The sequence below is a fragment of the Pongo abelii genome, chromosome 9 (assembly GCF_028885655.2).
Source record: "Pongo abelii isolate AG06213 chromosome 9, NHGRI_mPonAbe1-v2.0_pri, whole genome shotgun sequence".
Classification (NCBI taxonomy): Eukaryota; Metazoa; Chordata; class Mammalia; order Primates; family Hominidae; genus Pongo; species Pongo abelii.
Genome location: NC_071994.2, coordinates 16,336,746 through 16,408,834, shown reverse-complemented (window position 1 = coordinate 16,408,834; position 72,089 = coordinate 16,336,746). Strand labels below are relative to the sequence as shown.

The 72,089-nt window shown below is 39.7% G+C and overlaps 1 protein-coding gene and 2 pseudogenes across 1 annotated transcript in view; 2 read left to right on the top strand and 1 right to left on the bottom strand.

Moving 5' to 3' along the window:
- LOC100441710 (glycine N-acyltransferase-like protein 1) overlaps positions 1 to 7,658 on the top strand; it is an 8,959-nt gene extending 1,301 nt beyond the window's left edge. Inside the window, exons 3-5 of the mRNA XM_009246321.3 lie at positions 6,349 to 6,475; positions 6,755 to 6,932; positions 7,187 to 7,658. Of these exons, the coding sequence (XP_009244596.1) occupies positions 6,349 to 6,475; positions 6,755 to 6,932; positions 7,187 to 7,604 (723 nt within the window). The 3' untranslated portion in view covers positions 7,605 to 7,658. The remainder of the gene's footprint in view (positions 1 to 6,348; positions 6,476 to 6,754; positions 6,933 to 7,186) is intronic.
- Positions 7,659 to 37,298: 29,640 nt separating this feature from the next.
- Positions 37,299 to 52,933, top strand: LOC100441351 (glycine N-acyltransferase-like protein 1; annotated as a pseudogene).
- Positions 52,934 to 55,070: 2,137 nt separating this feature from the next.
- Positions 55,071 to 60,232, bottom strand: LOC100440607 (glycine N-acyltransferase-like protein 2; annotated as a pseudogene).
- Between the last annotated feature and the right edge of the window lie 11,857 nt (positions 60,233 to 72,089).

The window sequence follows — 72,089 nt, the reverse complement described above, 5'->3', positions numbered from 1 at the left end:
GGAGGCCAAGGCAGGAGGATCACTTGAGTCCAGGAGTTTGAGACCAGCCTGTGCAACATAGTGAGACCTCATCTCTACAGAAAATAAACAAAATTAGCAGGGCATGGTGGTGCATGTTTATTCTCCTAGCTACTCAGGAGGCTGAGGTGGGAGGATAGCTTGAGCCCCAGAAGATCGAGGTTGCAGTGAGCCAAGATCACACCACTGTACTGAAGCCTGGGCAACAGAGCAAGACTCTGTTGTTTTTGTTTTGTTTTTCAAAAAAAAAGTTACTTCTTAGGAGCCAGGGAAGGGACTCATAATTACTGTGTGTCAACTACGTGGAAGCACTTCTCTCGTTAGTGAATGTTATCATCAGGAGCATTAATATCTCCAATTTAGAGATAAGGAAATGACATTGAGAAATATTAAGTCATGTAGCTGCTGGATTCCTGATGTTAAAGCATTGCCCAATCTGAATTCAAGTTCAGTGGACTCTACCACTTTTACTAGCTATATAACCATAGGCACTTCTGTGAGTTTCATCATCTGTTAAAATGGGGAAAATAAGAGGATCTTCTTCAGAGGATTACACAAGGTTTAAATGAGATACTGTATGTTAAACACTTAGTACATAGCACATAACTGTAAATAGTGTTTACCATAATTAGCCATTATTGGCTGAGGACACACAAGAAATAAATGATTGAGCTGAAATAGTAATACAAACCTAGGTGTATTTTTTTCCTAAATACTTCACCTTTGTGTTTGTGTGTTTCATAAACATCTGGTTAGTAAACTGAAGCGTCATTGCCAGCCCAACTTCATGTGGGTGTAAACGCTGAGCCCCCAAATAATAATAAGCCACACCAGGTCAAGACTAGTTTGCAAACTGGGTCAGGATTGGGATGCAGAAAGTGACAAAGTGACCCTAGCTTGAGGAACAGAGGGGTAAAGGGGATGGGAACCAGGCTGAGCCTAACACCTTCCTTAGGGATGTTCTTTTAATCTCCTGGCTTCCTGAAAATTTGGGATCAAAGATTAATGTTTAGTTTATTTAATCAGTGGTCCAATTTCTTCAAAGTGTGATATGCTAGATAACTGTAGGAAGTCAAATAGTTCTTTTTACTTCAGTAAGTTTGTAGTTATTATATGTATTTTAGCAATGCAACTATAGCATCAAGCCATAACTTCAGATATGCATTGCTTTGCACAAAGCTAGTTTTTATAAAATGAGTCAATAAACAAAAATATGAAAATATAAAAGTTCCACACCACAGATATGAGACCAAAAAAAAAAAAAAACAAAAAGGAAAGAATGAAATATGCCGCAATTTACTTGGAAGTGCATTCACCTAGTCTGATTCCATAGCATACCATGTTTCTTTCAGTATTGAAAGTCAATCTGATTTTGAATAAGAGCTTTTCAGGGTGGGATGTAGGAGAATTTATCTAGAAAAAAATTAATTTTTTCATTCTTGGTTTTTAATCACAAAGATAATCTATGTTGATTATACAAGTAAAAAAATCCAACATGATTTTAAAAAGTTAATAACCTCTTACCTTCCCTTCCCTCCTCTCCTCCTTTCCTACCCCTTGGTGTAATCAGTGTCCTTGCCCATATTAATACACAGAAGGAATCCCAGCACTTTGGGAGGCCGAGGTGGGCGGATCAAGAGGTCAGGAGATCGAGACCACAGTGAAACCCCGTCTCTACTAAAAATACAAAAAAAAAAAAAATTAGCCAGGCGCGGTGGCGGGCGCCTGTAGTCCCAACTACTTAGGAGGCTGAGGCCGGAGAATGGTGTGAAACTGGGAGGCGGAGCTTGCAGTGAGCTGAGATCCCACCACTGCACTCCAGCCTCGAGCGACGGAGCGAGACTCCATCTAAAAAAACAAAACAAAAAAATGCAAAGAGGGATATTCACTGATGATCTCTTTTGTCATCACTCTTAATTTGCCTTTAACATATGGAAATCACTTTGGGTGAATCAATACAGCACTAAAGTATTCGTTTTAATAACTGTGGCATTTCATGGAGTCAATGCAATGCTATTTAGTCAATCATTCTCCTGCTGTTGGGTTCAAACTGTTCATACTTCTTTGCCACTGCAAACAAGCTTCAATAAACATCTTCATATACATATCTTTACATCCTGGAAATTTTTCTCAGTACAATTGATTTCCAAAAGGAATATCTCCAAGTTACAGTTTATCTTATTCTAAGCAGGCAATGCCAAATTACCTTCCCAAAGGATTGGATTCCACAATTTTATATTTATTAGCAATGTATGGAAGAATTGTTTCCCCACATTCTCACCAGCACTGAATATTATCCCTCTTTTAATTTATCCCAAACTGGTGGGTGAAAAATGGCATCTTCTCGTAGATTTAATTTGCATTTCCCTGACTAGTGATATTGAACATATTATATTTTCATGTTTCTCAGTCATTTGGTGTTTACTTTTGACCTGTTTATATCCTTTGACCATTTTTACACTGGGGTTTTGTGTCATTCTCAAAATTTTGTAAGTGTTTTGGATACTAAGGATACTAAAAAAAGGTGTATGCTACAAATTTGTTGCCCAATTTATAATTATTTTCTATTTTATTGATGGGGATTTTGACATTGAGTAATTTTTTATTTTCATGTAATCAAATATATTATCTTTTTCACTATGACTTCTGAGGTTTTGGGTTTTTCTGGTTAATAATTAGGAAGATTTTTGCTACTCCAAGATCATACAACTGTTTTCTCATTTTGTCTTATCATGAGTTAATTTTTACTTTTGACATTGCAAACTTCATTCTATTTGGAATATATTTTTGAATAGCATGAATTAACAATCTTTTATATTAATCTTCCTTATGGCTGGCTAATTATGTTAGTACCATTTCTTAAATAAGTCATTCCCTACTGAAACATAAATGTCTATTTTGTAATATAACAAGTTATACATTTTTGTATCTGTTTCTGTATTTTTTCTAGTCTTTTTTCATGGTATTTCATTGTTTTTGTGGTAAATTTTAATATCCAATAAAGCAAATCACCCTTCACCAGTCATTTTTTACTTTCCTATTTCTTGTAAACTTAATAGCTATAAGAAGATAAACTAATTCTTCCAGTTTCCCACCAACTACCCCAAATAACTATTGCAGTTGTGATTGGTATTGGAGGAGCATTTTTTGACAATTTTGGAAGGATTACTATTTTTGTGACACTAAATTTTTTCATCAAGAAATATGGTCTTTTTCTCACTCTTTTCAGTTTGCATTCTATGCCATCTGGTAAAATGTTAGTGTTTTCCTGTGATAAACTAAGTGATTTTTCCATTAAGTTTACCCTTAGGTATTTTATACTATTTGTTAAGATTATTAAATTATTTTCCTGTTATATTTCTGAGCATTATTATTTTGTTATTGCTTTGTATTTGTATTCTTGATTTCCAAATATGTCCCACTATTCTTTAAAATTCTGTTTGTGTGGGGGATTATTTGTTTTGTTTTTTGTTGAAGTCTCTTGGATTTTCTAAGTGTGTAATACTGTAATCTACAAACAAAGTAATTTGCTGCTGCTTTGCCAATATTTGTATGGGTTTTTAGTTTCTTGCGTTATTGCATAATATGCAACCTAAGAAAACAATTCCAACTAATAATAATAATATTTCTATATTGTCTCATCCCTGATTTTAAATAGCTATAAAAGCTTACATTTGGAATTACATTTGATTCTGTATTTACAGGTTTAGAGCATTTTCCTGTTGTTCCTACTTTCATAGAACTTATATTTAGAATGCAGGGTAAATTTTATGTTATTTCATTTTTGTCTTTTCTATTTGGCAGTTTATACACTCATGTAATTTTTTTCTCCTTTAACTTACTACACTAAAAGACCTTCCAATCAAAGCCATTCTGGCCTTTCTAAAACCAACCGTTCATGTTCACATTTTTTGTATATGCTACTGAATATTTTATTCATAATTTTTGTATCTGCATGCATAAGGGAATGTGGTCATAACTCTCTTTTTGTTATTTCCTTGCCAGATTTGGCATTAGGATCTTTTCATCTGTTACTGAAGTCTACTATTAAAATCATGTGTTTGTTTCTGGCTTATGTAGAATTTAAATGTAAAATAATCTGATTTTAGCTACATTTTATTTTTTAATTTCAACATTCTTTTTAGATACAGGGGGTACATGTGCAGATTTGTTACATGGGAAGATTGCATGATGCTGATTCTTGGAGTATGGACAGATTCCATCACCCTGGTAGTGAGCATAGTACCCAATAGGTAGTTTTCTAACCCAGCCCCTTTTACTCCACCTTCTGGTAGTCCACACTGTCTATTGTTCCTACATTTATGCCCATGTGTGGTCAATGCTTAGCTCCCAGTTATGAGTGAGAGCATGTGATATTTGATTTTCTATTACAGCAATAATTTGCTTAGGATTATTGCACTGTGGAAAGTAGTCTGGAAATTTCTTAGAGAACTTAAAACAGAGTTGCCATCTGACCCAGCAATGTCTTTACTAGGTAAATACCCAAAAGAAAATGAATCATTCTACCAACATGACACATGCACTTGTATGTTCATTGCTGCACAGTTCACAATAGCAAAGACAGGGAATCAACCCAGGTGCTCATCAAAGGTAGATTGGATAAAAAACTTGGTACATATATTTTTATGGGATACTACACAGCAATAGAAAATAATAAAATCATGTCCTTTGTAGCAACATGGATGGAGCTGGAGGCCATAACTCTTGTCTACTTTTTAAAAGGTAGATGTTTAATTTCATTTCTGATATTTTCTATTAGTTTGTTGAGGATTTCTATTTTTTTGAAAGTCAATATTGATAGTTTATTCTTGAGGGATAACATCCATTTCTTTTATCAGTAAATATCTTGCCTTGGAGTAGTATGTAATCTTCTATTAGAAGTCTTTTGTTCTTTTCTCTGTTTCTTCTGTTTCTGTTATCATAGATTATAGTCTTTTTTTTTTTTTTGCTTTTTTCTCTTTCTCTTGTATTTCTTTTAATAAATGCCTTACCAGAAGTTTATCTCTCTTTCTTCTTCTCTCTCCCTTTTTGCCATTTAAAAATGAACTTTTGGCTTTATATATCCTTTGCACTATGTCTTGCTCTCCATTTCATTATTTATAGCTTTCATTTTTACAAATTGTTCCATTTCTTATTTTCTAGTTTATTTTGATATTCTTTTATATATTTCCTTGACTATTTACTTGGCTATTTTTGGTCATTCTTTTAAAATCAGGTCTTTTAAAACATCTACTCTTCTAAATTCACTGATGTTTTGGTTTTGACCATATTCAGGAACTTGCATTTATAAAAGCACCCTGAAATTCTTGAAGGTTTCTTTAAATTAATTACACTATTTTCTCTTTAACTCTTTAGCAATATGATTTCCAACATAATATTAATACATTCACTGCTAAAACGCTCACACTTATTGTTTCTATTTCCCCTGATAAACAGATCCTCATCTTCCAATGAAGTTTCTGTCTTGCCAGAATGGGATCACGAGTCTCTTTCTTTCAAACCCAAGAGTCTAACACCACATAAATTACCCAGAGAGCTACCAAAAATTCAGTTACATCATTCTATTTTGTGGGCTTCTGGGTGTAAAGCCAGTGTCACTCTTCGAATAGGCTGATATCCTGTAGGCTTGGGAAAAGGCAATGTCTCATTAATGTTTATATTCACTAAAGTATCTTACTTAAGCCCTGGACACTGTAGATTCTAGGACACTATTGACTCTAGGTGTCTGGTGAAACAGTAGGCACTAAAAATTAGAGAAATCACAGTTAAATTTATTTTGAGCCAAGTTTAAGGACTTAAGTCTTAACAACACAAACTCAGTACAACCCAGAATGTGTCCCACAGTAGGTTACCTGGGGCACAGTATATATAACAGGAGTATCCGTTTGGCACAGGTGGTAAGAGAAGCAGGGAGAGAAGCAATTGTTGCATTTTCTTATTCTGCTGGGTGCTTGGTGATGCTATACATAAAAGAAGGTAAGTGTGCAGTTGAGTGGGTAGGGAGAAAGGTGAGGCTTCTTAAGGCCTGGTGGAGGGTGACTGATTTCATCCTGTCTTAGTTCTGCATGTGCTAAAGAGGTTTATAACCAATACTTGTCAGGGTTAAATATTTAACAAACTCCAGTTACACAGGTAAGAGGTCAGTGGTAGCTTATAGGCCTAGGTTTTATTATTGATGTGCCTAGCTGCAGCCATCATGGGTCACTGTTAAAATTATCTTTTGAACTTTCATTTTTCTGATAATTGCAACCAGTGAGAGGTGAAGAAAAAGTTCAAGGGAATGACCTGATCTTACACCATCCAATACAGGAGATGACTGATGACATGGATTCATACACAAACGTATATCATATATTCTCCAAAGAACCTCAAAAATCAGAAGAAGTTTTGAAAAATTGTGAGATCATAAACTGGAAACAGAGACTCCAAATCCAAGGTAACGAGTCTGAAGAAATGGGCAAGCAGCAGTGCTTCTCAAATTGTGTCTTCAAGTAACAGCATTAGCATCACCTGAGAGCTCATTAGAAATGTAAATTCACAGAAACTCTGGGTACTGGGAGAGTTGGAGCAATCTGTGGTGTGACAAGGACTCCATCTGATTGTGGTGTAAACTCAAGTTTGAGAACTACTAAGCACTGAGGTATTAATCAGGTGGGAGCAGTGTAAGTAGAGAACTCCATGTCTGACAATATTGCTTTCTTGGCTTTCTTCCCAGGTTTTCAAGAAAGTTTAGCTGAGGGGATAAGAGCGGCTACATTTTCAAAGTCAGTGAAAGTAGAGCATTCGAGAGCACTCCTCTTGGTTACAGAAGATATTCTGAAGCTCAATGCCTCCAATAAAAGCAAGCTTGGAAGCTGGGCTGAGACAGGCCACCCAGATGATGAATTTGAAAGGTACAAAAACATGTGCTGATCATTTATAATTGCTATTCCTTGTAAATGTTTGTAATTCACATAAATCAGTTTTGGAATGAAGAGAGGATGAATTCATTCCTTGGGATGAATAAATGTTGTCAAAGTTCAAAATCCAAAACTGCAATGGTGAGTCTTTAAACAAGAAGAGTTCCTGGGATCTCTAGATTGGGATGGCACCTAGAAATTACAGGAGTGGGGATGAAAGTTGTTGGCTTTCTTTTTGTTTTCTACAGCGAAACTCCCAACTTTAAGTATGCCCAGCTGGATGTGTCTTATGCTGGCCTGGTAAATGACAACTGGAAGCGAGGGAAGAATGAGAGGAGCCTGCATTACATCAAGCACTGCATAGAAGACCTGCCATCAGCCTGTTTGCTTGGCCCAGAGGGAGTCCCGGTCTCATGGGTAACCATGGACCCTTCTTGTGAAGTAGGAATGGCCTACAGCATGGAAAAATACCGAAGGACAGGCAACATGGCACGAGTGATGGTGCGATACATGAAATATCTGCGTCAGAAGAATATTCCATTTTACATCTCTGTGCTGGAAGAAAATGAAGACTCCCGCAGATTTGTGGGGCAGTTTGGTTTCTTTGAGGCCTCCTGTGAGTGGCACCAATGGACCTGCTACCCACAGGATCTAGTTCCATTTTAGACAATGAAGCTGCTTTGTAATCTCTGCCAAGCCATCTCTTAATATTAAAGCAGACACCACAGAATAGATTTCTTCACTTACAAATGCATATTGGGCACTTATAATACAGCAGGAACTCTTCTCACATGGAGCCTTGATGTTAAAAGACACAGCCATGCTCTTGAGGAGCTTACAATCCTGGCTGGAGGCAGGGGAAGGTATAGTCTTTAAATATGCTTAAGTGTTGTAGGGAAAGACGGGGTTACCAGTAAACATGTAACCAGAAAGCCAGGCTCAGTTCTTACCTCTGGGAACCAGAACTCTTTATGAAACTTGGTTAATAGAATCTACTATCTGGAAGATAAATGAAGGATTTTAATAAAATTTTCAATAGAATAAACCTAATATATATGGATACATTATCAAAAACGAATGTCCCTGCTATTTCTGGATTTATGAGGCAATTGGTACACTAAAGAATGGAATCAGTCTCTTAGTTCAGTGAGTAGAAAGGTATCCAAGGTGAAGCCTGAGACGAATGGCTTTCCCAGGCTACCTTCCATCATTGTGCAGAAAAGAAATCCAGAGAATCAAATGGACTGGCCTTGGGGCCTCTGCTATGGAAATGCCATTTTTTGTGTCTCCTTTCTCTTACTCTTTCTCATATCCTCTTCATGATTGAAGCGTGGCACAAGGCAAGGTGTTGCCTGCGAGTCTGGTTGTAAGTTCAGCCTTTGGTGTTTCACCACTGCTATCATAAGGGGTCAGGGACATTCCGGGGAGAAGTGACCACTAAGATGAGGATTAGAGAGTGAGTAGAGGTGAGCCAGACAAAAAAAAGCAGAAAATGCAGATGATGGAAAGGACATGTGCCATGCACTATCATAAGAACTTCCTAACTGAACACTGATATTACAATTCTGAATCTCTGATCTTAAAAAAATAATTACACTTCACCAACAAAACTTGGCCCCTTTTGGTTCCACTCTGCCACACTGCCATTGGAACTTAGATTACTGTGAACGTTGTAGCTATAGCAAAAATAAATAAATAAGTAAATAATTGTCATTTTCATTCTTTCTGATAGTCTAGATTTAAAGCAGAAAAGATACCTTAATAGAATTGGCTTTGAGAGTAAAGTCTGCCAGTATTAAGAAACACCTATTCTCCTCTCTCCATAAAAAACAAAACTTCCACAAAATTGCATGTTTCTATTTGACGTGATATTAAAGCGTGCAATCCCAGCAATTAAAGAATTGTGTAGGTCTTGGAGCATTTTAAAAAAACTTCATCTTTGAAGGCTGTGGTAGATCTGTTACCGCTTAGTATGATTCAATCCAATCAGATTTCTAAACTCCTAAGACCTGGCTGATTGTTACATTGACTGAAATGAAAGCATGGTCTGAGAAAGAGAAGAAACATGTCATTTGGGATTTCAAAGAGTGGAACATTCTTACATAAAAAATAAACTCGGGAACTTGGGGTAATATGAAAACAGCTATATTTTTCACTCAAGATGCAAAAGCTAATATAGATGATGAAAGAAGACAAAGCAAATAAAATTTGCCTATTTCAAAATGGTGCCTCGGGCAGGTCCTGTATCCAGAAGAGGATGCTCATCCAGGGTCTGTAGCTCAGGTCATCTTAGCGCAGCCCAGCTGGCAGCTTCCCTCCTCTGCCCCTTCCCTGAATGCAAGCCAGCTTCCCTTATCTAACCCTTCATGGTCCTGTTACCATAGTGATTCCCAAACCTTATCATCCACTTGGATTAAAAAACACAAGAAAGCATGGGAAAGAGGAAGAAGGATTTCTTAAATATGGCACAAATAAGTCCAAAATTATCAGTAAACACAATACAAATGAATGGGGTGATTTTTTTATTAAAACATGTTTTTCATATTGAGTTAAACGCAAAGTCCAAGAAGCACGCATTAATCTGCTCTGGCTGCCATAACAAAGTTTCATACACTGAGTAGCTTACACAACAGAAATTGATTTCTCACTCGTTTGGAAACTGGGAAGGGATATGACAAGGTTCTGGCGAGGTAGGTTTCATTCTCAGTCCTCCTCTCTCAGCTTGTTGATGGCTGCTATCTCTCTGTGCCCTCACATGGTGTAGAGGAGGGCTCAGACTCTCTTCCTTTTCTTAGAAGGACTTAATGTCATCATGGGGGCTCCACCCTCATGACGTCATCTAAACTCAATTACGTCTGAAAGGCCCACCTCCAGATACATCTGGAGTTGGGACTTCGACATGAATTTGGGGATCACAGTCAGTACATAATAAAGCACATCTGAAATAAAAACACAAAGGTTAAAGGAAAAACATATACTAAATGATTTTGAAACTGAAAAAGCAAAGTAATAACATCAATACTAGGCAAAATAGAACTTAAGATGAAAATCTGCTAAATACAGAATTCTCCCACAAGATAGATCATGAATCTTCCTCACAACACAATTACAAAATACATATGGCAAAAGCTGACAGACATACAAAAAGAAATAGGCAAATCCACAGTCTCAGTAGGAGAACTCAAAATACTTCCCTCAGAAAGCAACAGATGATGCAGATAACAAAGACAACTTGACAAAATGCCATCACAAGTTGATATTTCTGGTGATGTTGGGGTTATCTGCTTACTGTGTATTTGAGAACTTCTGTTCATCTGTTTGTCAAACTGACCTGCAGGGGGTGCTGGGGAGGGAAACACTAGATAGGGAGGGTGGGGAAACTTCTTTAAGTCTAGAGGATCCTGGTCCCCCAATGATCATCATCTATCAGGGGCAAGCACTGCTGATACAGGAGCTAAAAAATCAATTATTTAGGCAGTTAGTGTCAGGCCTCTGAGCCCAGGCCAGGCCGTCACATCCCCTGTGACTTGCACGTATACATCCAGATGGCGTAAAGTAACTGAAGATCCACAAAAGAAGTAAAAACAGCCTTAACTGATGACATTCCACCATTGTGATTTGTTCCTGCCCCACCCTAACTGATCAATGTACTTTGTAGTCTCCCCCACCCTTAAGAAGGTTATTTGTAATTCTCCCCACCCTTGAGAATGTACTTTGTGAGATCCACCGCTGCCCACCAGAGAACAACTCCCTTTGACTGTAATTTTCCATTACCTTCCCAAATCCTATAAAATGGCCCCACCCCTATCTCCCTTCACTGACTCTCTTTTCGGACTCAGCCCACTTGCACCCAGGTGAAATAAACAGCCATGTAGCTCACACAAAGCCTGTTTGGCGGTCTCTTCACACGGATGCGCATGAAAGTTAGTGTGGGTAAGGGAGTCGTTGGTAACGTTTTCCTTTTAATAAAAAAGCAGCCCTCATTTAATTTTTTTTTCCAACAACGATCAGCCTGAAAAATCAGCTGCAAGCATAGATAAGCAAGCTAAAAGCTTGCAAAGGTGGATGCCAGCACCTTTGCCAATAGAAAAGGGATACTTAGAAACCACGCATATTCGCATGTTCAACATGGAGGTTTCCTCTTCCTTCTTTTTTTTTTTTTTTTTTTTTTTGACGGAGTCTCGCTCTATTGCCCATGCTGGAGGGCAGCGGGGCAATGTCGGCTCACGGCAACCTCTGCCTCCCGGGTTCAAGCAGCTCTCTCCCTCAGCCTTCTGAGTGGCTGGGATTTCAGGCGCCCACCAACAGGCCCGGCTAAATTTGTGTGTGTGTGTGTGTGTGTGTGTGTGTGTGTGTGTTTTAGTGGAGATGAGTTTTCACCATCTTGGCCAAGCTGGTCTTGAACCCCTGACCTCAGAATCCACCCTCCTTGCCCTCAGAAAGTGCGGTGATGACAGGCGTGAGCTATGGCGCCCTGCCTCCTCTTCCCTTTTCTTTGTCTTCAAGTGTTCAGACGATATGGCGCTGGCTAGGTAGAGACTCCATCTGCATAATAAAAGATTAGGATGGGATGGCCAGCCTCTTCATGCATTCACACCTGGTCCAACCAACCCTCTGAACGCTGTGTAAATCAGACACTGTTTCCTCAAGCTCATCTATAAAACCAACCGCAACTTGCCCCAAACCTAGAAACCCGTTTAGGCACCCTTCCAATGCACAGGGAACTCTCTCTTCTTTCTTTTGCCTATTAACCTTCCACTCTAAAATCCACTCCTTTTTTTTTTTTTTTTTGAGAAGCAATTTTTTTTTTTTATTATACTTTAGGTTTTAAGGTACATGTGCACAATGTGCAGGTTAGTTACATATGTATACATGTGCCATGCAGGTGCGCTGCACCCACTAATTCGTCATCTAGCATTAGGTATACCTCCCAATGCTATCCCTCCCTCCTCCCCCCACGCCACAACAGTCCCCAGAGTGTGATGTTCCCCTTCCTCTGTCCATGTGTTCTCATTGTTCAATTCCCACCTATGAGTGAGAATATGCAGTGTTTGGTTTTTTGTTCTTGTGATAGTTTACTGAGAATGATGATTTCCAATTTCATCCATGTCCCTACAAAGGACATTAACTCATCATTTTTTATGGCTGCATAGTATTCCATGGTGTATATGTGCCACATTTTCTTAATCCAGTCTATCATTGTTGGACATTTGGGGTGGTTCCAAGTCTTTGCTATTGTGAATAATGCTGCAATAAACATACGTGTGTATGTGTCTTTATAGCAGCATGATTTATAGTCCTTTGGGTATATACCCAGTAATGAGATGGCTGGGTCAAATGGAATTTCTAGTTCTAGATCCCTGAGGAATCACCACACTGACTTCCACAATGCTTGAACTAGTTTACAGTCCCACCAACAGTGTAAAAGTGTTCCTATTTCTCCACATCCTCTCCAGCACCTGTTGTTTCCTGACTTTTAAATGATTGCCATTCTAACTGGTGTGACATGGTATCTCATTGTGGTTTTGATTTGCATTTCTCTGATGGCCAGTGATGGTGAGCATTTTTTCATGTGTTTTTTGGCTGCATAAATGTCTTCTTTTGAGAAGTGTCTGTTCATGTCCTTTGCCCACTTTTTGATGGGGTTCTTTGTTTTTTTCTTGTAAATTTGTTTGAGTTCATTGTAGATTCTGGATATTAGCTCTTTGTCAGATGAGTAGGTTGCGAAAATTTTCTCCCATTTTGTAGGTTGCCTGTTCACTCTGATGGTAGTTTCTTTTGTTGTGCAGAAGCTCTTTAGTTTAATTAGATCCCATTTGTCAATTTTGGCTTTTGTTGCCATTGCTTTTGGTGTTTTAGACATGAAGTCCGTGCCCATGCCTATGTCCTGAATGGTAATGCCTAGGATGTCTTCTAGGGTTTTTATGGTTTTAGATCTAATGTTTAAGTCTTTAATCCATCTTGAATTGATTTTTGTGTAAGGTGTAAGGAAGGGATCCAGTTTCAGCTTTCTACATATGGCTATCCAGTTTTCCCAGCACCACTTATTAAATAGGGAATCCTTTCCCAATTTCTTGTTTTTCTCAGGTTTGTCAAAGATCAGATAGTTGTAGATATGCGGAATTATTTCTGAGGGCTCTGTTCTGTTCCATTGATCTATATCTCTGTTTTGGTACCAGTACCATGCTGTTTTGGTTACTGCAGTATTGTAGTATAGTTTGAAATAAGGTAGCACGATGGCTCCAGCTTTGTACTTTCAGCTTAGGATTGACTTGGCAATGCGGCCTCTTTTTTGGTTCCATATGAACTTTAAAGTAGTTTTTTCCAATTCTGTGAAGCAAGTCATTGGTAGCTTGATGGGGATGGCATTGAATCTGTAAATTACCTTGGGCAGTATGGCCATTTTCATGATATTGATTCTTCCTACTCATGAGCATGGAATGTTCTTCCATTTGTTTGTATCCTCTTTTATTTCCTTGAGCAGTGGTTTGTAGTTCTCCTTGAAGAGGTCCTTCACATCCCTTGTAAGTTGGATTCCTAGGTATTTTATTCTCTTGGAAGCAATTGTGAATGGGAGTTCACTCATGATTTGGCTCTCTGTTTGTCTCTTATTGGTGTATAAGAATGCTTGTGATTTTTGTACATTGATTTTGTATCCTGAGACTTTGCTGAAGTTGCTTATCAGCTTAAGGAGATTTTGGGCTGAGACAATGGGGTTTTCTAGATATACAATCATGTCGTCTGCAAAGAGGGCCAATTTGACTTCCTCTTTTCCTAATTGAATACCCTTTATTTCCTTCTCCTGCCTAATTGCCCTGGCCAGAACTTCCAACACTATGTTGAAAAGGAGTGGTGAGAGAGGACATCCCTGTCTTGTGCCAGTTTTCAAAGGGAGTGCTTCTAGTTTTTGCCCATTTTGTATGATATTGGCTGTAGGTTTGTCATACATAGCTGTTATTATTTTGAGATATGTCCCATCAATACCTAATTTATTGAGAGTTTTTAGCATGAAGGGCTGTTGAATTTTGTCAAAGGACTTTTCTGCATCTTTTGAGATAATCATGTGGTTTTTGTCTTTGGTTCTGTTTATATGCTAGATTACATCGGTTGATTTGCGTATATTGAACCAGTCGTGCATCCCATGGATGAAGCCCACTTGATCATGGTGGATAAGCTTTTTGATGTGCTGCTGGATTCTGTTTGCCAGTATTTTATTGAGGATTTTTGCATCAATGTTCACCAAGGATATTGGTCTAAAATTCTCTTTTTTGGTTGTGTCTCTGCCCAGCTTTGGTATCAGGATGATGCTGGCCTCATAAAATGAGTTAAGGAGGATTCCCTCTTTTTCTATTGATTGGAATAGTTTCAGAAGGAATGGTACCAGTTCCTCCTTGTACCTCTGGTAGAATTCGGCTGTGAATCCATCTGGTCCTGGACTCTTTTTGGTTGGTAAGCTATTGATTATTGCTACAATTTCAGATCCTGTTATTGGTCTATTGAGAGATTCAACTTCTTCCTGGTTTAGTCCTGGGAAAGTGTATGTGTTGAGGAAATTATCCATTTCTTCTAGATTTTCTAGTTTATTTGCATAGAGGTGTTTGTAGTATTCTCTGTTGGTAGTTTGTATTTCTGTGGGATCGGTGGTGATATCCCCTTTATCATTTTTTATTGCATCTATTTGATTCTTCTCTCTTTTTTTCTTTATTAATCTCGCTAGTGGTCAATCAATTTTGTTGATCCTTTCAAAAAACCAGCTCCTGGATTCATTTATTTTTTGAAGGGTTTTTTGTGTCTCTATTTCCTTCAGTTCTGCTCTGATTTTAGTTATTTCTTACCTTCTGCTAGCTTTTGAATGTGTTTGCTCTTGCTTTTCTAGTTCTTTTAATTGTGATGTTAGGGTGTCAATTGTGGATCTTTCCTGCTTTCTCTTGTGGGCATTTAGTGCTATAAATTTCCCTCTACACACTGCTTTGAATGCATCCCAGAAATTCTGGTATGTTGTGTCTTGGTTCTTGTTGGTTTCAAAGAACATCTTTATTTCTGCCTTCATTTCGTTATGTAGCCAGTAGTCATTCAGGAGCAGGTTGTTCAGTTTCCATGTAGTTGAGCAGTTTTGAGTGAGATTCTTAATCCTGAGTTCTAGCTTGATTGCACTGTGATCTGAGAGATAGTTTGTTATAATTTCTGTTCTTTTACATTTACTGAGGAGAGCTTTACTTCCAATTGTGTGGTCAATTTTGGAATAGGTGTGGTGTGGTGCTGAAAAAAATGTGTATTCTCTTGATTTGGGGTGGAGAGTTCTGTAGATGTCTATTAGGTCCGCTTGGTGCAGAGCTGAGTTCAATTCCTGGGTATCCTTGTTGACTTTCTGTCTCATTAATCTGTGTAATGTTGACAGTGGTGTGTTAAAGTCTCCCATTATTAATGTGTGGGAGTCTAAGTCTCTTTGTAGGTCACTCAGGACTTGCTTTATGAATCTGGGTGCTCCTGTATTGGGTGCATATATATTTAGGATAGTTAGCTCTTCTTGTTGAATTGATCCCTTTACCATTATGCAATGGCCTTCTTTGTCTCTTTTGATCTTTGTTGGTTTAAAGTCTGTTTTATCAGAGACCGGGATTGCACCCCCTGCCTTTTTTTGTTTTCCATTTGCTTGGTAGATTTTCCTCCGTCCTTTTATTTTGAGCCTATGTGTGTCTCTGCACATGAGATGGGTTTCCTGAATACAGCACACTGATGGGTCTTGAGTCTTTATCCAATTTGCCAGTCTGTGTCTTTTAATTGGAGCATTTAGTCCATTTACATTTAAAGTTAATATTGTTATGTGTGAATTTGATCCTGTCATTATGATGTTAGCTGGTTATTTTGCTCGTTAGTTGATGCAGTCTCTTCCTAGTCTCAATGGTCTTTACATTTTGGCATGATTTTGCAGTGGCTGGTACCAGTTGTTCCTTTCCATGTTTAGCGCTTCCTTCAGGAGCTCTTTTAGGGCAGGCCTGGTGGTGACAAAATCTCTCAGCATTTGCTTGTCTGTAAAGTATTTTATTTCTCCCTCACTTATGAAGCTTAGTTTGGCTGGATATGAAATTCTGGGTTGAAAATTCTTTTCTTTAAGATTGTTGAATATTGGCCCCCACTGTCTTCTGGCTTGTAGAGTTTCTGCTGAGATATCTGCTGTTAGTCTGATGGGCTTCCCTTTGAGGGTAACCCGACCTTTCTGTCTGGCTGCCCTTAACATTTTTTCCTTCATTTCAACTTTGGTGAATCTGACAATTATGTGTCTTGGAGTTGCTCTTCTCGAGGAGTATCTTTGTGGCGTTCTCTGTATTTCCTGAATCTGAATGTTGGCCTGCCTTGCTAGATTGTGGAAGTTCTCCTGGATAATATCCTGCAAAGTGTTTTCCAACTTGGCTGCATTCTCCCCATCACTTTCAGGTACACCAATCAGATGTAGATTTGGTCTTTTCACATAGTCCCACATTTCTTGGAGGCTTTGCTCGTTTCTTTTTATTCTTTTTTCTCTAAACTTCCCTTCTCACTTCATTTCATTCATTTCATCTTCCATTGCTGATACCCTTTCTTCCATTTGATCTCTTCAGCTCCTGAGGCTTCTGCATTCTTCACGTAGTTCTCGAGCCTTGGTTTTCAGCTCCATCAGCTCCTTTAAGCACTTCTCTGTATTGGTTATTCTAGTTATACATTCTTCTAAATTTTTTTCAAAGTTTTCAACTTCTTTGCCTTTGGTTTGAATATCTTCCCGTAGCTCAGAGTAATTTGATCTTCTGAAGCCTTCTTCTCTCAGCTCATCAAAGTCATTCTCCATCCAGCTTTGTTCCATTGCTGGTGAGGAACCGCATTCCTTTGGAGGAGGAGAGGTACTCTGTTTTTCAGAGTTTCCAGTTTTTCTGCTCTGTTTTTTCCCCATCTTTGTGATTTTATCTACTTTTGGTCTTTGATGATGGTGATGTACAGATGGGTTTTTGGTGTGGATGTCCTTCCTGTTTGTTAGTTTTCCTTCTAACAGACAGGACCCTCAGCTGCAGGTCTCTTGGAGTACCCAGCAGGTCGTGTGAGGTGTCAGTGTACCCCTGCTGGGGGGTGCCTCCCAGTTAGGCTGCTCGAGGGTCAGGGGTCAGGGACCCACTTGAGGAGGCAGTCTGCTGGTTCTCAGATCTCCAGCTGCTTGCTAGGAGAACCACTGCTCTCTTCAAAGCTGTCAGACAGGGACATTTAAGTCTGCAGAGGTTACTGCTGTCTTTTTGTTTGTCTGTGCCTTGCCCCCAGAGGTGGAGCCTACAGAGGCAGGCAGGCCTCCTTGAGCTGTGGTGGGCTCCACCCAGTTGGAGCTTCCCAGCTACTTTGTTTACCTAAGCAAGCCTGGGCAATGGCGGGCGCCCCTCCCCCAGCCTCACTGCCGCCTTGCAGTTTGATCTCAGACTGCTGTGCTTGCAATCAGCGAGACTCCGTGGGTGTAGGACCCTCTGAGCCAGGTGCAGGATATTAATCTCCTGGTGCGCTGTTTTTTAAGCCTGTTGGAAAAGCGCAGTATTTGGGTGGGAGTGACCTGATTTTCCAGGTGCCATCTCTCACCCGTTTCTTTGACTAGGAAAGGGAACTCCCTGACCCCTTGCACTTCCTGAGTGAGTCAATGCCTCACCCTTGTTCAGCTCACGCATGGTGTGCGCACCCACTGACCTGCGCCTACTGTCTGGCACTCCCTAGTGAGATGAACCCGGTACCTCAGATGGAAATGCAGAAATCACCCGTCTTCTGTGTTGCTCACGCTGGGAGCTGTAGACCAGAGCTGTTCCTATTTGGCCATCTTGGCTCCTCCTAAATTTTTTTATTAGCCTAGACATCTTTCTTTACAGAGGTAACACAGCCAATTAAAATTCTGTCTTTCGAGTTTTGTGGTGCATTGCTGTCAAAATTATCAGGGATAGCATCCACTTGTAAGATAACAAAACAGTTATTTAAAATATAACAAAAACAATTTAAATGGGATCTTATATGCTTAAAACATTGTTCAATAAATATTTTCAACGACTATCACCAACATTAGTGAACATATTTCACATGACCAATAGATCATAGACACAAGGCGATGGTAAACATAATGCCTTGCTACAAATACTGTTGAAATGTATTCAAAAATGTCATTTGCACACCCAAATTTAATGCACTCATAGCATTAGATTCAAAGATTTTTAAAAATAACTTGGCCAGGCGCGGTGGCTCATGCCTGTAATCCCAGCACTTTGGGAGGCCAAGGCGGGTGGATTACCTGAGGTTAGGAGTCTGAGACCAGCCTGGCCAACATGGTGACACCCCATCTCTATTAAGAATAAAATTAGCCAGGTGTGGTGGCAGGCGCCTGTAATCCCAGCTTCACGTGAGGCTGAGGCATGAGAATCGCTTGAACACAGGAAGCATAGGTTGCAGTGAGCCAAGATCGCACCACTGCACTCCAGCCTGGGCGACAGAATGAGACTCTGTCCCAAATAATAATAATAATAATAAATAATGATAACTATTCTTGCCCTGTAGGACTTCACGATGTAATAAGAATAAAAGAGAACAATAACAAGTTTTAAATAAGCTGTGATAAAGGATATAAAACAAGTTCAAAAATTGGATTCCCTGAGGGGAGAAAATTTCAGACTTAGAGAAAAGAAGGACATTTCTTGGAGGAAGTCAGATTTGAGCTGGGTTGTGAAAGAAGACAAAGATTTAACCTGGCAAATGTTGGGATTGGGCAAGAGCAGAGAGAAAGGAAAACCAACACAAATGAGGGGAAGAAGAAGAAAAACCATAACATTCAATACCCAGGGCTGGGGAACAAGCATGAAATAAAGTTGTAAAAATAACCTCAACTGGGAAAAGGGTCTAAAAATATCAAGTCAAATTAGGGCTTTAATTTATCTATGATAGGGAGGCACACAAAACTTTTTGCTTATTGGAAGTGTTATAGTCCTTATTTAATAGTTTATAGTTACAAAAATAATACATGTTCATTATAGAAAAATTAGAAAAAAATAAGCACAATGCATAATCTAAAGACAATCATTGACCACATTTTCATATTTACCCTGCTCCAGGTGTTTTTTTTTTTTTTTTTTTAAGTATTTATTGCTCATTCTTGGGTATTTCTCAGAGAGGGGGATATGGCAGGGTCATAGGATAATAGTGGAGAGAAGGTCAGCAGATAAACACATGAACAAAGGTCTCTGGTTTTCCTAGGCAGAAGTCCCTGTGGCCTTCCGCAGTGTTTATGTCCCTGAGTACTTGAGATTAGGGAGTGGTGATGACTTAACGAGCATGCTGCCTTCAAGCATCTGTTTAACAAAGCACATCTTGCACCGCCCTTAATCCATTTAACCCGGAGTTGACACAGCACATGTTTCAGAGAGCACGGGGCTGGGGGCAAGGTCATAGATCAACAGCATCCCAAGGCAGAAGAATTTCTCCTAGTACAGAACAAAATGGTGTCTCCTATGCCTACTTCTTTCTACACAGACACAGTAACAATCTGATCTCTCTTTCTTTTCCCCGCATTTACCCCTTTTCTTTTCAACAAAACCACCCTTGTCATCATGGCCCATTCTCGATGGTCGCTGTCTCTTGGGAACTGTTGGGTATACCTCCCAGATGGGGCAGCCGGGCAGAGGCGTTCCTCACTTCCCAGATGATGGGTGGCCAGGCAGAGGCGCTCCTCACATCTCAGATGGGGCGGCTGGGCAGAGGCACTCCTCACATCCTAGAGATGGGTGGCCCGGCTGAGGCGCTCCTCACCTCCCAGATGGGGCAGCCAGGTAGAGGCGCTTCTCACTTCCCAGACAGGGTGGCCAGGCAGAGGCACTCCTCACTTCGTCCCAGATGGGGTGGCGGCTGGGCACAGGCGCCCCTCACTTCCCAGATGGGGTGGCCGGGCAGAGGCGCTTCTCACCTCCCAGACAGGGCGGCTGGGCAGAGGCCCTCCTCACTTCCCAGACGGGGCAGCCAGGTAGAGGCGCTCCTCACTTCCCAGAAGGGGCAGCCAAGCAGAGGTTCTCCTCACTTCTCAGACGGGGCGGCCAGGTAGAGGCGCTCCTCACTTCCTCCCAGATGGGGTGGCGGCTGGGCAGAGGCGCTCCTCTCCTAGATGGGGCAGCCGGGCAGAGGCGCTCCTCAGTTCCCAGACGGGGTGGCTGGGCAGAGGCACTCCTCCCATCCCAGACAATGGGCAGCTGGGCAGAGACGCTTCTCACTTCCTATATGGGGTGGCGGCCAGGAAGAGGCGCTCCTCACTTCCCAGACGGGACAGCCGGGCAGAGGGGATCCTCACATCACAGATGATGGGCAGCCAGGCAGAGATGCTCCTCACTTCCTAGATGGGGTGGCGGGTGGGCAGAGGCTGTAATCTTAGCACTTTGGGAGGCCAAGACAGGCTGCTGGGAGTTGGAGGTTGTAGCGAGCCAAGATCACGCCACTGCACTCCAGCCTGGGCAACAGTAAGCATTGAGTGAGTGAGACTCCATCTGCAATCCCAGCACCTCGGGAGGCCGAGGCAGGCAGATCACTCGAGGCCAGGAGCTGGAGAGCAGCCCGGTCAACATGGCGAAACCCCGTCTCCACCAAAAATACAAAAACCAGTCAGGCGTGGCTGTGCGTGCCTGCAATCCCAGGCACTCGGCAGGCCGAGGCAGGAGAATCACAGGAGCCTGAGGCAGGGAGGTTGCAGCGAGCTGAGATCATGGCAGTACAGTCCAGCTTCAGCAACAGAGGGAGACTGAAGAAAGGAGGGAGGAGAGGGAGAGGGAGAGGGAGAGGGAGAGGGAGAGGGAGAGGGAGAGGGAGAGGGAGAGGGAGAGGGATCCACTCCTTTTGTGTCTACATCTTCAATTTCCTTATTGTGAGACAAAAATCCTCTGGCATTTATCCAAATGATTCTGCTTCACTTCCATCTCTAGCCCAAGTGCCAAAAATAACCACTTTAGCCTGATGAACGCCACGGCTGCTATCATGCTGCTTAGGACAAGCAAGGATGCAAAGATGGACTGGGGAATGGTTTATCAGTGAGGCCGCAATAAAAGCATATCCCATGCAACTTTCCACTTCTTAACTTCTGTCATTTTCAAACTTAAAGGTGTTTTTTTGTTTTATTTTTATGTTTTGTTGTTGTTGTTTTGTTTTTAACAGTTTCTATTTCTGGCCCAAAGACTTCTCTTTGTTTTCCTGCTATGACATATTTATTGTTTGTTCTAAAGTCCTTTCCAACATTTCCTATAGTAACTTAGAAGACATGTGTTTGGTTCACATCTTGATCTCCTCTCCACCTAGAATTCTTTTTACTTTCTCCCAGGAAGATTCCACCCCTCCTATTCTGCCAGTTCCCTCTACCTCAAACAGTTGCCCTTGTAGGCAGATAAACCCGGGCCAGTTCTACTTTATTATGGACACCAACTCTTCTGAAATAACATCTGAGTCTTGGGATTTGCATATGAATCTTCCCTTGACACAGAAAACAGTCTTTCCTTTTACCTTCACTAAAGGCATCCACTTGGGAGAATGGACAGCACTAAAATTCCACAGGTTTCAAAACCAAACCTGCTGTGCCTTTCTAGAGTTCTTGGAATGAAGATGACAAAGTAGGTTAGAAGGGATGATTTCCTCCATCCTTTGTCACCATGAAGGAGCTCCTGTTTTTAAAGGCAAAAATTGATGACAGTTCAAAAGAAACTCTTGCAAATCAAGCCTTGCCATGCCACCATGAGAAAGGTAACCTGTGTGCCCAGGGGTGAAATTTTAAAATTTTTATAATGGTGTCCAGGGTTACCCCTGTTTATAACAAAAATATTTAAAAACCTACACCAGTGCCAACCTTTCAGAACCGTGTGTCTTTGCAAGGACTTGCCAAGGCCTAGAGATGATAGCACCTCACTAGCAGTCTACAGGCAATCTTCAAAGGATTTCACCTGCCCCAGCCAACACACACACACACACACACACACACACACACAAACACACCATCCTACTATTCTTTGGCCCTAGATCTCACCTAAATTTATTCTAAATCCTAATCTTCCTGTGCCTTCAAACTCATGTGTTGTAGAGCCTTGGTAATTGCTTTTTAAGGATATTCCCTGACTTCATAAAAACTATTTATGAGACATATATCATCTAAGGTAAAACTTTTCATTTCAGCCCAGATCAGCACTCTTTTTATTAGAATTACAAATCCTGAATTTCTTAGTTGCTGGGAAAATGTATTGAAATGGAATTATTATGCTTGTATAGCAATGGATTACCTCTGGAAAAGTGATGGGTGTCTAGAGAATGAGTGAAAATTGTTTCCCCTATATAAATTTTTTTTCTTTCAAAAAGTACATCCTGTGTATATTCAACAGATAACGTTTTATAAACAGGGAAATTGTCTCCACTGTGGACTCTTATTAATTCACTTATCCACCAAGTTCTCTTATTAACTGACTTATCCATCATATTCCGTTATTAACTTTTTATTCAATCACTAGTATTTGCTTCTATTGCTCATAATTGAGCAAAAATTCCTTTATTATTATATAAAATAAAGTACCAGCTATTCCACTTTTTCTCCCATACCTTAATAAGATGACATCTTCCAATATATTCATTTCCCTGTTTTGCTACCTCCTCCCATCCAGATGAGTGTGCTAAGTGATACAAAATGCTTTTATTTCTCTACCCCTCATCCCCCTGAGCCCAGTCCCTGGGTGTTTTATTTCCAGGTGTCATAGAATTTTCCTTGTGGTGTGTCACTTCTATTTAAAGAATTCTTCTTTAAAACTTTTATTACACATTCCTGTAGAGTCTATCACTGTCCATTCAGAGTTAACTGTCTACATAAAATTTGTCAGATTTTTTTTTGGCTCACCACTGTTTCTTCTCCTTTTTATCTGCTCCTATCTGAGATCTCTGTTCCCATTTGATTTGTTAAAATTCTTTCTCCAATATTTTCTGCATGTAATTGTGCTACTAATATGATAGCTGAAGACTCTCAAATTCACAAATACCTTTCTTTGATCCTCAAAAGAATATAACTTCTGAAGTCTTATAAATCCACAGATATTTTTCTTTTACCCTCAGGGGACTGATGCCATATGACCCCACATTTTAGGCTTAACAAATTTATTTTTTTCCTCTTCATACATAAGGAAACTGAGGTGCAAAAAAAGAAGGAAAACTTGAACATTCATTCAAAGTCACAAAGCTAGTAAGAAGTGGATGACTAGCGATGAGGGTTTCGGGTTGAGGTTAACAACAAATGTCACAGAAGACAACAGTGTTTAACCCAACTTGAAGTTCATAAAATGAATGGACATTTCCTGATCCCTCAACTTCCTCCCCCACCTCGGGGGATTTCAGGATGTACCAGGCAAAGATGTCTCCCTCGATCCCCAACTGTTTCTCAGTCAGTAAGGGGTGATAAGAACTCTTCACTGCCTCTCTTGAAGCTTACATTCTGGAGCAGGGAGACAGAAACTGAACAAAAAATTGAAAAAAAACTCAGTAAACATATTTCCTACCTACTGAGAGGTAGTATATGAAAAAAAAAACACATGATACAGGAACAGAAGATGATAGAGGGAGAAAGAACAACAAATAAATAGGAAAAGAGACTCCAGATGTGAGCAGATAAAAGGGAGAGGAAACAGAAAGGGGTCAGAGCAGGCCTCCCTAAAAGCCTGGCATTTGACAGAGTGCTGCAGAATGAAGAGAGCCAAGCACATACCGGAGGGTAGGGTTGCAGTCTGAAGAAGCACTCCAGGAAGCACCCAAGATGGTCCACTAGGGTGAACAAAGAACATACTTGAACCACCAGTTAGATTCATCTTCATCTAAAAAATAAGAAATTAAATGTGCCTGATATTTATTTAATATGTTAACTTCAAAACTATATCATTATATATATATATATGTATAGTTGATGCTCAAATCGTTAAAAATTAGGTATGTAAAATTAAAGCTCATAGATTACTCTTGCCTATGGCAGGGAACTCCTGATAGGCAAGGGTAGATTTCATCCATCTCTGTATCTTCAGAATCCATCATATTATGTGGAACATAATAAATATCAGCAGTATGTTGGGGGGAAAGATCGAAACCATGCTGAGCACCGGAATTCTCTGTAAATCTTTCAAAAAAAATCTTCTACTTTACAGCAGAGTCCCCTTTCTTTTGTATTTTTATTATTATCCAGCCCCACGCCTTGCAGATGAGCCCCTATGAAATGAATGGGTGAATGAATGCGTGGACAGCGGGATGGATCTGTGAGTGAGGAGCTGTGATTTGCAGGACCTGCATGCATTGAAATCCTGACAAAGAAGCCTCTGCAAAATAAAAGACCTTAGGCTTTGGGGTCTGACAGAAGTTAAAATTATTCAAGGGCTGTCCTTGGCAATTTAGTTGAAGTTTCATAATCTGTGAAACAGAAAATGAATTAAATAAAAAGATAATTGAGACAAATCTATAAAAAGTGCCAAAGCACGATGCCTGGCATTAAGGGACGCTTCACACCTGTTATCGCTCACCCTATTCTGTCTTCACCCGTACTCCCGCCTGGCAGCTCCCTGCTGTTAGCACCAGAAATAATTATCTGCTAAGAAAACGAAAAGTGCAATGCTGGCTTTACCCCGCGACGCTTTAAAAAACTCCAAAAACCCAGCGTGATGGGGGATAGGTTTGCCTAGAGACAGGTGAGGCAGACTTAGTAAACTGAAAGGAAGGTTAATTGTCAAAGAGGGTTGAGCCACTACGAGCAGCAGCAACCTTGGACTAACAGGTGTATCTTCAGCGAGCACATGTCCCAGCACATGTCCCCACGCCCATCCTTCCATTTAGCTCCACAAATGCAGCCTCTTAAGAGAATGGGAAGTTTGGGAGTCAGAGAACGGAAGCAACCATTGGCCTTAATGGATGTCAACCATTAAGGTAAGCTTGGGAGTCAGAGAACGGAAGCTACCATTGGTTTTAATGAATGTCAATCTTCACCTGCTGCTTTTCTTCCTGGCCTCCTTGCCCCTTCCTATTCTGTTGGCTAGTTCTCTCTCCTCATCTGCTGGCCACACTCAGGAACATACCAAACCCGGAAACACGCCTCAGCTTGCCCTGAGTACCTGCAAAGGGAGGGCTGCGCATGGTTTTTAAAGGCTTGGCTAGCGTGCCCCAGGCGGTACTAAAAGATGGCTGCCTGCGCCCATCTCATTCCCACAAGATGCAAGTACAGAAGCAGCGGGGACCCCGGGAAGGGTTCACAGAGACACAGGCGGGGCGGTTGACCAGCTGACTGGACTCACTTCTGAGAAATACAAATTACCGAGCTACAGTCCAACCAATGGTATCAAAACAGAATCTCTACAGATGTAGCTCAGCGAAGATGAATCTCAGCCTCACCCCAGAGAACTTAAATATATTGGGGGTACCCAGAATCCCCATTTTAAAAAACCTATCCAAGTGATACGTTTGAACGTTAAAGTACAGAGTATCACGAACTGGCAGAACTCTTTAACTTACAAAAAGGGAATGAAGACCCCCTAAATAGGAAAAGGAATTTGCCCAAGGTCTCCCTGCAAGATCCTAAGAAAACGTGAGGCTCTCAGGTTAAAATCCTAACTGACAACCATTCCCTCCCGCAACTAGTCCTCTGACCTCTAGCAAACTATCCTGTCCTAATCTGTGAAATAGGAGCAACAGTTACACCTACCCCAGCCAGTGGCTGCGAATATCAAATGGGACCAAAATGAGTCAACTACCAATCACCACCCAACTGGAAGTACAAGTTGAACTAAATCTTGATCGCCCTATCCCCGTTCATCTCCCAGTACCACTGTATGAAGGTGGAGGTGAAGCCACCCAGCCGCATGTTGGTCCCAAACCATGTCCACCTCCACCCGCAGCTCAGTGAATATTCCTTATCTTGAAGAGAGAGAGAGGCTCCTTGGAGCCTCTGGAGTCCGAAGGTAGATGTTACCTTCCTCATGAGTGCATTGTCTTCCTAAGATAAGATGGACAACAGGGTCTATATGGAAAGTGTTGGCTGCCGGGATTTCAAGGCTGGCTCCTAAGCGGTTGCTGGAGGGTTAGAGACCCCACTCCAGCTCTCTCTCAAATTAGGGCAGCTTGTTAGCAAGAGTGACTGAGGTGACCCCGCTATGAACCCATGGGAGGAGAGAAAACGAGCATCCCATATAAACTTTTACGTACCCCATTGCAAGCTCCAGAATGTGGTGCCTGGGCCCTTATCTCTAACCCATCCCCAGAAGCCAAATCTCCTTAGCCCTTCCTGCCACTTCTTCCATTGTACATCCAGACGGTTCCCTTCTTCTCTTCTATCAAACTCCGACTCATCTCTCATCCATCAAGTCCAAATATAAATCTTTCTCTGTGATATACTCTCAAGTTGGAGGCAGTGGTGCCTTCCTCTGTATTCCCAGAACATGTTGTTTGCAACTCTAAATACAGACATCAGCCTACTGTTAGGGTTCAGGAGCATCTTCTAGGGGTTCATGGAGAAATCACTTTCCATAAATGCTGGCCTTATTCCCTAACTTCATGAGACCTGACCTTAGTGCTTCATCCATTCCCACCTCTCCTGACCATGTAAGAGGACTTTTCTTCTTATTGGTTTGAGAAACACAAAATGACCCTACCACCAGTTATGTGGCCAAAAGAATTCTTGTCACATTATAATCAAATCCAGCCAACAAGATGCTTTGTGGCAAGTGAACGTTCCTTTTCAGGGCAAACACTCTGTCCCCAGGAATGTGAGACAACTTCCACAGCCCCATAAATATTAGCTGGAAGTGAAGCTTCCTTGGTGGCTCAAAAGATTCCCTGAGCATCCCTACGCTGTCGCTGATATCAAATTGCAGTGGGATTGCATCAAATCTCTCAGACCACAGCTGCAAAGAGAAAAGCAAAGCTAGAGCTCTACTCTGGACCCATAGCTCTAGGCAGTTAGTTTCTCTGTGAGGTTAAATTTTATACATAAGGAAGAAATGGAAGATTGCTACCAAAAATGACATCATGTTACTTATTCCAATCATGTGGTTCAGTTGCTACTCCAGTGATGAGCAAATAAAGATGAATTAGAAGCATGGCTATTCCTAGGCTCAAGGAGCAGGGAAGTTCTGGAATTGGGTGTGTGGCAGTGCTGCTTGGAGTGCTATCACAAAGGGACAAGAGTGGTTCACTGGGAGGTAAAATATAGGGCACCTAAGAGACAAGGGGTCTGGGAAATAAGGCAGACTTTTGTATTTATCATTTGCTCTGATATCTCTCCGTGAACTTTCTTATCCCTTTTAATTTTCTCTGTACTTTAATTACATTTCTTGTTGGGGACAGTTCCCCAAATCTGGCCATAAGCTGGCCCCAAAACTGGCCATAAACAAAATCTCTGCACACTGTGACATGTTCGTGATGGCCATGAAGCCCACGCTGAGGGTTGTGGGTTTACTGGAATGAGGGCAAGGAACACCTGGCCCACCCAGGGAGGAAAACAGCTTAAAGGCATTCCTAAACCACAAGCAATAACATAAGCCATCTGTGCCTTAAGGACATGTTCCTACTGCAGATAACTAGCCAGAGCCCATCCCTCTATTTTGGCACATTCCTTTGTTTTCTGCAAGGGATACTTTTAGTTAATCTATAATCTATAGAAACAATGCTTATCACTGGCTTGCTGTTAATAAATATGTGGGTAAATCTCTGTTTGAGGCTGTCAGCTCTGAAGGCTGTGAGACCCCTGATTCCCACTCCACACACTATATTTCTGTGTGTGTGTCTTTAATTCCTCTAGTGTGACTGGGTTAGGGTATCCATGTCTGAGCTGGTCTTGGCAATTTCTCAGGCCTGGCATAGTGGCTCACATCTGTAATCCCAGCACTTTGGGTGGCTGAGGCGGGCAGAGCACCTGAAGTCAGGAGTTCTACCCTAGCCTGGCTAACATGGTGAAATCCTGTCCCTACCAAAAACACAAAAATTAGCCAGGCGCGGTGGCAGGCACCTGTAATACCAGCTGCTTAGGAGGCTGAGGCATGAGAATCACTTGAACCCAGGAGGTGGAGGTTGCAGTGAACTGAGATCATGCCACTGCACTCCAGCCTGGGCAATAGGGCAAAACTCTGTCTCAAAAAAAAAAAAAAAAAAAGACTACTCAGTTAATGAACAACATTGTTACCATCATAAGTCCTAGCTTCCCTCTTTCTCCCTCCATGTGTCTTTTATTTTGATCTATGTTCTTCTCTCCCAGATTAACCCTCTGGCCCCTACTTAAGGCTCCCTGGGCATTCACCCTCATGTGTTGAATGTCCACTTCCCTCCTTATTTTTTAGCTGGCATGGATTAGCATCTCCACGTCAATAGGTCAAAAGTAGAATTACTGATACACACACACACACACACACACACACACACACACCCCAATCCTGGCATACACAGTGTCTCCTTCCTCAGTCTTCCCCATATCAGTTAATGGAGACTTTATCCTTCTAGTTGCTTAAGTCAAAAGCCCAGGAATCATCACTGAGCCCTCTTTTTCTCTTATTTATGGAACATCCATAAGCAAATTCCATGTGCTGGCCTTTCAAAATATATGTGGAATCCAGCCTTTTCTAACACCTCCACCATTACCAGCTGAGGCTGGGCTCCAAAATCTTTGCAATCCTGGGACAGACTCTTAGTCACCTTCTCCCTTCCACATCTCCTCTTGTCCTCCCAGAGTTTGTCCCCCACGCAGCTGCCAGAGTGATTTTTTAAAATATGTCATGTTATATCACTCCCTTGCTTCAAATCCTCCATTTAAAATAAATTTCACATTTAAAACAAAACCCAGACTTCTTCATATGGCCCACCAGGTGCTTTATTCTAACGGAATGTGCAGATGCTCCTCCCTAAGGAGCACTTCTTTCCAGGACAAATTATCTCCAGTGATGTCAGGCAATTTCAACAGCACCATTCTCTACCACCTCTTGCTTTTCATAGCTTTTTTCCTCCAGATTCTATAATGAAAAGAAAATCAAGTCTCCTGTGCAATGGTTTACTCCCTGATGCATATTGGTGCCAGTCATGTATACTGCTTTCAGATGATTCAAGAATAACAGTGATTTGAGAAAGCTGTCCTTAAGTTTTCTCTTCTCTTTTTCTATATAATATTATTTTTACAATTATACTTCCAAAGTTTTCTCTTTCCAAGCACCACAAGACTGGTGTAATTTAAGCAGTGATTTCAGGGGTCTCTCTATATTTCACATTAATTTCAGAAACATACTCATGATTATTCCATCAAAACCATCAACTTTTACATAAACATCTGTCCTTCTATGAGTTACAAAATAATTGTCACCATCGCCCCTTAATCAACCATCTTCTCCCCTTCTTTGACCAACTTTTCAAACACCCAATACTGAAGGCATCTCCTTCTATTCAGTTTCTTAGATAGTAAGACGTTCTGTTCTTAAACAGAAAGATGTTTCTCAAGCCCTGTGCAAAGCACTTCTTTGATCATCACTTTGGGGATACACAACTCTGGCGTCTTCATCAGGAGGGTAAAGTTCCACACTCAGTAATGCGCGTCCTGGGAACACAGCCTAAGCAGTGCTGGCCACTTCCTTATCCAGGCTGGCATTGTCTGTGTTCGCCAGGGCGTCCGAGAAGTTGGATCATTTGCGGAGCAGGCCAAGTCCCTCTAGCGCTCACGCACGCACGGGTACAGCCTGCTCTGGAACTTGCAGTAGGCTGGAGTCTGGGCTTCTGCATCATCAGGGTTGAGCTCTCTTTGCTGCTGCCAACGGATCCCGCCTGAATGCTAGTCCCGCCACCGCCGCTCACCCCACAGCGGCAGAATGGCAGCAAGTGCCACACACCAAGGCACCGGGGCGGGATATTTGCCCTTCAGCTCCCTCCAGCGCGCTGCTCTGGCGCAATCAAAACGCGGGGAAAGCGCGAAACCGCCAGGCGCCTCCCACTCAGGGATGTCAGGGAGGTTACTGTAGTCTAAGTCATGGAGAACTTAGAGGGCTGTTATAAGGAATTTGTGTCTCTCTGAATGAGACTGGGTGTTACCCCTGCAGTAGCAGGGGTTGCACAAAGGAATAACAAAATCTGGCTTTTGTTTTAAAAGGAGCATTCTGTTTTTCCATTGAGAAAAGACTAAAGACATTCTCCATCCAGAAAAGACTGCCAGGAACTCTGAAGTATCTAAAAGCTTACCCTACTTGGGGCACAGTTTCATAAATGCTGGCAGATGACACAAGCCTCCTGGGTCAAAGACAGTATTTTATGATTCATTCAATGGGCAGAATGATTTTTGTGTTTGTGTCAGTCATCCTTGCTCCACAAGTCCTACAGAGGTAATACAGAACAGCAGATTAATGTTGCAAATGCAATAGTTGTGTGTTGCAGCCAAGGAACCCTAAATTTAGGGAACATGGATGTTTTATAGTGAACTACAAGCAAACCTATCTGAACTTTGCTCCAGAGGAAGACATTATCTTTTTTATACTTAACAGTAAGCAAACCTGCCCTCTGCTTCAGAAGAAAACAGTATCTCTAGCTTCCAAGCTGTCCTCTTTACAAACATCTTTGAAAAGCTAGTCAGGAGCAAAGACTGTCAAAGTCTCTGCTCATAAGATATGCAGAAATGTGAGAGGCCATGAAGAATTTTCCCCCAACCAGAATTATCAAGATGTCATAATGGATTGGATGTAAAGTGGGAGGGGAAAAGATACTTAAGGATAACTCCAAGTGTTTACATTTGAACAAGGGAAAAGATGGAGTTGCCATCAACTAAGTTGAGAAAGACTACAGGTAAAGTAGGCTGGGTGGAGAGGGTGGATAAGGAGTTTGATCTGAGACATAATGAGTTTGAGATGGCTACTGGAGGGAATCCAGGAGATGTCAAACAGGCCATTAGATAAATATGTCTTGAGTTTGGAAATGAGTTTGAGTAATAATATAAATGTATTAGTCATTGGCAGGTAGATTGATATTAAAGGCATGGGATCAGATGGGATAACCAGGAAGTAAGTGTGGATAAAAATGAGGGCCAATTATTGAACTCTGAGGTGATCCAAAATTAAGAAATTGGGGGGAAAAGAAGGCTCCACAGAGGAGACTGAGAAGAAGTAACAAGTAAAGTTAAAAGACGACCAAGAGAGTGTGTTTTCTTGGAAAGCAAGTGAAGAAAGTTTTTTAAAGGATGAGCTATTAAGATGAGAAACAATAATTAACCCTTAGATTTAATAACATAGGCTTTAAAAAGTGTTTCAGTAGGATAGTAGCAGCAAAATCCCAATTAGATAAGTTTAGGAGGGGATTGGAGATAGCATGTATAGACAATCCTTTCAATGAATTTTGCCACAAATTGTTAAAGCAAACTAAATATGGCCTCAGAAGGACTCTGTTCTTTTACATTTGAGTCCTCATGGGGGAACTGTAACCTACCTTAATAGTCAGACAAATTGAAAACCTAATTTAGTAGTGTGCACCTCTGACAATGCTTGAGTGTTAGCCAATCCCAGCAGCCATACTTCAGCCACTCATAGACTGCTGAATGTTCAAACTGTGTTCATATAAAGCAAATGCACAGTTGCTACCAATCTCACTGTGTCTGTATCTCACTTCTCATTCCTGTACATCACTTTACCTTTTTTGGTCTATAAATTCGTTTTGACCATGAGGCACCCCGGGAGGCTCTGTGAATCTACTGTGATTCTGAAGGCTGCTGGATTCACAAATTGTTCATTGCTCACTTATATTCCTTTAAATTTAATTCAGCTGAAGTTTTTATTTTATCAGATTATGTCAGAAGCGAATCCGAAGTGGAGTTTCTAGTATCCCCAGGAGCACTGAGTAAATATGGAAGGTACCTGCAGGATCCATTTGTGTCCATTGGTCTCTTGCAACGGCTGAGAATCATAGGTAAGCTTAATCTCACATTTTGGAGCTTCACACATTTGTGTTTTGAGCTGAGTTTCTTTGAGCAAATTTCTGATCCAAACTGGGTTTGGAGTTGCAACAGAAAATGGACTGGGTCTAGGAATGGATTTGATCTGGGAATTAACTGGCTTGGATCCAGTTAGATGCCATTTATATCTCACTCAGTCAGAAAGAAACTGGTAGTAAGCAGTAATTTACAGGAGTTATAAAATTTAACTTTTGACAATTCACTGGGATTTTTGTATTCTACCCCTTTGTGTGTGTGGGTATGTGTGCGCACATAGGGAGGAAAAAAAATCATTGGCTAAGTTAATCAAGACAGCCTGAGAGTAAAGCCAGTGTTTATAGGTAAAAATTGAATCCTTAATTTCAGGAAAACTGAGTTCCTTCTGGCTTATACATTAGGCCTCGGAGGCAGCAAAGTCATACGGAAATGGCAAAATCTTACTAAAGATAACTTAGAGTGGAACATTCCAGTTGAACAACAATGCATTGAAGTACATTTAAAAATGAGGGCTCTCAGTAAAGTCTTTTTTGTCTAAAAACAGGTTTGGCACTATGGGATGTCAACTGCTATTCTCTTTCGAATAATCTGCCTTGCATTCTTTGTTGATGGCTGTGGGTGACAGGATTAAGCATGTAAAGAATCATGATACATAGGGAGCTTTTTTCTTCCTCTTAAAAGAGGGGAAATTTGATAGCTGATGGGACTACTGGGAAAAAAGAAAAATAAAGAAAAATAGCATTTATTCTGTTTTCATAATTCTCATCTTTATGGTTCTAGTGCCTTCCATTTTTTTCAATCTTGCATAAAAATAAAAACGTCAACGGTACAAAAGAAAATTCTGAAATAAGAAGGAAATCACACATACTTTAGCCACCCAAAAACAACTTTCATGTTTACTTATTCCCTTCAAGACCTTGTCCACATGCATACATACTTTGAGTAGACATGAACAAGTTATATATTTTGCTTTTTTACACATTATTTATTATAATCGCTTTTCTATAGTCTTCCCAGTGACCACTGACTTTGTGCTACTGATATTTACTAAGTATCATTCACAAATTTATTATTTCTCTTCAGTGAACTTTAAACTTATTTCCCATATATAATGGAAAATTATTTTAGTTATGAAATGTAATTCTGACACATGATACAACATAGGTGAACCTCAAAAACATTATGCTAAGTGAAATAAGTCAGGCCTAAGTGGACAAATATCATAGAATTCCATTTATATGAAGTACCTAGTATTGGCAAACTCCTAAAGACATAAAGTAAAATGAAAGTTATTTTGTATATATATCCCTAGCCATGGGCTAGGGACAGAGGGAATGAATAATTGTGGTTTAATAGATATAGTTTCTGTTTAGGATGACAAAAATGTTCTGGAAATGGATAGTGGTGATGCTTATAGAGCATTGTGAATGATCACAAACCGCTGCATTGTACACTTAACTATGGTTAAACAGTAAGTTTTCTGTTATGTGTACTTTACAAAAATTTTTTAAAAGAGTATGGGGAGGGGTCTACCCAGGATTTTACCAGCTAACTGATAGAAAAGAAATGTTGGGGGGCGGTTCCAAGATGGGAGAATAGGAGCGGCTCCATTCTATAGCTCACAGCATGGGTGATGCAGAACATAGGTGATTTCTGAAATTTCCAACTGAGGTACCAGGTTCATCTCACTGGGGCTTGTCAGACAGTGGGTGCAGGACAGTGGGTGCAGCCCACTGAGCATGAACCAAAGCAGGGTGAGATATCACCTCACCCAGGAAGTGCAACAGGTCAGGGAATTCCCTTTCCTAGCCAAGGGAAACTGTTAGAGACAGCACCTGGAAAATCGGGTCACTCCCACCCTAATACTGCACTTTTCCAATGGTCTTAGCAAATGGCACACCAGGAGATTATATCCTGTGCCTGGCTCAGAGGGACCCACACCCAGGGAGACTCACTCATTGCTAGCACAGCAGTCTGAGATTGCACTGCAAGGCAGCGGCAAGGCTGGGGGAAGGGCATCTGCCATTGTTGAGGCTTGAGTAGGTAAACAAAGTACCCTGGAGCCCACCGCAGCTCAAGGAGGCCTGCCTGCCTCTGTAGACTCCACCTCTGGGGGCAGGGCATAGCCAAGAAAAAGGCAGCAGAAACATCTGCAGACTGAAATGTCCCTGTCTGACAGCTTTGAAGAGAGTGGTGGTTCTCCCAGCAAAGAGTACAAGATCTGAGCATGGACAGACTGCCTCCTCAAGTGGGTCCCTGACCCCCAAGTAGCCTAACTGGGAAGAATCTCCTAGTAGGGGCAGACTGACACCTCACACGGCTGGGTACCCCTCTGAGACAAAGCTTCCAGAGGAATGATCAGGCAGCATCATTTGCTGTTCAGCAATATTTGCTGTTCTGCAGCCTCCACTGCTGATACCCAGACAAACAGGGTCTGGAGTGGATCTCCAGCAAAATCCAACAGACCCGCAGCTGAGGGTCCTGACTGTTAGAAGGAAAACTAACAAAGAGAAAGGACATCCACATCAAAACCCTATCTTTACATCACCATAATCAAAGACCAAAGGTACATAAAACCACAAAGATGGGGAAAAATCAGAACAGAAAAGCTGAAAATTCTAAAATTCAGAGTGCCTCTCCCACTCCAAAGGAATGCAGCTCCTTGACAGCAACAGAAGAAAGCTGGACATAGAATGACTTTGCTGAGTTGAGAGAAGAAGGCTTCAGATGATCAAACTTATCCGAGCTAAAGGAGGAAGTTTGAACACACAGCAAAGAAGGTAAAAACACTGAAAAAAGATTAGATGAATGGCTAACTAGAATAACCAGTGTAGAGAAGTCCTTAAATGACCTGATGGAGCAGAAAAACATGGGGAGAGAGCTACGTGATGAATGCACAATCTTCAGTAGCCAATTTGATCAACTGGAAGAAAGGGTATCAGTGATTGAAGATCAAATGAATGAAATGAAGTGAGAAGAGAAGTTTAGAGAAAAAAGAGTAAAAAGCAATGAACAAAGCCTCCAAGAAATATGGGACTACGTGAAAAGACCAAATCTACGTCTGATGGGTGTACCTGAAAGTGACAGGGAGAATGGAAACAAGTTGGAAAACACTTTGCAGGATATTATCCAGGAGAACTTCCCCAACCTAGCAAGGGAGGCCAACATTCAAATTCAGGAAATACAGAGAATGCCACAAAGATACTCCTCAAGAAGAGCAACTCCAGGACACACAATTATCAGATTCACCAAAGTTGAAATGAAGGAAAAAATGTTAAGGGCAGCCAGAGAGAAAGGTCGGGTTCCCCACAAAGGGAAGCACATCAGACTAACAGTGGATCTCTCAACAGAAACTCTATAAACCATAAGAGAGTGGGGGCTAATATTCAACATTCTTAAAGAAAAGAATTTTCAACCCACAATTTCGTGTCCAGCCAAAGTAAGCTTCATAAGTGAAAGGAAATAAAATCCTTCACAGACAAGCAAATGCTGAGATATTTTGTCACCACCAAGCCTGCCCTACAAGAGCTCCTCAAGGAAGCACTAGACATGGAAAGGAACAACCAGTACCAGCCACTGCAAAAACAGGGCAAATTGTAAAGACCATCAAGGCTAGGAAGAAACAAATCAACTAATGAGCAAAATACCCAGCTAACATCATAATGACAGGATCAAATTCACACATAACAACCTTAGCCTTAAATGTAAATGGGCTAAATGCTCCAATTAAAAGACACAGACTGGCAAATTGGATAAAGAGTCAAGATCCATCAGTGTGCTGTATTCAGGAGACCCATCTCACATAGACAGACACATATAGGCTCAAAATAACTTATTTTATGAGGTCAGCATCATCCTGATACCAAAGCCTTGCAGAGACACAACAAAAAAAGAGAGTTTTAGACCAACATCCCTGATGAACATCAATGCAAATATCCTTAATAAACTACTGGCAAACTGAATCCGGCAGCACGTCAAAACACTTATCCATCATGATCAAGTGGGCTTCATCCCTGGAATGCAAGGCTGGTTCAACATACACAAATCAATAAATGTAATCCAGCATATAAACAGAAACAAAGACAAAAACCACATGATTATCTCAATAGATGCAGAAAAAGGCCTTTGACAAAATTCAACGCCCTTCAAGCTAAAAACTCTCAATAAATTAGGTATTGATGGGAAGTATGTCAAAATAATAAGAGCTATTTTTTACAAACCCAGAGCCAATTTCATACTGAATGGACAAAAACTGGAAGCATTCCCTTTGAAAACTGGCACAACACAGGGATGACCTCTCTCACCACTCCTATTCAACATAGTGTTGGAAGTTCTGGCCAGGGCCATCAGGCAGGAGAAGGAAATCAAGGGTATTCAATTAGGAAAAGCAGAAGTCAAATTGTCCCTGTTTGCACATCACATGATTGTATGTTTAGAAAACTCCATCATCTCAGCCCAAAATCTCCTTAAGCTGATAAGCAACTTCTGCAAAGTCTTAGGATACAAAATCAATGTGCAAAAATCACAAGCATTCTTATACATCAATAACAGACAAACAGAGAGCTAAATCATGAGTGAACTCCCATTCACAATTGCTTCAAAGAGAATAAAATACCTAGGAATCCAACTTACGAGGGATGTGAAGGACGTCTTCAAGGAGAACTATGAACCACTGCTCAATGAAATAAAAGAGGACACCAAGAAATGGAAGAACATTCCATGCTCATGCACAGGAAGAATTAATATCATGAAAATGGCCATACTGCCCATGGTAATTTACAGATTCAATGCCATCTCCATCAAGCTACAAATGACTTTCTTCACAGAATTGGAAAAAACTACTTTAAAGTTCATATGGAACAAAAAAGAGCCAGCATTGCCAAGTCAATCCTAATCCGAAAGAACAAAGCTGGAGGCATCACACTACCTGACCTCAAACTATACTACAAGGCTACAGTAACCAAAACAGCATGGTACTGGTACCAAAACAGAGGTATAGACCAATGGAACAGAACAGAGCCCTCAGAAATAATACCACACTTCTGCAACCATCGGATCTTTGACAAACCTGACAAAACAAGAAATGGGGAAAGGATTCCCTATTTAATAAATGGTGCTGGGAAAACTGGCTAATCATATGTAGAAAGCTGAAATTGGATCCTTTCCTTACACTTTATACAAAAATTAATTCAAGATGGATCAAACACTTAAATGTTAGACCTAAAACCATAAAAATCCTAGATGAAAGCCTAGCAATACCATTCAGGACATAGGCAGGGGCAAGGACTTCATGTCTAAAACACAAAAAGCAATGGCAACAAAAGCCAAAATTGACTGATGGGATCTAATTATCTTTTCAGAGTTTCTTCTTGAATGGCTCAAGGACTGAAGCATCCCACAAAATGATTCTACTGAATAACTCCCAGAAGCTGCTGGCCCTATACAAACCCTTGGCCTGGAGCATACCTGAGTACCTGAAGGTGAGGGAACAGTGAGAGAGTCAGATGGCTTTGTGCATGTTTCTTTACCTTTCTGTGCCTTTCCCTTTGGTCTTTTCATCAAGGAAATAGGAACAATATTAGCGCCTACCTCTTAAAGTTGTTGTGGACACTAAATAAATCCATACAATGTAAGTGCTAAAAGCATTGCCAAGTGCCCAGCTAGTGCACAGTAGCTCTTTGGTATCAGAACGACATGAACCTGTGAGTTCTGCCTACTTGCTGGTGACTTCGTGTCAATCAGAAGGGTCCTAGGGATGCTGCTCATCTCACCATCACTGACTTGGTCACAGTACTGTCTGTTGACTTCTGTTTTTCTCTTTCTCTTCACATCCAGATCTCCATCTCTGAGGATCCCAGGCTCTCCTAGTCTTTCCATCCCTCCTTCAGGTGTACAGCTCTGTGTACCACATAAATCACAGGAACCCCTTCAACATGGAGGTGCTAGTGGACTCCTGGCCTGAGTATCAGATGGCTATTATCCAGCCTCAAAAGCAGGTAGGCACACAGATAGAGACTGGTGGAACCAGGTTGGTCCAAAGGGCCTAAGGAACTGACTGGTTGAGACACCAGGGCTGCTTTTATAGAGTGAAAGGAAATGTGAGTATTTTAAAAGACTCCTTAAGTACTTCACACCTGGCAAGAGTGTCATGTGTTCCCACCCTTCCTGTAAAGCATGACTCATCTAGGAAAAGGGGTGGAGGGGGTAGAGGAAGAAAATGATAAGGCTGACACTCACAGACTAAGGGTCCTTTGAAGTTGCAGGGGTCACCTGCAGGGGCTGAGAGGAGGCAAATTTACAGGGAAAGTTGGGTGTCTGAGATATCAGAACAGGATCCCAGGCTCTCCTAGTCTTTCCATCCCTCCTTCAGGTGTACGGCTCTGTGTACCACATAAATCACAGGAACCCCTTCAACATGGAGGTGCTAGTGGACTCCTGGCCTGAGTATCAGATGGCTATTATCCAGCCTCAAAAGCAGGTAGGCACACAGATAGAGACTGGTGGAACCAGGTTGGTCCAAAGGGCCTAAGGAACTGACTGGTTGAGACACCAGGGCTGCTTTTATAGAGTGAAAGGAAATGTGAGTATTTTAAAAGACTCCTTAAGTACTTCACACCTGGCAAGAGTGTCATGTGTTCCCACCCTTCCTGTAAAGCATGACTCATCTAGGAAAAGGGGTGGAGGGGGTAGAGGAAGAAAATGATAAGGCTGACACTCACAGACTAAGGGTCCTTTGAAGTTGCAGGGGTCACCTGCAGGGGCTGAGAGGAGGCAAATTTACAGGGAAAGTTGGGTGTCTGAGATATCAGAACAGTGACTTAGAAACAAAAACCAAAGCAGAAGTCTACCAGTAAAAATTTCCTCTTTTGGCCAGGCATGGTGTCTTCTACCTGTAATCCCAGCACTTCAGGAGGCCAAGGCAGGAGGATCACTTGAGCCCAGGAATTTGAGACTACCCTCTGCAACATAGTGAGACCTCATCTCTACAAAAAAAAATAAACAAAATTAGCAGGACATGGTGGTGCAGGTTTATACTCCTAGCTGCTCAGGAGGCTGAGGTGGGAGGATGACTTGAGCCCCAGAAGGTCAAGGCTGCAGTGAGCCAACATTACACCACTGTACTCCAGCCTGGGCAACAGAGTGAGACTCTGTCTTAAACAAACAAACAAAAAAACAAGAACCAGGAGGTTACTTTGCAGGAACCAGAGAAGGGAATCATAATTACTGTGTGTCAACTATTTGGAAGCAATCATCTTGTTAGTGACTTATCATTACAACAATCTTATGAAGTGACCATTAATGTCTCCAATTTAGAGACAAGGAAATGACACTGAGAAATATTAAGTCATGTAGCAGCTGGATACCAGACATTAAAGCATTGCCCAATCTGAATTAAAGTTCAATGGACTGACAGTAACCATAGACCCTTCTCTGAGTTTCATCATGTGTTAAAATGGGAGAAATAACAGGACATTCTTCAGAGGATTACACGAGGTTTAAATGAGATATTGTACATCAAAGACTTAGTACATAGCACATGATTTTAAATAGTATTTACCATAATTAGCCATTATGGTAATTGGAATAAACTATTAAGCTGAAATAAGGAATAAACTATTAAGCTGAAATAGTAATACAAACCTGGTTCTATTTTTTTGCCCTAAAGACTTCCCCTTTTTGTATGTATTTTATGCAAATCTGGTTAGTGAACTGAAGCCTCATTGCCAGCCCAACTTCATGTGGGTATAGGCGCTGAGCCTCCAAATAGTAATAAGCCACCTGAAGTCAAGACTAGTGTGCAAACTGGGTCAGGATTGGAATGTGGAAAGTGACAAAGTGACCCTAGATTGAGGAACAAAGGGGTAAAGGGGGTGAGAGCCAGGCAGAGCCTAACACCTTCCCTAAGGATGTTCTTTTGATTTCCTGGCTTTCTGACAATTTGCAATTGAAGATGAATGCTTAGTTTATTTAATCCATGGTCCAATTTCTTCAAAGTGTGATATGCTAAATAATTGTAGGAAGCCAAATAGTTCTTTTTACTTCACTAACTTTGTATTTATTATGTGTATTTTAGCATCGTAACTATAGCATCAAACCATAACTTCATATATGCATTGCTTTGAACAAGGCTAGTTTTTATAAAGTGAGTCAATAAACAAAAATATTAAAATATAAAAGTTCCACAGGACACATATATGACCAAAAAAAAAGAAAAAAGGAAAGAATGAAATATGCTGCAATTTACTTTGAATTACATTCAACTTCTCAGATTCCACAGTATACCATGTTACTTTCAGTGCTGAAAGTCAATTTGATCTTGAATAATAACTTTTTAGGGTGGGATACAGAATTTATCTAGGAAAAAATTATTTTTTTCTTGTTGGTTTTTAATCACAATGATAATATATGCTGATTATACAAGGGAAAAATTTAACATGATTTTAAGAAGTTAACAACCTCTCACTTCCCCTCCCCTCCTCTCCTCATTTCCTACCCTTTGGGGTAATCAATGTCCTTGTGCATATTAACATACACTGATGATATCTCCTGTCATCACTTTATTTATTTATTTATTTTTTATTATACTTTAAGTTTTAGGGTACATGTGCACAACGTGCAGGTTAGTTACATATGTATATATGTGTCATGTTGGTGTGCTGCACTCATTAACTCCTCATTTAACATTAGGTATATCCCCTAATGCTATCTCTCCCCTCACTCCCACCCCACAACAGGCCCCGGTGTGTGATGTTCCCCTTCCTGTGTCCATGTGTTCTAATTGTTCAATTCCCACCTATGAGTGAGAACATGCGGTGTTTGGTTTCTTGTCCCTGAGATAGTTTGCTGAGAATGATGGTTTCCAGCTTCATCCATGTCCCTACAAAGGACCTGAACTAGTTCAACCATTGTGGAAGTCAGTGTGGTGATTCCTCAGGGATCTAGAACTAGAAATACCATTTGACCCAGCCATCCCATTACAGGGAATATATCCTGTCATCACTTTTTAATTTGCCTTTGACATATGGGCATCCATTTGGGAAAATCAATACAACACTAATATATTCGTTTTAATAACTGTGGCATTCCACAAAGCTGATACAATGCTATTTAGTCAGTGTTTCTCCTGCAGTTAGGTTCAAATTGTTCATAATTTGTTGCAAGTACAAACAATGCTTCAAAAAATGTCCTCGTATACGTGTCTTTACATCCTAGAAACTTTTCTCAATACAATTGATTTCCAAAAGGGATATCTCCAAGTCAGAGTTTATTTTATCATAAGTAAGCACTGCCAGATTACCTTCCCAAAGGATTCCAGTTTTGTTTCCATTAGCAATGTGTGGAAGAATTGTTTCCCCACATTCTCTCTGGCACTGAATGTTATCCCTCTTTTAATTTATGCCAAACTGGTGGGTGAAACATGGCATCTTATTGTAGATTTAATTTGCATTTCCATGACTAGTGATAGTCAATATATTATATTTTCATATGTTGATCAGTTACTTGGGGTTTACTTCTGAACTGTTTATATTGTTTGACCACGTTTACACTGGGGTTTTGTGTCATTCTAAAAATTCTGTAAGTGTTTTGGATACTAGGGATACTAACACAAGGCGTATGCTACAAATTTGTTGCCCAATTTAGAATTATTTTCTATTTTATTGATGGAGATTTTAACATGAAGAAATTTTTAACTTTCGTGTAATCAAATATGTTATATTTTTCACTATGACTTCCGAGGTTTTGTTTTCTTTAGTTAATAATTAGGAAGATTTTTCCTACTCCAAGATCATGCAAGTGATTTCTTATTTTGTCTTACAGTGAGTTAATTTTTGCTTTTGACATTTCAATCTTCATTCTATTTATAATGTTTTTGAATAGCATGAAATAACATTCTTTTATAGTTTTCTTCATTATGGCTGGCTAATTACGTTAGTACTGTTTATTAAATAAGTCATTCCACTACTGAAACATAGATGTCTATTTTGTCATATAACCTTTACATATTTTTGTATCTATTACTGTATTTGTTTCTAGTCTTTTCTTAAGCTATTTCATTGTTTTGTGGTAAATTTTATTATCTAATAAAGCAAATCACCCTTCACCAATACTTTTCTTACTTTCCTATTTCTTATACACTTAAGAGCCATATGAACATCAATTAATTTTTCCAGTTCCCCAACAACTACCCCAACTAACTATTGCAATTGTGGTTAGTATTGTCTAAAAGATAGTTGTGGAAAGATTACTATTTTTGTGGTACTACATCTTGTCATCTAGAAATATGGTCTTTTTCTCACTCTTTTCAGTTTCTGTTCTATGCCATCTTGTAAAAATTTAAATGTTTTCCTGTAGTAAATTATGTGATTTTCCATTAAGTTTACTTTTATGTATTTTATACTATTTGTTAAGATTATTAAATAATATTTCCTTTTCTATTTCTGAGAATTACTGTTTTGTTATTGCTTTTCATTTGTATTTTTGATTTCCAAATATGTCACACTATTCTTTAAAATCCTGTTTGTGTAGGGTGTTATTTGTTTTTGTTTTTTGTCAAAGTCTCTTGGATTTTCTCAATGCATAATACTGTAATCTACAAACAAAGTTATTTGCTGCTTCTTTGCCAATATTTGTAAGGGTTTTTAGTTTCTTGACTTATTGCATAATGTGCAACCTAAGGAAACAATACCAACTAACAATAATAATATTTTTATACTTGTCTCATTCCTGATTTTAATAAAATAGCAATAAAAACATATATTTAGAATTACATTTGATTCTGTCTTTACATGTTTAGAGCATTTTCCTCTTGTTCCTACTTTCATAGAACTTATATTTATAATGGAGAGTAAATTTTATATTCTTTCATTTTTGTCTTTCCTATTTGGCAACTTACATACTCATGTAATTTTTCTTCCTTTAATTTATCACACTAAAAGATCTTCCAATCAAAGCCATTCTAGCCTTTCTAAAACAAACTGTTCCTATTCACTTTTTTTACCTTTTTTTTTATTATACTTTAAGTTCTGCAATACATGTACACGACGTGCAAGTTTGTTACATAGGTATACATGTGTCATGTTGGCTTGCTGCACCCATCAACTCATCATTTACTTTAGGTATTTCTCCTAATGCTATTCCTCCACCAGCCCCCCAGACCCCCAGCCACCCAGCCACCCACCCCCTGAAAGGCCCTGATGTTCCTCATCCTGTGTCCAAGTATTCTCATTGTTCAATTCCCGCCTATGAGTGAGAACATGCAGTGTTTTGTTTTCTGTCCTTGTGATAGTTTGCTGAGAATGATGGTTTCCAGCTTCATCCATGTCCCTGCAAAGGCCATGAACTCATTCTTTTTTATGGCGGCATAGTATTCCATGGAGTATATGTGCCACATTTTCTTAATCCAGTCTATCAGTGATGGACATTTGGGTTGGTTCCAAGTCTTTGCTATTGTGAATAGTGCCGCAATAAACATATGTGTGCATGTATCGTTATAGTAGCATGATTTATAATCCTTTCAGTATATACCCAGTTATGGGATCACTGGGTCAAATGGTACTTCTAGTTCTAGATCTTTGAGAAATCACCAAACTGTCTTTCATAATGGTTGAACTAATTTACACTCCCACCCACAGTGTAAAAGCATTTGTATTTTTCCACATCCTTTCCAGCATCTGTTGTTTCCTGACTTTTTAATGATCACCATTCTAAATGGCGTGAGATGGTATCTCATTGTGGTTTTGACTTACATTTCTCTAATGACTAGTGATAATTAGCATTTTTTCATGTGTCTGTCGGCTGCATAAATACCTTCTTTGGAGAAGTGTCTGTTCAAATCTTTTGCCCACTTTTTGATGGGGTTGTTTTTTTCTTTTAAATTGGTTTAAGTTCTTTATAGATTCTGGATATTAGCCCTTTATCAGATGAGTAGATTGCAAAAATTTCCTCCCATTCTGTAGGTTGCCTGTTCACTCTGATAATAGTTTGTTTTGCTGTGCAGAAGCTCTTTAGTTTAATTAGATCCTATTCATCTATTTTGATTTTTGTTGCCATTGTTTTTGTGTTTTAGTCATGAAGTCTTTGCCCATGCCTCTTCCTGAATGGTATTGCCTATGTTTTCTTCTAAGGTTTGTATGCTATTAGGTCTTACACTTAAGTCTTTAAACCATCTTGAGTTAATTTTTGTATAAGGTGTAAGGAAGGGATCCACATTCAGCTTCCTACATATGGCTAGCCAGTTTTCCCACCACCATTTATGAAATAGGGAATCGTTTCCCCATTTGTTGTCTTTGTAAGGTTTGTCAAAAATCACATGGTTGAGATGTATGTTGTTATTCCTGAGGCTAGGGTTTTGTTCCATTGGTCTGTATATCTGTTTTGGTACCATGCTGCTTTGATTACTGTAGCCTTCTAGTATTGTTTGAAGTTAGGCAGCATGATTCCTCCAGCTTTGTTCTTTTTGCTTAGGATTGTCTTGGCTATTCTTGCTCCTTTTTGGTTCCATATGAACTTCAGAGTACTTTTTTCCAATTCTGTGAAGAAAGTCATTGGTACCTTGATGTGGATGGCACTGACTCTATAAATCACCTTAGGCAGTATGACCATTTTCACAATATTAATTCTTTTTATCCATGGTCATGGAATGTTCTTCCATTTGTTTGTGTCATCTTTTATTTCATGGAGCAGTGATTTGTAGTTCTTGAAGAGGTCCTTCACATCCTTTGTAAGTTGGATTTCTCAGTATTTTATTCTCTTTGTAGCAATTGTGATTGGGAGTTCACCCATGATTTGGCTCTCTGTTTGTCTGTTATTGGTGTATGGGAATACTTGTGAGTTTTGCACATTGATTTTGTACCCTGAGACTTTGCTGAAGTTGCTTATCAGCTTAAGGAGATTTTGGGCTGAGACGATGGGGTTTTCTAAATATACAATCATGTCATCTGCAAACAGGGACAATTTGACTTCCTTTTTTCCTAATTGAATACATTTCATTTCTTTCTCTTGCCTGATTGGCCTGGCCAGAACTGCCAACACTATGTTAAATAGGAGTGGTGAGAAAGATCACCCTTGTCTTGTGTTGGTTTCCAAATGGAATGCTTCCAATTTTTGCCCATTCAGTATGATATTGGCTCTGGGTTTGTCATAAATAGCTCTTCTTATTTAGAGATACATTCGATCAATACCTAGCATATTGAGAGTTTTTATCATGAAAGGCTGTTGAATTTTGTTGAAGGCCATTTCTGCATCCATTGAGATAATCATGAGATTTTTGTCTTTGGTTCTGTTTATGTGATGGATTATATTTATTGATTTGCATATGTTGAACCAGTCTTGCATCCCAAGTGTGAAGCCGACCTGATCGTGGTGGATAAGCTTTTTGATGTGCTGCTGGATTCCGTTTGCCAGTATTTTATTGAGGATTTTTGCATTGATGTTCATCAGGGATATTGGTCTAAAATCCTCTTTATTTGTTGTGTCTCTGCCAGGCTTTGATGTCAGGATGATTCTGGCCTCATCAAATGAGTTAGGGAGGATTCTCTCTTTTTCTATTGATTGGAATACTTTCAGAAAGAATAGTACCAGCTCCTCTTTGTACTTCTTGTGGCATTCGCCTGTGAATCCCTCTGGTCCTGGATTTTTTTTGGTTGGTAGGCTATTAATTATTGCCGCAATTTGAGAACCTGTTATTGGTCTATTCAGAGATTCAACTTCTTCCTGGTTTAGTCTTTGGAGGGTGTATGGTTCCAGTAATTCATCAATTTCTTCTAGATTTTCTATTTTATTTGCATGGAGGTGTTTATAGTATTCTCTGATGGTTGTTTGTATTTGTAGGATTGGTGGTGATATCCCCTTCATCATTTTTTATTTCATCTGTTTGATTCTTCTCTCTTCTTGCTAGAGGTCCATCAATTTTGTTGATCTTTTCAAAAAACCAGCTCCTAGATTCATTGATTTTTTTGAATGGCTTTTTGGGTCTCTGTCTCCTTTAATTCTGCCCTGATCTTAGTTATTTCTTGCCTTCTGCTAGCTTTTGAATTTGTTTGCTTTTGCTTCTCTAGTTCTTTTAGTTGTGATGTTAGGGTGTTGACTTTAGATATTTCCTACTTTCTCTTGTGGGCATTTGGTGCTATCAATTTCCCTCTACACACTGCTTTAAATGTGTCCCAGAGATTCTGGTACATTGTTTCTTTGTTCTCATTGATTTCAAAGAACATCTTTATTTCTGCCTTCATTTCGTTATTTATCCAGTAGTCATTCAGGAAAATATTTTTCAGTTTCCATGTAGTTGTACAGTTTTCAGTGAGTTTCTTAATCCTGAGTTTTAATTTGATTGCACTCTGGTCTGAGAGACAGCTTGTTGTGATTTCTGTTCTGTTACATTTGCTGAGGAGTGATTTATTTCCAATTATGTGGTCAATTTTAGAATAAGGGTGATGTGCTGAGAAGAATGTATATTCTGTTGATTTGGGGTAGAGAGTTCTGTAGACGTCTATCAGGTCCACTTGGTGCAGAGCTGAGTTCAAATCCTGGATATCCTTATTAACTTTCTGTCTCATTGATCTGTCTAATATTGAAAGTGGGGTGTTAAAGTCTCCCATTATTATTGTGTGGGAGTCTAAGTCTCTTTTTAGGACTCTAAGGACTTGCTTTATCAATCTGGGTGTTCCTGTGTTGGGTGCATATATATTTAGGATAGTTAGCTCTTCTTGTTGAATTGATCCCTTTACCATTATGTAATGGCCTGCTTTGTCTGTTTTGATGTTTACTGGCTTAAAGTCTGTTTTATCAGAGACTAGGATTGCAACCCCTGCTTTTTGTTGTTTTCCATTTGCTTGGTAGATCTTCCTCCATCCATTTATTTTGAGCCTATGTGTGTCTGTGCATGTGAGATGGGTCTCCTGAATACAGCACATTGATGAATCTTGACTCTTTATCCAATTTGCCAGTCCGTGTCTTTTAATTGGGACATTTAGCCCATTTACATTTAAAGTTAATATTTTTATGTGTGAAACTGATCCTGCCATTATAATGTTAGCTGGTTAATTTGCCCACTACTTGATGCAGTTTCTTTATAGCATCAATGGTCTTTATAATTGGGCGTGTTTTTTCAGTGGCTGGCACCATTTTTTCCTTTCCAAGTTTAGTGCTTCCCTCAGGAGATCTTAGGCCTGGTCGTGACAAAATCTCTCAGCATCTGCTTGTCTGTAAATGATTTTGTTTCTCCTTTACTTATGAAGCTTAGTTTTGCTTGATACAAAATTCCAGGTTGAAAATTCTTTTCTTTAAGAATGTTGAATATTGGCCCCCACTCTCTTCTGGCTTGTAGCTTTTCTGCTGAGAGATTCTCTGTTAGTCTGATGGGCTTCCCTTTGTGGGTAATCTGACCTTTCTCTCTGGCTTCCTTAACATTTTTTCTCATTTCAATCTTGGTAAGTCTAACAATCATGTGTCTTGAGGTTGCTCTTCTCGAGGTTGCTCTTCTCAAGGAGTATCTTTGTAGTGTTCTCTGTATTTCCTGAATTTGGCTGTTGGCTTGCCTTCCTAGGTTGGGGAAGTTCTCCTGGATAATATCCTGAAGAGTGTTTTCTAACTTGGCTCCATTCTCCCCGTCACTTTCAGGTACACCAATCAAACATAGATTTGGTCTTTTCACATAGTCTCATATTTATTGAAGGCTTGTTTGTTGCTTTTTACTCTTTTCTTTCACTTTGTCTTCTCACTTTATTTCATTAATTTGATCTTCAATCACTGATATCCTTTCTTCCACTTGATTAACTTGGCTATTGAAACTTGTGAATGCCTCAGGAAATTCTTGTGCCAAGGTTTTCAGCTCCATCAGGTAATTTAAGGTCTTCTCTACACTCTTTATTCTAGTTAGCCATTCATCTAACAGTTTTTAAAGGTTCTTAGCTTCCTTTCAATGGATCAGAAGAAGCTCCTTTAGCTTGGAGAAGTTTGTTATTACCAACCTTCTGATGCCTACTTCTGTCAACTTGTCAAAGTCATTCTCCATCCAGTTTTGTTCCATTGCTGGCAAGGAGCTGCAATCCTTTGGAGGTGAAGAGGTGCTCTAGATTTTGAAATTTTGGGCTTTTCTGCTCTGGTTTCTCCCCATCTTTGTAGTTTTATCTACCTTTGGTCTTTGATGTTGGTGATCTACAGATGGGGTTTTGCTGTGGATGTCCTTTTTGTTGATGTTGATGCTATTCCTTTCTGTTTGTTAGTTTTTCTTTGAAAAGCCAGGCCCCTCAGTTGCATGTCTGTTGGAGTTTGCTGGAAGTCCCTCTGTACCGTTTTTGCCTGGGTATCACCAGTGAAGCTGGCAGAACAGGAAGTAGTGTAGAACAGCAAATATTGCTGCCTGATCCTTCCTCTGAAAGCTTCATCCCAGAGGGGCAACCTCCTGTATGAGGTGTCTGTAGGCCCCTATTGGGAGGTGTCTCCCAGTCAGGCTACACAGGGGTCAGGGATCCACTTTATGAGGCAGTCTGTCTGTTTTTGGAGCTCAAACACCATACTGGAAGAATGACTGCTCTCTTCAAAGCTGTCAGACAGAGACTTTTAAGTCTGCAGAAGTAGTCTGCTGACTTTTGTTCAGCTATACCCTGCCCACAGAGGTAGAGTCTATAGAGGCCATAGGCCTGGTTGAGCTGTGGTGGGATCTGCCCAGTTGAAACTACTTGGCCACTTTGTTTACCTACTCAAGCCTCAGCAATGGTGGATGTACCTCCCCCCGTCAGACTGAAGCCTTGACGGTTGATCTCAGACTGCTGCACTGGCAGCGAGAAAGGCTCCATGGGTCTGAGACCTGCTGAGTCAGGCATGGGAGGTAATCTCAAGGACTGCTGGTTGCTAAGACTGTCGAAAAGTGCAGCATTTGGGCAGAAGTGTGCCATTTTCACAGGTGGAGTCTGTCATGGCTTCCCTTGGCTAGGAAGAAGAAATACGCCAACCCCTTCTGCTTCCTTGGTGAGGTGATGCCCCATGCTGATTTGGCTCTCCCTCAATGGGCTGCACCCACTCTCCAACCTGTCCCAATGAGATAAACCAGGTATCTCAGTTGGAAATGCAGAAATCACTCATCTTTTGCGTCTAAATCGCTGAGAGCTGCAGACTGGAGGTGTTCCTATTTGGCCATCTGGGAAGTGCTCACATTCTTTTGATATGCTACTGAATATTTTATGCAGAATTTTTATATATGTATTCATAAGAGAATATGGTCAATAATTCCCTTTTTGTTATTTTTTTAACAGATTTGACATTAGGAACTTTTCTTCTCTTTCCAAAGCTTAATATTAAAATTATGTGTTTGTTTTGGCTTGTGTGCAATTTAAATGTAAAATAATCTGATTTTGGTTACTTCTTATTTTTTAATTTTAATTTTTTTCTTTAGATACATGGGGTATATATGCAGATTTGTTACATGTGAATATTGCATGATGCTGAATTTTGGAGTACAGACAGATCCCATCTGCATGGTAGTGAGCATAGTACCCAATAGTTTTCTAACCAGCCCCTCTGTCTCCACCCTCTAGTAGTCCACAGCGTCTACTGTTCCCACATTTATGTCCATGTATGGTCAATGCTTAGCTGTCAGTTATGAGTGAGAACATGTGATATTTGGTTTTCAGTTACAGCATTAATTTGCCTAGGATTATTCCACTGTGGAAAGTAGTCTGGAAATTTCTTAGAGAACTTAAAACAAAGTTACCATTCCACCAAACAATGCCAGTAGTAGGTAAATAGCCAAAAGAAAATGAATGATTCTGCCCAAATGATACATGCATTTGTATACTCCTTTATGCACTGCTCACAATAGGAAAGAAATGGAATCAACCCAGGTGCCATCAATTCTAGACTGGATTAAAAAAACGTGGTACATGTATTCCCATGGAATACTACAGAGCTACAGAAAAGAATAAAATATTGTCCTTTGTAGCAACATGGGTGGAGCTGGAGTCCATAATACTTGCCCATATTTTAAATGGTAGATTTTAAATTTAGTTTCTGATATGTTATATTAGTTTGTTGAGGTTTTCTATGTTTTTGAAAGTCAATTTTGGTAGTTTATTTTTGAGGGATAACATCCATTTCTTTTCTCAATAAATATGTTGCCTTTGAGTAGTATATAATCTTCTATTATAATTTTTTTGTTCTTTCCTCTGTTTCCATTCTCATCTCTCATACTCTATGCTTATTTTTTTATTTTTGCTTTTTCTCTGTCTCTCATATTTCCTTAAAATGCCTTACCAGAAGTTTATCCCTCTCTCTCTTCTCTTTCTGTTTTTGCCATTTAAAAATGAACTTTGGTTTTTGTATATCCTTTACATTTTGTCTTGTTTTCCATTTCATTATATATAGCTTTCATTTTTATAGATAGTTCCATTTGTTTTCTTCTAGTTTACTTTCATATTCTTTTTATAATTTCTTGAATATTTCCTTGGCTATTTTCAGTCATTTTTTAAAAATTGGGTCTTTTAAAACATCTACTATTTTAAATTCACGGAAGTTTTGGTTTTGGCCAAATTCAGGAACTTCCATTCATAAAAACAGTCACAAATTCTTGAAGTTTTCTTTAAAATTAGTTACACTATTTTCTCTTTTTTCTAAAATAATATTAACATTCACTGCTAAAACTCTCACACTTATTGTTTATATTTCCCCCGAGAAACAGAAATTCATCTTCCCATGAAGTTTGTGGCTTGCCAGAACGTGATCACCAATCTCTTTTTTCAAACCCATAAGCCTAACACCACATAAATTACCCAGAGTGCTGCCAAAATTTCAGTTATTTCATTCTATTTTGTAGGCTTTTGACTTTAAAGTCAGTGTCACTCTTTGAATAGGCTGATATCCTGTAGATTTGGGAAAAGGCAATGTCTCATTAATGTTTATATTCACTAAAGTATCTTGCCCAAGCCCTGGACACTGTAGATTCTAGGACACTATAGATTCTATGTGTCTGGTAAAACAGTAGGCACTAAAATTTAGAGAAATCACAGTGAAATTTATTTTGATCCAAGTTTAAGGACTTAGTCCTAGAGACACAGACTCAGTACGTCCCAGAATGTGTCACACAGGAGGTTATGTGGGGGCACAGTATGTATAACAGGGGGATACCTGTGGCCCAGGAGGTGAGAGAAGCAGGGAGAGAAGCAACTGTTGCAATCTTCTGATTCTGCTGGGTTCTCGGTGATGCTATATATAAAAGAAAGTAAGTGTGCAGTTGAGTGAGTAGGGAGAAAGTTGAGGCATCTTAAGACCTGGTGGAAGCTGGCTGATTTCATCCTGTCTTTTTTCTGGATCTGATAAGCAGTTTTATAACCAGTACCTGTCAGTGAAATATTTAACAAACCACTTACACAGGCAAGAGGTCAGCAGTAGCTTATAAGCCTAGGTTTTATTATCCATGTGCCCACCTGCAGCCATCATGGGCCACTGGTAAAATTTTCTTTTGAACTTTCATTTTTCTGATAAATGCAATCAGTGAGAGGTGAATAAAAAGTTCAACTGAATGATCTGACCTCTCACCATCCTAAACAGAAAATGACTGACAACATGGATTCATACACAAACCTATATTGTATGTTCTCCAAAGAAACTAAAAAATCACAAGAAGTTTTGAAATATGTGAGATCATAAACTGGAAACAGATACTCCAAATCCAAGATAATGAGTCTGAAGAAATGGGAAAGCAGCAGTGCTTCTCAAATTGAGTCATCAACTAATATTATTAGCATCACCTGAGAGCTCACTAGAACTGTAAATTTACAAAAACTCTGGGGGCTGGGAGAAGTAGAGAAATCTGAGGTGTGACAAAGACTCCAGCAGATTGTGGGGTAAATTCAAGCTTGATAACGACTAAGCATTGATGTGTTAATCAGGTGGGAGCAGTGTAAGTAGAGAACTCCAAGTCTGACACTATTGCTTTCTTGGCTTTCTTCCCATGTCTTCAAGAAAGTTTCGGTGAGGGGATGAGTGGCTGTATTATTATTATTATTATTATTATTATTATTATTATTATTATTATTATACTTTAAGTTTTAGAGTACATGTGCACAATGTGCAGGTTAGTTACATATGTATACATGTGCCATGCTGGTGTACTGCACCCATTAACTCATCATTTAGCATTAGGTATATCTCTTAATGCTATCCCTCCCCCCTCCCACCACCCCACAACGGTCCCCAGAGTGTCATGTTCCCCTTGCTGTGTCCATGAGGCTGCATTTTCAATGTCACTGAAGGTAAAGCAATCGAGAGCAGTCCTCTTTATTATGGAGAATACCCTGAAGTTCCATGAATCCAATAAAAGCAAGCTTGGAAGCTGAGCTGAGTCAGGCCACCCAGATGATGAATTTGAGAGACAAAAACATGTGCTCATCATTTATAATTGCTATTCCTTGTACATTTTTGTTATTCACATAAGTGAATTTTGGAATGAAAAGAGGATGAATTCATTCTTTGGGATGAATAAAAGTTGTCAATGGTCAAAATACACAACTTTGCAATGGTGGGTCGTTAGACAAGAAGAGTCCCTGGGATCTCTAGAATGTGACAGCACCTAGAAATTATAGGGGTGAGAATGAATGTTTTTGTCTTTCTTTTTGTTTTCTACTGTGAAACTCCCAACTTTAAGAATGCCCTGCTGGTTGTCTCTTATTCAGGGCTGGTAAATGATAACTGGAGGTGAGGGAAGAATGAGAGGAGCCGGCGTTACATCAAGGGCTGTACAGGAGCCCTGCCAGCAGCATGTATGCTGGGTCCAGATGGGGTTCCGGTATCATGGTTAACCTTGGACTCGTCTTCTGATGTAGGAATAGCTTACAGCATGGAAAAATACCAAAGGACAGGTGACATGGCAAGGGTGATAGTGGGATTCGTTAAATATCTGCATCAGAATAATAGTCCATTTTACTTCTCCTTTCTAGAAGTAAATGAAGACTTCCACGGATTTGTGGGGCAGTTCTGTTCCTTTGAGGCCACGTGTGAGTACCACCAATGGACTGGATACCCAGAGAATCTAGTTCCGTTTTAGACAATGATGCTACTTAGCAATCTTGTGCCAGCCATCTCTTAATATATCCATAGTAGAAACCATAGAATAGTTTTCTTCACTTACAAATGTTTATTTGGCATTTATGATATGCGAAGAGCTTTTCTAACATAGAGACTTGATGTTAGAAGACACAGCCATGCTCTTGTGGAACTTACAATCCAGGCTGTGGGCAATGGAGGGTATAGTCTTTAAATATGCATAAGTGTAGTAGGGAAGGACAGGGTTAGCAGTAAACATGTAACCAGAAAGCCAGGCTCAGTTCTTACCTCTTGGAATCAGAACTCTTTATGAAATGTGGTTGGCAGAATCTGCTATCTGGAAGAGAAATGAAGGACTTTAATAAAATTGTCAATAGAATATACCTAATCTATATGGATACATTATTGGAAATAAATACCCCTGCTACATATGGATTTTTGAGGCAATGGCTACACTAAAGAATGGAATCATTCTCTTTGTTTAGTGACTAGCAAGGTATCAAATAAAAGCCTCAGACAAAAGGATTTCCTAGGCTACCTTTCATCATTGTTACGCAGAAAAGGAAATCTAGAGAATCAAGTGGACTGGCTTTGGGGCCTCTGCTACAGAAATACCAATTGTTATGCCTCCTTTCCCCTACTCTTTCTCACTTCCTCATCATTATTGAAGCATGACACAGGGCAAGGTGTTGCATGTGAATCTGGTTATAAGTTCAGCCTTTGGTGTTTGCACCACTGTTATCTTAAAGGGTCAGGGGCATTCCAGGGGAAGTGACCACTAAGATGAGGACTGGAGAGTGAGTAGGAGTGAGCCAGACAAAAAAAGTGGAAAATCTAGATGATGGAAAGGACACGTGCCATGCACTATCATTAGAACTTTCTAACTGAGCTATCATTAGAACTTTCTAACTTTCTAATATTATAATTCTGAATCTTAAAAATAATTTGATCTTAAACAATCTAAAAACAGATCTTAAACAATCTAAAAACAAACAGTTCTAAACACAATCTGATCTTAAAAACAATTACACTTCATGATCAAAAGGTGACCTCCTTTGGCTCTGGTCTTCCACCCTTCCATTGATATTTGCCATTGGAACTCTGCTAACATGGTGAAACCCCGTCTCTACTAAAAATACAAAAATTACCTAGGAATGGTGGTACATGACTGCAATCCCAGATACTCGGGAGGCTGAGGCAGGAGAATTGCTTGAACTGGGACCTGGGAAGCAGAGGTTGCAGTAAGCCAAGATCGCATCACTGTACTCCACCCTGGACTACAGGGTGAGAATGTCTCAAAAAAAAAAAAAAAAAGAAAGAAAGAAAGAAAAAGAATTGGAAAGCAGAAGGAAATTTGAGTGCAGAAGAGAAGAAGGTGATGAAATGATGATGAAAGCAGAGAGATAAAAGATGATGTGATTCAGAGACACAAGCTAAGGAGTGAGGACAGCCTCTATGATCTGGAAAAGGCAAGGGAGTTGATTTACCCACATTGCCTCCAGAAAGAGCTGGCCCTGCCAACGTGTCAGTTTTAGCCCCATAAATCCTATTCTGAACTTCTAACTGCCATAAATATAACACATTGTGTTGCTTTAAGTAATAATATTTATCATAATTTGTTATAATGACAATAGAAAACTAATACATCACAGACATAAAAATCATCTTGAAAATTTAAAGTTAAGCTTTAAATTTGCAAATCAACCTAGCAACCCCTTGTGATAAAAAGCAAGTAAGAAAAACAAATTTTCACTCATAGACACAAAATTTAATTTAGCTGAGCATCTCAAAGCTCCTCAGAGGACACTCAGAATAAAAAGCAATTTTTTTCATCAAAGAAGTCATCTTCATTTAAGAAAGTGTTGAGATAAAGGGTTATCTTGTCACTAATGATTGGCATTGGGTGATTTTAATTCTGAGATGTCTGTCATCATAAAGGAAATTATGAGACCATAGGATTGAGCTTCTAATTTTCTGTAAGAATACAGAGGAGGAGGAGGGTAAAAATGTTAACAGTGACCTTAAATAATACCCAGATCCTGGATAATCAGATGTCTTTTGTGCTAATGTACACCACCATATTTGTGTTTAATTAATGATTTCCTACTGATAAGATTTGAAATGGACAATGGAACTAATCAACAATATTTCTTGGGGGTGCATTTCCACTGATGCCAGCCACAAGGACAAATCTTAAACCCAACATTTTTCAGTGCTTGCAGGCTTTTCTTATTATTATCTGCCACATGAGCATAAAATGGGATTTCATTCTGAGAAAGATTCTTTTCAAGATGATAACCAATTTTCAACATGTTGCCGTGGTTTCTGTATTTGGGGACAGTATAACCCATTCTCAACTCACAGGACTGTCCCATCACAAGCCAAGAGACAAGCTGCCCCTCTGGACCCAGCACACCAAATCCTAGAAAATCCTGGAGGCAGCGTTCAATATATTTCAAATTCCTCTCATTTTTCCCAAAGGCCCAGTGTTCATTTACAAGACCTGAATGTCAAGCACCTAAGAACATGTTTGAAAAGTTTCCTTCCCTGTGAAGAAAAAAAAGTTACCTTTATTCAGTTAATATTATCAAACACTGGAATTGCAAAAAAAAAAATATACATATATATATGTAACACCATTCCTTTCCTTAAGGATCCTACAGCCTAGAAGAGGCAATAGCTGCATAACAACTACCTTTTCTATTCCTGCTTCAAAATGTTTCCAAATAATTGTTTGGGGAACACTGTGTTTTATGGTATATTAAATAGCAGACAGATAGCATGATATATTATAGGACATCTCAAAATGTCCCATTAAGTACCCTAAGGAAGAAAATGAACACCTCTTTAAAAGAGTGAGGATATAGACAAGAGAAGCTTTCCACATGGCTGAATTTACTTGAAAGATGCATGTTTGAAACCATGTGCATTTTGAGATCTACTCCACAAAATATCTAAATATACAAGATAGTAATTCATTGAACAGATATTCCAATCAAACTTATTTTACGGGAAGATGAGAACAATGCTGATCTTACATCTTCATGTGTCCAAAAGCCTGTCATCACATACACAGAAACGCAGTTTAAGAAGCTGCAATACACGAAAAAAGAGTACTAAATTTTTGGTGATAACCATTGAGATTCTAATCCTGATTATTTTCTTTTGGAAAAGTTATGTGAGACTCAGTTTTCTTGTTTGTAAAATTATAGTAATATCCCCTGTAAATATGGAAATAGTGAAAGAGAGAAGATCTCCAGGAATTTTTGCCCCTCTCCTGGGAGGAAGAGTTTTGAGAAGTTTGTCAGTTTCAGGGTCACTTCATGTTTGCCAGTGGGTGGGTAACAGAACGCTGTTTTCTATGGGTGATGCTTTGTTTTTGCTCACTTCCATGCCTAACCTGATCCTGGGCTTGCTTCCTGAAAGTTCTCAAGTACCCTTTCCTGCACCTCCCTCCTGTGGATAGCCAAACCGAGAATGGCAAGATATAAAGATATCCATGTGTAGGCTTAGAGGAATCACCTTAGGGCAAGTACTTCATGCCAGACTTCCAGAGTTATATTACTAAATATAATTTAATCCCCATTTATCATTTTTCCCTGTGTATAGGTTCCCCTTAAAAATCTCATGGGAACACTGGTGGGGCAAAGCAGAATTTGAAGACTGTTAACTTTTCTGGCTAAATCAAACATATCTGTGAATGTGTGTTTAAATTCTATTTATTTTTTCAATTCGTAACAAAATTATAAAGCATAAATGGATTACTAGAGGAAAGCAAATCTCTCTTCTTTCTCTGATCTCCTATTACCCAATTACTTTCTCTAGAAGCAACCACTAATACCAATATATTTTGTGCAAGTTTCCCATCAATCTATGCAATTTTAGATATGTACATACATTTCTTTATTTTCACAAATGGTAGTATATTATATACATTGTTCTATCCACCTTAGTTTTTTTTAACTTAGCAAACTATTTCGGAAATATTTTCTAATCTGTCATGTAGAGCTGCTTCATTCTTTGTAATGGCTTCTTAGTATTCTAATGTTTTAATGTACCATAATAATTGTTTCCATTTCCCCATCACTGGATGTTTAGGTTGTTTCATAAGTTATGATATCACACATTAAATTTATGAAAATCTTACCATCCAGTTTAGAAATATCATTCATTTATTATGTGTATTCTTTGACTCAATAGTTTAAATCCTGGTAATTCATCTTTCAGACATATTTATGCAACTGTTCAATAATCTATTTATGATGATATTCATTTCAGAAGGTGCCTTAAATTATGTGTACTTGTTGGAAAAATAAATACATAACTCATATAGAGTACTAAAAGCATACATATCGGGTCAAAATTATTTACACCTAGCAGGGGAACCCAAGAGGACAGATTTTATTTTTCACTTTGTATGCTTATGTACTTTCTATAAGCATGTAGCATTTTGTAAGATATAGTTTGTCAACATTTTTTGATGTCACCATGATGTCCATTACCCTCTCAGAAGGACCCCTGTGACCTAAGTGAAATAATATGCATAAAGACCTTGTCTAATGAAGGCTTTGTCTATGCTCAGCACACAGTTGCTAACATATCTCCCTTTCCTTACCTATTCAATTTCGTACCCCATGATAATTTAGTTTCAAATTCTACATTTCCAAGTACAGCCTTTGTGGCAACTCAATAATTCTATCAAGGAATTTGGGAAGCAAAAGTTAAAATCTCACTTGTTATCATCACCCACTTTAAACAACTGCATCTTGTCATTACTTGAAGTCTTGTGTTTCTTTGGTAACTCCAGTATAAAGAGCGTGGTTTTCACGTAATCTATCTGCACTGATTTTGAAGTTGCAACCTTTCTTATTACTTCATCCAAGCCCTCCTGGCAACCTGGAGAGAGGAGAAAGACAGGTACTGCTTTTTACCTTTCATATCAGCTAGGAATAAACCATGGATCTTTTTCTTTTAACTCAGACTAGTTAGATTGGATTTGGAAAGTTTGCTCCCATTGATAACCTCGGAGCATGACCTCCTCTAAGTTGTCAGGAGCTTTGGTGAAGATGTGGTAAGTGTTGGTATAATGATCCCAGTCATTTTTTACCTCCTGATACAACAAATATCACACATAGCCCTACAATTACAAAATGCTCTTGCATGGGCCTAGAGTACTAGAGATTCACTTGTTTGAAACATTCTGTTTTTCTAAGATAGGTGTAGAAAATGGCCTTGCAGTTGCTCCAAGAATAACTCACTATTTATACACTGAAGATAGTTTCTTTCTTTGAAGGTACTAAAGTGAGCTGCCCTTGAGGGGGTGAGTAAATAGCTCCATTGTTTGGAATGGGAAGTGTAAGCAAAATGGTGTATGTTAAGGATTTAAAAGAGAAGGTGCCTAAGGTATGGAAAAAATATAAGGGACAGGTTTGGCAAGGCTCTGGGTTTTTGGCAAGGTGACACCTGAGCTAATCCTAACCCAGGACTGTGCGGCTGGCTCAGTGATTGGCTCTTGGAGTGAATGTGAATAGATAAACTTTTGGAAAGAACTGTCATTCCAGAGCCAGAGTAGTACCTAGAAAAGACAGCTCAGTCTGCCTCTAAATGCCTGCCTACCCTCTGCTGATGACACTTCCACTTGAGAGTCCCTGCAGGTGAAAACACTTCTTAATCACTTTCAGCCATAGAAGTCTAGGTTGGGATGTATTCCTATGATCAGAATCTTGATGGAATAGATTGACTGCTTGGAATCCGAATTTTATTTACACATCCAGGGTTATTGATCACTGGATCTAAGTTCAAGCCTTATCTCACTTCCCTACCCTCTCTCCCAAACAGCCCTTCCCAAACTTGTGTACATCAACAGTGTCAACATTCCTCTCACCACCCCTCAGTTTCGGTTCCCTCATTGCCACACAGAGAATATCTGGAGAGTGACTGCCCTGGTATTCAGTAACTATTGCTCCTACCCGGTTCTGAGGCCGAGTAATGACGAATTGGTAATCTGTCCAGGCATCTACCATCACTTCCATTTTGAATGGGTTTTTATTTTTTATGTTGAAAATGGTGCCGTATGCCTATAATGCAACAGAACGAAACAAGAGGGGATGAAGTTTTTCTCCAATATAAAGTCTTATATGAGGCATGGGAAATAAGGATAACAAGTCTAGGAGGACTTAGGATGGTGCCGGTGCTTCCAAGGTGGCTCATTGGGTTACTCTTTGAGAGTTATGCTGCAAGAGGGACAAATAAGCATCCCCAAAAATCCATGTTAGCACTTGAATCATTAGGAACTGGCTTCCCTGATATTCATTCATTTTTAAAAAATTCATGCCATTTTCTCATTTTTTTCTTTATTTCATAACATACTATTTATTGGGTATCTATTGTGTATCAGGTCTCTCTGAAGCATGACAAACTGAAAGGTGAATATGATATGGCCACAACCCTAAAGTTAAGTTTAGAAGGATAGAGAGTACATAGTTCAACCATTGTAGGACACATGGTCTGAGAGACATATGTATATGGTGGTATAGGAGCCCAAGGAGGAAAAGCACTACCTGTCTAGGAAATGATAAGGAGACTTACATAAGGAGTAATATCTGAACTGGGTCTTGATACATATGTAATGTCTTTTTCTGGAAAAACAGAGAATGAGAGCAAGTTATTACAAGTAGGAGAAAAAGCATGAGTGAAATGATTAATAGTACGGTAGATGATATCATGCCTGCTGAACTGTGAGAAGCTCAATATTTGTAGCATGTGGTATATGGCAGTAGAATGTTGAGAGGCAAAATAGAAAGGGCTGGAGAACTTCGTAATAAACCCTGTAACCCAATTAAGCCTTAGAGATGGACTTTGCAAACTGCTATGGCAAATTTTAAAACCAGGGAGTGATATGATCCTATATGTGTCATATAAATGACTCTCATCACAAAGTTGTAACTAGGCTGTTAAGATTGGATATAAGGAAATATTGCAATTATCTGAAAGAGATGACAAAGTACACCAAAGATAGCAGAAGGATAAATTCAAAAGATGTTTCAGAGGTCACAAAAAGGAAGTAAAGTAGGTGATTGACTGGATATAGATATTAAGGTTATCTTTGCACAGATTCTGACTTTAGACTTGCATTCCTATCTCCCCAGTAAGGTACTGAACCCTGAATCTGTCCTCCTCTCAACTCCACACTCTCTCCTTTGATCTCCTCCTACTCCCTTACCTTTATGGATTCAGGGATGCTCTTTTCCAAGGATTTATACAGAATCTGCAGCTTCTGAGTGTCATGAAGCACAAACATCTTATGTAATGCTTCAGCTTCCTTCCCTCAAGGATACGATCTAAGGAAATAAACACAAAAATAAAAATACCTACCGAGATATGATAGGTGTTCAGAAAGAAGAGAAAGGAGAAGTCACCAGGGACATCATACACTGTTAACAGTGAGGGCTTCAGAAATTATCTAGTCCAAACTTTTCAGTTTACAAATGAGAAACTAAAGCCCAGAGATGCAACTAGACCTCAGGACTCCTTAGTAATCTCCATACAATTCCACTTAAAAAGTACATTAACATATCTGGCAAAATATATCTCCCATGCTCATTTGATTCGAATCAGCAAAAGAATATGGAGAGTGAATGCCTTCAGCTGTCCAGACACATATAAAAAATAATGCATCTCTTCAGGGATTGTCACTATGGGGAGCCCCCCAACCCCAAGCATTGAAATACTTGCTCTAATGTTGCCATAGAATGGGTACTATTTTCAGCTATAAAGAAAGAATGTAATCATCTGGAAAAAACCTTGCAGACTATATTGTGCATAGTCCTTTTTCTCCTTAGGAAAAAAACCATAGGAAGAAAAAATCGTTGATTAGTAGTGATACCACCAAGTAGTAATTGGCAAGATCTGCGAATTGGAATTAGATGTTAGCAACCTTAAAAATAGAGCAAGCCCTTTTATTCAGTATTTCCACATCTAGAAACTCATCCAAAGGAAATAAAAATAGATATGTTTAAGGATGTACTTGTAATAAAATTTATTGTAATATGATATTTTATATTAGATATAATACAAAATTCATTATGAAGAAACGATCAAGTTAATGACGGTATATCCAAATAATAGATTATCAGGCAGCTATCTAAATGATGTCTTTCATAAGTGTTTAATGACATAGGAAAACGTCTGTGTTACAAAGTCAGGAAAACATATGATGTAATCCCAAATTAATAATATAAAGATTTCGGCCGGGTGCAGCGGCTCAGCCTTTAATCTCAGCACTTTGTGAGGCCAAGGCTGGCAGATCATGAGGTCAGGGGTTCAAGACCAGCCTGGCCAACATAGTGAAACCCCGTCTCTACTAAAAATACAAAAAACTACCCGGGTGTGGTGTTGAGTGCCAGTAGTCCCAGGTACTCAGGAAGCTGAGGCAGGAGAATCGCTTGAACCCGGAAAGAGGAGGTTGCAGTCATCTGATATCGCACCACTGCACTCCAGTTTGGGCAACAATGTGAGACTTCTTCTCAAAAAAATGAAAATTAAATTAATAAATAAATAATAAATACGATGATGCATAGGTGAATGGTTACCTGTGTATATATATATTTGCCTGTACCCACCTGAAAGTCTTTCTGAAATACAGTATTATATAAATGAGATATAAATACGAACTTTTGAACTTTCTTCCAGCCATATACACATGGCTGACCATATATATAAATATATAATATATATTTACATTATATACACCTGACCTCTCATATACTTGTAGGCAATATATAAGAACGGCCATATTTTCTAAGAAGTAACAAATAGAAAAATTTCTACAACATCCTGATGGCTTGCAAGGAAGCCATTAATATTTTTTGCAATCCTGGAAAACTCAGTACATTTGACATCTATGTATGCAGGTATACATGTAAAAATGTAGGGAAAAGAAAGAGAGATCAGACTGTTACTGGGTCTAAGTAGAAAAGGAAGACATAAGAAACTCCATTTTGACTTGTATCCTGAACAATTGCTATGCCTTAAGATGATGTTAATCTGTAACTTTAGCCCCTACCTTGAGCTCACAGAAACATATGTTGTGTAGAATCAAGATTTAAGGGATCTAGGGCTGTGCAGGATGTGCCTCGTTAACAATATGTTTACAGGCAGTATGCTGGGTAAAAGTCATCACCTTTCTCCATTGTCTAGTAACCAGGGGCACAATGCACTGTGGAAAGCCACAGGAACCTCTGCCCAGGAAGGCCGGGTATTGTCCAAGGTTTCTCCCCTTGTGATAGCCTGAGATATGGCCTCATGGAATAGGAAAGGCCTGACCATTCCCGACCCCAACACCCATGAAGGGTCTGTGCTGAGAAGGATTAGTAAAAGAGGAAGGCCTCTTGCAGTTGAGATAAAAGGAAAGCCTCTGTCTCCTGCCTGCCCCTGGGAACTGAATGTCTTGGCATAAAACTCAATTGTATATTTGTTCTATTCTGAGATAGGAGAAAAACTGCCCTGTGTTGGGAGGTGAGACAGGCTGGCAGCAATGCTGCTCTGTTACTCTTTACTCCACCGAGATGTTTGGGTGGAGAGAAGCATAAATGTGGCCTATGTGCACATCGGTGCATAGTAACTTCCCTTGAACTTAGTTGTGATGCAGATTCCTTTGCTCACATGTTTTCTTGCTGACCTTCTCCCCACTATCACCCTGTTCTCCTGCCACATTTCCCTAGCTGAGATAGTGAAAATAGTAATAAATAAATACTGAGGGAACTCAGAAACCAGTACCAGTGAGGGTCCTCTGTATGGTGTGCATCAGTCCCCTGGGCCCACTTTTCTTTCTCTATGCTTTGTCTCTGTGTCTTATGCCTTTCCTCTGTCTCTCATCCCACCTGAGGAGAAATATCCACAGGTGTGGAGGGGCTGGCCCCCTTCATCTGACACCCAATGTGGGGTCTTTCTCTGGGGTGAAGGTATGCTAAGAACATGAGCATTGAGGACAGTCAATGAGAGATTTCCCAGTATGTCCACAGTCAGCCTCGTGGTAACCTTGTGTGCTCAGAGGAACCCAGGGTAACAATGGGACAAACTGAAAGTAAATATGCCTCTTATCTCATCTTCATTAAAATTATTTTAAGAAGAGGGGGAGTTAGAGCTTCTACAGAAAATCTAATTATGCTATTTCAAACAATAGAACAATTCTGCCCATGGTTTCCAGAACAGGAAACTTTAGATCTAAAATATTGGGAAAAAATTTGCAAAGAATTGAAACAAGCAAGTAGGGAAGGTAAAATTATCCCACTTACAGTATGGAATGATTGGGCTATTACTAAAATAACTTTAGAACCATTTGAAACAGAAAAAGGTAGTGTTTCAGTTTCTCATGCCCCTGAATGTTGTGTAATATACTGTGAAGAAGAGGCAGGGACAGAATCCCTGAAAGGAACGGAGAGTTCACATTGTAAATATGTAGCAGTGTCTTTAATGGCTCGGTCAACACAAAATGTGGGGTATAATCAATTGCAGGAGGTAATATATACTGAAAGATTAAAATTAGAAGAAAAAGGTCCAGAACCATAGGGGCCATTGGGGCTAAAACCACGATGGTCACCTCCTCCTCAGCCGAGTGAGTGCTGGGGGAGGGAGCCTGAAACTAGGCTCACTGTGACTCGGCTTGTGGCACCCATTGTTGCCCAACCTGCAGTTCACTATGGTGAAGGAGGAATTCCGACTCACCCTGCAGCATCCCATCTGAGTCAAACAGTGGCTGCTCCCTAAGGAATAGTTGGGGGCGCTACATAAAATAGTTTAAAAACTATTGTAAAATGGACGTTTCACCAATGTTCTCTCCTTAGATTCTTCAGTGTTTGTAATTCAGAAAAATTCCAGCAGATGGGGCATGCTGACCAACTTAAGAGCTGTTAATGCAGTAATTCGACCCATTGGGGGCTCTCCAAACCAGGTTGCCCTCTCTGGCCATAATCCCCAAAGATTGGCCTTTAATTACAATTCATCTGAAGGATTGCTTTTTTACCTCTTCTCTGGCAAAACAGGATTTTGAAAAATTTGCTTTTACTATACCAGCCATAAATAATAAAGAACCAGCCACCAGGTTTCAGTGGAAAGTGTTGCCTCAGGGAATGCTTAACAGTCCAACTATTGGGGAGGAGCCAAGATGGCCGAATAGCAAAAGGTCCAGTCTACAGCTACCAGTGTGAGCGATGCAGAAGATGGGTGATTTCTGCATTTCCGTCTGAGGTACCGGGTTCATCTCACTAGGGAGTGCCAGACAGTGGGCGCAGGTCAGTGGATGCAGCACACCTTGCGAGAGCCAAAGCAGGGTGAGGCATTGCCTCACTCGGGAAGTGCAAGGGTTCAGGGAGTTCCCTTTCCTACTCAAAGAAAGGGGTGATAGACGGCACCTGGAAAATCGGTTCTCTCCCACCTGAATACTGCGCTTTTCCAACGGGCTTAAAAAATGGCACACCAGGAGATTATATCCCACACCTGGCTTGGAGGGTCCTATGCCCACGGAATCTCACTGATAGCTAGCATAGCAGTTTGAGATCAAACTGCAAGGTGGCAGCAAGGCTGGGGGAGGGGTGCCCACCATTGCCCAGGATCACTTAGGTAAACAAAGCAGCCAGAAAGCTGGAACTGGGTGGATCCCACCACAGCTCAAGGCGGCCTGCCTGCCTCTATAGGCTCCACCTCTGGGGGCAGGACACAGGCAAACAAAAAGACAGCAGTAACCTCTGCAGACTTAAATGTCCCTGTCTGACAGCTTTGAAGAGATGAGTGGTTCTCCCATCACGCAGCTGGAGATTTGAGAATGGGCAGACTGCTTCCTCAAGTGGGTCCCTGACCCCTGACCCCTGAGCAGCCTAACTGGGAGGCACCTCCCAGTAGGGGCAGACTGACACCTCACAGGGCTGGGTACTCCTCTGAGACAAAACTTCCAGAGGAACGATCAGACAACACCATTCGCGGTTCACAAAAAACCACTGTTCTGCAGACACTGCTACTGATACCCAGGCCAACAGGGTTTGGAGTGGATCTCTAGCAAATTCCAACAGGCCTGCAGCTGAGGGTCCTATCTGTTAGAAGGAAAACTAACAAGCAGAAAGGATATCCACACCAAAAACCCAACTATACTTCACCATTATCAAAAACCAAAAGTAGATAAAACCACAAAGATGAGGAAGCAACGGTGCAGAAAAACTGGAAACTCTAAAAATCAGAGGGCCTCTCCTCCTCCAAAGGAATGAAGTTCCTCAGCAGCATTGGAATAAAGCTGGATGGAGAGTGACTTTGACGGGTTGAGAGAAGAAGGCTACAGACGATCAAACTACTCCAAGCTACAGGAGGAAATTCAAACCAAAGGCAAAGAAGTTGAAAACTTTGAAAAAACTTTAGACGAATGTATACCTAGAATAACCAATACAGAGAAGTGCTTAAAGGAGCTGATGCAGCTGAAAGCCAAGGCTCGAGAATTACGTGAAGAATGCAGAAGCCTCAGGAGCCAATGTGATCAACTGGAAGAAAGGGTTTCAGCGATGGAAGATGAAATGAATGAAATGAAGCGAGAAGGGAAGTTTAGAGAAAAAATAATAAAAAGAAGTGAACAAAGCCTCGAAGAAATATGGGACTATGTGAAAAGACCACATCTGCATCTGATTAGTGTACCTGAAAGTGACGGGGAGAATGAAACTAGTTGGAAAACACTCTGCAGGATATTATCTAGGAGAACTTCCCCAATCTAGCAAGGAAGGCCAACATCCAAGTTCAGGAAATACAGAGAACGCCACAAAGACACTCCTCGAGAAGAGCAACTCCAAGACACATAACTGTGAGTTTCACCAAAGTTGAAATGAGGAAAAAGTGTTAAAGGCAGCCAGAGAGAAAGGTCGGCTTAACCACAAAGGAAAGCCCATCAGAATACAGTTGATCTATCGGCAGAAACTCTACAAGCCAGAAGAGAGTGGGGGAAAATATTCAACGTTCTTAAAGAAAAGAATTTTAAACCCAGAATTTCACATCCAGCCAAACTAAGCTTCATAAGTGAAGAAGTAAAATACTTTGCAAACAAGCAAATGCTGAGAGATTTTGTCACCACCAGGCCTGACCTAAAAGAGCTCCTAAGGAAACACTAAACATGGAAAGGAACAACTGGTACCAGCTGCTGCAAAATCGTGCCAAAATGTAAAGACCATCGAGACTAGGAAGAAACTGCATCAACTAACGAGCAAAATAACAAGCTAACATCATAATGACAGTATCAAATTCACACATAACAATATTAACTTTAAATGTAAATGGACTAAATGCTCCAATTAAAAGACACAGACTGGCAAATTGGATAAAGAGTCAAGACCCATCAGTGTTCTGTATTCAGGAAACCCATCTCACGTGCAGAGACACACATAGGCTCAAAATAAAAGGATGGAGGAAGATCTACCAATCAAATGGAAAACAAAAAAAGGCAGGGCTTGCAATCCTAGTCTCTGATAAAACAGACTTAAACCAACAAAGATCAAAAGAGACAAAGAAGGTGATTAGATAATGATAAAGGGATCAATTCAACAAGAAGAGCTAACTCTCCTAAATATATATGCAACCAATACATGAGCACCCAGATTCATAAAGCAAGTCCTGAGTGACCTACAAAGAGACTTAGACTCCCACACAATAATAATGGGAGATTTTAACACCCCACTGTCAACATTAGACAGATCAACAAGACAGAAAGTTAACAAGGATACCCAGGAATTCAACTCACCACTGCACCAAGCGGACTTAATAGACATCTAGAGAACTGTCTACCCAAAATCAACAGAATATACATTTTTTTCAGCACCACACCACACCTATTCCAAAATTGACCACATAGTTGGAAGTAAAGCTCTCCTCAGCAAATGTAAGAGAATAGAAATTATAACAAACTGTCTCTCAGACCACAGTGCAACCAAAATAGAACTCAGCATTAAGAAACTCACTCAAAACCGCTCAAACACATGGAAACTGCACAACCTTCTCCTGAATGACTACTGGGTACATAACAAAATGAAGGCAGAAATAAAGATTTTCTTTGAAACCAGTGAGAACAAAGACACAACATAGCAGACTCTCTGGGACACATTCAAAGCAGTGTGTAGAGGGAAATTTATACCACTAAATACCCACAAGAGAAAGCAGGAAAGATCCAAAATTGACAACCTAATTTCACAATTAAAAGAACTAGAAAACCAAGAGCAAACACATTCAAAAGCTAGCAGAAGGCAATAAATAACTAAAATCTGAGCAGAACTGAAGGAAACAGAGACACAAAAAGCCCTTCAAAAAATTAATGAATCCAGGAGCTGGTTTTTTGAAAGGATCAACAAAATTGATAGACCACTAGCAAGCCTAATAAAGAAAAAAAGAGAGAAGAATCAAATAGACGCAATAATAAATGATAAAGTGGATATCACCACCAATCCCACAGGAATACAAACTACCATCAGAGAATACTACAAACACCTCTATGCAAATAATCTAGAAAATCTAGAAGAAATGGATAAATTCCTGGACACATACAGTCTCCCAAGACTAAACCAGGAAGAAGTTGAATCTCTGAATAGACCAATAACAGGAGCTGAAATTGGGGCAATAATCAATAGCTTACCAACCAAAAAGAGTCCAGGACCAGATGGATTCACAGCCGAATTCTACCAGAGGTACAAGGAGGAACTGGTAGCATTCTTTCTGAAAATATTCCAATCAATAGAAAAAGAGGGAATCCTCCCTAACTCATTTTATGAGGCCAGCATCATCCTGATACCAAAGCCTGGCAGGGACACAACCAAAAAAGAGAACTTTAGACCAATATCCTTAATGAACATTGATGCAAAAATCCTCAATAAAATACAGGCAAACCGAATCCAGCAGCACATCAAAAAGCTTATCCACCATGATTAAGTGGGCTTCATCCCTGGGATGCAAGGCTTGTTCAATATACACAAATCAATAAATGTAATCCAGCATATAAACAGAACCAAAGACAAAAACCACATGATTATCTCAATAGATGCAGAAAAGGCCTTTGACAAGATTCAACAACGTTCATGATAAAAACTCTCAATAAATTGAGTATTAATGGGATGTATCTCAAAATAATAAGAGCTATCTATGAGAAACATACAGCCAATATCATACTGAATGGGCAAAAACCGGAAGCATTCCCTTTGAAAACTGGCACAAGACAGGGATGCCCTCTCACACCACTCCTATTCAACATAGTGTTGGAAGTTCTGGCCAGGGCAATTAGGCAGGAAAAGGAAATAAAGGGCATTCAATTAGGAAAAGAGGAAGTCAAATTGTCCCTGTTTGCACATGACATGATTGTATATCTAGAAAACCCCATTGTCTCAGCCCAAAATCTCCTTAAGCTGATAAGCAACTTCAGCAAAGTCTCAGGATACAAAATCAATGTACAAAATTCACAAGCATTCTTATACACCAATAACAGAGAAACAGAGAGCCAAATCGTGAGTGAACTCCTATTCACAATTGCTTCAAAGAGAATAAAATACCTAGGAATCCAACTTACAAAGGACATGAAGGACCTCTTCAAGGAGAACTACAAACCACTGCTCAATGAAATAAAAGAGGATACAAAGAAATGGAAGAACATTCCATGCTCATGGGTAGGAAGAATCAATATCGTGAAAATGGCCATACTGCCCAAGGTAATTGATAGATTCAATGCCATCCCCATCAAGCTACCAATGACTTTCTTCACAGAATTGGAAAAGACTGCCTTAAAGTTCATATGGAACCAAAAAAGAGCCTGCATTGCCAAGTCTAAGCCAAAAGTACAAAGCTGGAGGGATGACACTACCTGACTTCAAACTATACTACAAGTCTACAGTAACCAAAATAGCATGGTACTGGTACCAAAACAGAGATATAGATCAATGGAACAGAACAGAGCCCTCAGAAATAATGCCACATATCTATAACTATCTGATCTTTGACAAACCTGAGGAAAACGAGCAATGGGGAAAGGATTCCCTATTTAATAATTGGTGCTGGGAAAACTGGCTAGCCATATGTAGAAAGTTGAAACTGGATCCCTTCCTTACACCTTATACAAAAATTAATTCAAGATTGATTAAAAACTTAAACATTAGACCTAAAACCATAAAAACCCTAGAAGAAAACCTAGGCATTACCATTCGGGACATTGGCATGGGCAAGGACTTCTTGTCGAAAACACCAAAAGCAATGGCAACAAAAGCCAAATTGACAAATGGGATCTAATTAAACTCAAGAGCTTCTGCACAGCAAAAGAAACTACCATCAGAGTGAACAGACAACCTACAAAATGGGAGAAAATTTTCACAACCTACTCATCTGACATAGGGCTAATATCCAGAATCTACAATGAATTCAAACAAATTTACAAGAAAAAAACAAACAACCCCATCAAAAAGTGGGCAAAGGACATGAACAGACACTTCTCAAAAGAAGACATTTATGCAGCCAAAAAACATGAAAAAATGCTCACCATCACTGGCCATCAGAGAAATGCAAATCAAAACCACAATGTGATACCATTTCACACTAGTTAGAATGGCAATCATTAAAAAGTCAGGAAACAAGAGGTGCTGGAGAGGATGTGGAGAAATAGGAACACTTTTACACTGTTGTTGGGTCTGTAAACTAGTTCAACTATTGTGGAAGTCAGTGTGGCAATTCCTCAGTGATCTGAAACTAGAAATACCATTTGACCCAGCCATCCCATTACTGGGTATATACCCAAAGGACAATAAATCATGCTGCTATAAAGACACATGCACACATATGCTTATAGTGACACTATTCACAATAGCAAAGACTTGGAACCACCCCAAATGTCCAACAATGATAGACTGGATTAAGAAAATGTGGCACATATACACCATGGAATACTATGCTGCCATAAAAAATGATGACTTCATGTCCTTTGTAGGGACATGGATGAAATTGGAAATCATCATTCTCAGTAAACTATCGCAAGAACAAAAAATCAAACACTGCATATTGTCACTCATAGATGGGAATTGAACAATGAGAACACGTGGACACAGGAAGGGGAACATCACACTTTTGGGACTGTTGTGGGGTAGGGAGAGGTGGGATGGGTAGCATTGGGAGATATACCTAATGCTACATGACGAGTTATTGGGTGCAGTGCACCAGCATGGCACATGTATACATATGTAACTAACCTGCACATTGTGCACATATACCCTAAAACTTAAAGTATAATAATAAAAAAAACTCCAACTCTTTGTCCGACTTTTGTAGCTCAAGCTCTTCAACCAGTTAGAGACAAGTTTTCAGACTGTTATATCATTCATTATGTTGATGATATTTTGTGTGCTGCAAAAACGAAAGACAAATTAATTGACTGCTACACCTTTCTGCCAACAGAGGTTTAAAACACAGGACTGACAATAACATCTGATAAGATTGAGACCTCTACTCCTTTTCATTATTTCAAAATGCAGGTAGTGGAAAGGAAATTTAAACCACAAAAAATAGAAATAAGAAAACACACATTAAAAACATTAAATGACTTAAAAATTGCTAGGAGATATTAATTGGATTTGGCCAACTGCACGCATCCCTACTTATGCCATGGCAAATTTGTTCTCTGTCTTGAGAGGGGATCCAGAATTGAATAGTAAAAGAACATTAACTCCAGAGAAACTAAAGAAATTGAATTAGTTGAAGAAAAAATTCAGTCAGCAGAAGTCAATAGAATACATCCCTTGGCCCCACTCCAACTTTTGATTTTTGCCACTGTGCATTCTCCAACAGGCATTATCGTTCAAACTACACATCTTAAGGAGTGGTCCTTCCTTTCTCACAATATGATTAATACTTCTACATTCTACTGGGATCAAATAACTACATTAGTTGGTCAAGGAAGATTACGAATAGTAAAATTGAGTGGAAGTGACCCAGAAAAAATCATTGTTCCTTTAATCAAGAAACAGGTTAGAAAAGTCTTTATCAATTCTTCTTCATGGCAGATTGGTCTTGCTGATTTTGTAGAAATTATTGACAATCATTACCCAGAAACAAAAATCTTCCAGTTTTTAAAATTGACTAGTTGGATTTTACCTAAAATTACCAGACATAATCCTTTAGAGAATGCTCTGATGGTGTTTACTGATGGTTCCAGCAATAGAAAAGCAGCTTACAACAGGCCAAAAGAACGAGTCATTGAAACTCAATATCACTCAGCAAAATGAGCAGAGTTACTTGCTGTCATTTCAGTGTTACAAGATTTTAATCAGCCTATTAACATTGTATCAGATTCTGCATATGTAGTACAGTCTACAAAGGATGTTGAGATGGCCCTAATCAAATATAGTATGGATGATCAGTTAAACCAGCTGTTTAATTTGTTACAACAAACTGTAAGAAAAAGAAATTTCCCATTTTATTTTACTCGTATTTGAGCACACACTAATTTACCAGGGCCTTTAACTGAAGCAAATGAACAAGCTGACTTGCTAGTATCATCTGCATTCATAGAAGCACAAGAACTTTATGCTTTGACTCATGTAAATGCAACAGTATTAAAAAATATAATTGATATCACATAAAAACAGGCAAAAAATATTGTACAACACTACACCCAGTGTCAAGTCCTGCACCTGCCCACTCAGGAGGCAGGAGTTAATCCCAGAGGTCCATGTCCTAATGCATTATGGCAAATGGATGTCACATATGTACTGTCGTTTAGAAAATTGTCATTTGTCCATGTGACAGTTGATACTTATTCACATTTTGTATGGGCAACCTGCCAGACAGGAAAAAGTACTTCCCATGTTAAAAGACGTTTATTATTTTGTTTTGCTGTCATGGGAGTCCCAGAAAAACTTAAAACAGATAATGGGCCAGGATACTGTAGTAAAACATTTCAAAAATTCTTAAATCAGTGAAAAATTACACATACAAAAGGAATCCCTTATAATTCCCAAAGACAGGCCTTAATTGAAAGAACTAATACAATACAAAAAGCCCAACTGGAGAAACAAAAAAATGAAAAAGACAGTAAGGGTATAACACTCCCCAGATGCAACTTAATCCAGCACTCTATACTTTACATTTTTTAAACATTTAGAGAAATC